A 72,089-nucleotide genomic window follows, 5' to 3' on the forward strand; every position below is an offset into this window, starting at 1 on the left:
TGACCCGACTAATAAAATACTTCGATTAAAATACAATAAATTACGTAATAAAACGCGTAAATTCATAGAAAAATCAAGAAATAATTACTATCATAATCAAATTAATCAAAACTACAACAATAGTCACGCTTTATGGCAAATTTTGAATTCATTAACAGGTCGCTGCAAAAATTCAATAGACAACTGTATCTTAAAAGCATTTCATAAAAATAACATAGACATTAAAACAATTGCTAATAATTTTGCACAAGAATTTTATTATAGTATTAAAAAAATCATTCCTAAATGCAATAAGCGTCTATTATGTGAAAATGATTATTATTATCCACAAAATAAATCAATGCTACTTAAAAAAGCTAACAACAAAAAACTTAATATCAATAAAGCTCCCGGATTCGACAACATTCGATGTATTGACATAAAAAATATATGCACTAAAATCGTAGATATTATAGTTAAATTTATTAATGCATCTATTGTTAATGCTAAATATCCTTTAGAGTTAAAAACTGGAATAATCCGACCTATTCACAAAAAGGGTACGCGAAGTGAGTATGAAAATTATCGCCCGATTACCATTCTTCCGGTATTAGACAAAATCGTGGAAAAATTTATAGCCGAACAAATGCAGAATTTCTATGCCGAAAATAAAATTTTATCTGTCTCTCAATTTGGATTTCAACCGTGTAAGTCAACTTCACAACTTTTGTCAAAATTTACAGATGAAGTAAACTCATGTCTCGATAACAAAAAACATGTACTGCTATTATTTATCGATTATAGTAGGGCATTCGATACACTCAGGCATGACACTCTTATACACAAACTAGATAACTCCGGTATCCGTGGACCTCTTCTGGGATGGTTTAAAGATTATCTTGCTAATAGAAAATTTCGTGTTAAAGTAGGCGATGAAATGAGCAATGAAATGACCATCACCGAGGGTACAGCACAGGGCTCGGTGTTAGGACCTTTATTGTACTTGGCGTATGTAAATGATATGGAACATGTCATCAACCACTGTTCTATCTATCAATATGCTGATGACACCTGTCTAATAGCCTCAGACAAAAATATTAATACTGCAGCTCAACAGTTACAGGAAGATTTTACGCGTATCCTAATGTGGTCGCACGATGCGGGTCTTGTCATAAATGTTAAGAAAACAAAAATAGTACATGTACACTCGAGTCATTTGAAAAACTTTAATAATTTTAAAATCACGGCACACAATCACGTATGTCTTCACAAAGCTACATATTATAACCCGGACTGCTCGTGTGAATGTGTGGACCAAGTGCCTTATTATACTTACTTAGGACTGATTGTTGATAACAGATTTAATTGGAACCATCATATAGACCATCTGTGTGATAAACTTAGGGCCATACTCTCAAAATTATATATCATCAGAAATAAAGTACCATACAAAATTCTTCTCGGTATCTATAGATCATTGGCAGAATCAATAATACAATACGGTATCACAAGTTATGGACGTACATTTAATACTTACATTGATAGAATCATAAATTTACAACTAAGACTAATAAAAAAAATTGTACCTATTAATATTAAAAACAAGTTTAAAGATAAACCTCTCGAACTATTTAGCTATTGTAATGTACTGCCAATAAGACAAATGTTTCAAAAGATTTTTCTCATAGAACAATTTCATAACATAAACTTTCAAAATCCCATTTCGCATCAGTTTGCTACCAGACAAATAACTAATAAAAAATTAATTATTCCTAAAGTACACAATCTTTATGGGAAGCGTACGGCTAATTTCTTATTACCCACTATACTTAATTCTATGCCACAAAAAGTCAAGAAGGATGTTAATATTAAAAACTACAAAATAATATACAAAAGATATTTTCTCGAATTAATTAAAACAATAAAATAAACATAATAAACAACATTGTAATGAACACCCTGTATTTGTATGTCATGAATAGATAAGGAACCGGTTTATGTAGTCACTTCTTTTGTCTTCCTTGCGAATAACAAACGGTGTTTATGCGACTGTGAGCGTTGCTACAAACCTCGTAAGGTTTCGCATCGCAAAATTGTTTTAAATAAATGTGAATTTTTGTTCTCTAATAAATAAAATAAATAAATAAAATTTCGGTAACTCGTAAATTGGCTTGTCGTCGCTACAGTGACATTCGAAAATGAAACAACGATTTACGGAAAAGCACAGATAGAAACGCGTTTAATCGAGATTGGGTATCTAATATTAAGATAATTGGAATACTTAATGAAAATAGGAATTGTAGAGTCAGTAATAATTCAGATTAGTTTATTGATATCATATTAGATACTTACTTAGGTCGAGTGAACGCGTTTTTACAATTCGTTCTATACAAAGTATGTTTTTAACTAAATTTTCGAATTTCATCGTGTATTTTACAATAATTTTGAATGATTTGAATGCGAAATGTACTAATATATGATCAACGTATTGTGATCATCAGTATGCTACAACTATATACCTGGTATATAGGCGGTTATTAAAATTGATTGTATTTAATGTTACTTTTGATACACAATACACACTACTTACTCAGAGGGAAATAAACGCTACCTACTATTTTTATTTGAACATAGGCTAGAATTTACTTTTTCACAAACACGTATATTTTTAAAAGCATAATATTATAGTTTATTAAATACTACATAATATTATATACAGTTTCATGAGCATAAAGGAACAACTCTTTTAGTGTCATTGGTTCAAGTGACGACATGAGACAGTTTGGCATTAATGCCGTATTGCTATTGGTCTATTAATTGAATACTGCACGGAAACAACACACACTATTCCTTATTATTTTTAAATCGTTTTTTTTTCAATAAATCTGCAACAAAAAATCTTTATATTTTTAAAAAAAGGTATTTATCAGTTAACTTGGGATACTAATATATTTCTATGGAAATTAACTATTTTTTGCAATAGATATTAAAAATACAGTTAACACATTAAGTGCATTTAATGATATTATACTCTTTGTTTATATAAATACAGAACGATAATTGAATCATCTAAAAAAAGCCAACAAAAAATGTTAAACTTATATTTTCTTCTTATAATTGGGTAAGTTTTTAAAAAATAACTCGTTTTTAATCTTTTTTCAAAAAAATTATCTAACTACAATAATCAAGACAATAATACTATAGTCTATAATAGTCGCATAAAAAAAAAGTATTTATAACCAGTCTTGACAATTTATGAGCGTTTTAGCCACTGTGCTTTGGTAATTTGCCTTTTTTATGGGAAAAAAATCCGCAATATCGATACTTCTTTGGTCCTGCATTTTCGTAAACATTTTATGGATACTCTGGTACCACATATTTTGAAAAAATTGGGCTATTGTCACGTAGAGTCTCTTCAAAGTGCGTGCCACAAGTCGTATTTGCATCCAAGGCACCTTCAAATCTGTGCTTAATTTTTTCATAAAATCTTTGCGGCTCATTGTATTTTATTTATTTATTTTTTTTATTTTTTATTGTGTGATAGGGAAGCGCTTGACCACGATCTCGCCTAATGGTAAGCTGAGATGTGGCCTATGATGGAGCGCGCTTCCCTAGAAGGAAGCATTAGCATTTATCTACATTATTTTGATATTATATGATATAGAAATTGTTAAAATTCTATATCATGCCGTAAAATATCGCCACTGACCACCTATAACTTTTCCTGTATTAACTGAACATACAGGAATATGGTTTTCGGGCTTCTCTTATCTCTTTATAGTGCTTGTATCCTCAATGTATACCACCATGACATTGTGGCGTTGCCACTTTTATTATCTATATTTTATTATCTGTGGCGTTCCGAAACGGAACGCACTTGATCGAATTTTAAATTGATTCGACGATAGTGAAAATGATTCACTAGGACAATAGTTAATACGCAAAACGCAATACGCAGTTGATACGTATTTAATACCAATACTCAATGATTGTCTCCTGCTAACCTGTACAGACTAGACTCATTGTGGTGACTGGTGAAACATTGTATAGCATTAACAACATAGTACTGTATTATTGAAAGATCGATTAAAGGTTTATTTTACAATCTACGACTTTCATTATACATGGGTAACAAAACCCCATAACATATTCGGTTTTACTCCGGACAACATCTTCAGCCACCCAATCCCTTTGCTTGAAGTCCAAATCCAGCGGAGGACAATAATCGTCATTTACTAAAATTGAAGGTTTTTCGTCCTAGTATTAAAGTTGTCTGGATCCCATTTTATACTCAATCTATAGTATAATACTATAGATATCATGTGAAACGTGACTTGGAAAAAAATCATTCAAATAAATCACAAAATAAAAATTTGAAACAATTTTAAAAGTTACGAAAAGCCCAATTATACGTCAAAATGACGCACAACATCCTCTTTACAACCAAATGGCGGAATTTACATGGATGAGCCAACTATGTACTGCTAGGTCTCGACGGCTAATGAGTTGATTCTGGATTTTGCAGCGATTCGATGGTAAATATAGAAGAGTTCATACGTCAAATTTACGTAGATTGGACTTCTAGGGTTAAATGCATAAATACCTAAATGATGTTTTGTTTTTATTATCTAATAACGATAAAAAAACCCGTTGATTTCATTCGTTTTTCAAGCTACGTGCATAGTTTTTCCACTAAAAAGCCTCAATTGAGTCATAAAGTACACAAATTTCAAGCATAATAAGTCACATCATTTCTATAAAACCAAAACTGGCAATAATATAAGTCGTGTTGTGCGATTATGAACATAGTGCATAAGGGCATAAGTCGTTATATTATATATAAATAGCTAACTTAATTGTCTTACCATTTAACAATACCTCAGTCATGACCCACAGATCCTCGCACTCCGATTCCCAATTTTGAATGCGATACGATGGAGTGTCGCGTGATATTGCAAAAAGTATTGTTATCGAGGGTACTTATAAAATTACTTACGTTTATCGAAACGTTTTTTGCTTAAAACGGTTTCACAATGCATTTTTCTAATTATTATTTTCATTTCAATAATTAGTTACCTAGCCAAATTATTACAAACAATATTTTCACTCCAACTCCAAGGTATCGTATTACGAGTAGGTACGAGTTAATTGTGTCTTTATGAAGTATAGTAATAAAAAAAAAACAAAATAAATCTCGTGTAGAGCCATTTAAATCTCGATAATTATTTCTATTAATATTACCTATAGGTACAAACTTTTAGAACTGTCAATTAATGTCGATTGCGCGGCAAATTTGTATTTTTTTTTCTTTTTGAAAATTTCATCATCTGTTGTTTTACAGTATTTTTTTAATCATAATGATTAAAAGTATTAGAACTTATGAGATTGGTTCAAGTGTACCTTAGTTAACCTTTTGGGCTTGAAAAGTTAAAGTTACTACAATTTCCACTATCTTTAGCGTAAATCTGCGAAAGCGCCAGTAACGACTTTCAATTACGCATTTAGATGTTACTTACAAAATGAAGCAACAGCTGATCCCGACGAGGCAAAAATACCTCAAACTCAAACCTTTATTTATTCAATTAGAACTCTGCAGAAGCACAATTGAACCATCTTAACATAGAATTGCCACCTGTCTCAACTCACACAGTATTAACCCAACCGGACAAGAAGAGACCTTGGTCCTTACTTTTGGGGTCAGAAATAAATTTAAAAGGTCACCCCTTGAATAAGGCAATAAAATATCAAAACAGGTAAACGGTTTTAATTATAATACAGATTTTTAACATCCAACCAAACCGTGCGGTATCTATTAATGTTTAGAGCCAACGCCACCAATCATAATCTAAACATGGCTAGTACTTTCAGTACAATGCATGAATTATTTATTTAAAACTGATAGGTCATAAACTCTGTACTGGAAACAAATATACTGAACTCAAGAGACTAAAATGATAAGGAGCTTATCTGTGTCCCAAAACTGCAATTACTACAGCCAAGTACGTTACTTTTAATCAATTCGGTTTTAAAATATAATTATGATTTACATCAGAACTTATATACCGAAAGCCTCGGGCTGACTTATTTATAATAATTGTGTTTGTGCATAACACTAGGCAGTCAACAGCTATATGAACGTCAGATAGGAAAAGAGCCAAATTTATCCAGTCAGTAACAAAGGATTTTAACTATAGGTACTTTATTCTAATTCAACCAACTACTACTAGCTACTCCGTATGTCTTTTGGGTAGACGGAGGCAAATAGGATTTTTATTCCAACTATATCATTTGATATTTTGAAAATGTACGTTCGTGTACGGTAGGTACATTTTCATACCGTCAGAGTCATTTTGCAGATTATAGTGGTGCAGCACTGAACACTGTCTATTAGGTGGCTGGTGCTGCCGACCGGGCCTTCAGTTCCGCTTTCCAGAATACCTTCACCCTTCTAGGTGCTACTACTACTGAAATAGCGGTACTCTATCGCGTCGTTCAGGTCTCTAACTGACAGGATTTCTCATATTATCGTAACAACCTCGCTCGTTCTAACGAGAACAAATTATCGCCAAGGAATTCTGCTGCAGGATAATGGCAAGAGAGATTATAAGCTTAACTATGCATTATTATGTTCAGGAATATGGTGGATTTTGAATACTATCGTCGTCTGAAAGTATCTCCTTTCGATAAACTTCATTAAGGATGCAGATCTGATCCCATCTTTGTTCCGTAGGAATGCTACGACAGTCTAAACGTTACACTGTACAAAGAAAATTGCCCTAAATATAGTCGGTTGTTCCAACATCCGTAATATGGCTAGCCTGCCTTGCTAGCCCTTGATTGTAACTGCTACCAATGGAGGCATTGCTCTTGTGTTGTCCACAGTTGTGCGAGTGCAAAAATGAAGAACTGAGCTCGTGGGGAGCTATGTCGAATGAATCTGTGTTAAGATTATGACAGTATAGGACAGTTAGCTGTGGATGCGAAGACAGGACATTACTTTATTCATCCGTAAACACGCGAGGCAGCCACGGACAGCGATATAGCAAGAACTAAACTAGCAAAGTTTAGTTCGCTTACCAGACTTTGTCATGTTTTAAATGCAGTATATCCTCTGTATAGCATTGCATTTATGACTATTGATAAACTTAATTCACCCGTAAACACGAGAAGCAGGCACGGATAGCGATATAGCAAGAACTAAACCAGCAAAGTTTAGTTCGCTTACCAGACTTATATTTTAAAAGCCGTATAGTCTGTACATTTCATTTATTGCCCCCCCCCCCCCCTAAAAGCAAAGAAATGAGAAGTCATTTGGCGGAGCTTTCTCGTAAAGGGTAGGGGTTCCAAGTTTAAAGCAGATACGAATCTAACGCATTCTCATTTCAGTCACCTGTCGCACCCACTGCACTCACACCTTACGCTGGCTGCAGCGAGGCTCTCCGCGAAGCCTTCTTACGGAGAAACATCCCATCGGAAGCTGTCGAACTAATGTTGGCATCGCTTTCCAGTAACACTAAGAAGCAATATAACGTAACTTATAAACTATGGTGGCAATTTTGTCTAGATAGAAATATTTATATATTCCATATAAATATATTCCAATTTTGAAAGTACAGTAGCGACAGTTATATCGTTTTTAACAAATGAGTTTAACAAAGGGGCTTCATATGGTACTTTAAACTCGCACAGGTCTGCCTTGTCTTTAATCTTAGGAAATAATATCGGGTCGGATGAATGCATAAAACGACTCCTAAAGGGAGCATTCAAATTGAAACCCAGTAATCCTAAGTACAATAATTATTCTTGGGACCCACAATTAGTTTTGAACCATATCTCAAGCTGGTTTCCTAATATAAACATTAATTTGGAGCAGTTGACTAAAAAAATAGTAATTTTACTTGCGCTGTGTACAGCACAGCGGGTCCAAACTTTATCCCTTATCAATCTTAATAATATTTATTTCTCAGACAGTGGAGCTAAGATTTTCATAACAGACTTGATAAAAACTTCGGCTCCGGGTAGAGATCAACCCCTTCTTATACTTCCATACTTTAAAGAAAATATAAGTATTTGTCCCGCTACTGCACTTTCTGATTATATCAATGTCACAAAACATTTGAGGAATGAGGAGGACAATAGATTAATACTAACTTTTAAAAAACCTAATAAACCCGCCACAACTCAAACAATCAGTCTTTGGATCAAAAACGTGTTATCGGAAAGTGGTGTCAACATTTCAATATTTAGTTCACATAGCACAAGACACGCTTCAACATCTACTGCTTGTGCTAGTGGTGTATGCGTTGATAATATACGTAAAACTGCTGGCTGGACTAAACATTCTGAAACCTTTGCAAGGTTCTATAAACTTAATGTAGTTAATGAAAACGAATTTGCAGAATCAATTTTGCAAGAATAATGTTTGATTATATTTTTGTTAATATACAAAATAAAACTAATAATATCTATATATGTTTTATTCTAAACTTGCACCCAAAATGATTCTTACAAAACTTTTATCTCTTAACATCTACATAGTGAATAATATCTGAAGAATGAAGCGATGAAATATAATATATGATCAAACGAACTTCAGAGTGAAGTTCGATCATTATTATATGAATCGCTTCATTCGAAGATATTAACACCCACCACACCCTAACCCAAAGTTTTGTAAGATTACAGACTCTAAAAATAACGAATATCGTACAAAGCGAGCAAATACTTGTCAGGTCGTAATACCCACAATTAATAAAAAATAAAATCTAAAGGCGTGCGTAGTTGCTAGCATTGAAAAAGGGAACTACATAGTAAATAATATCTTCGAATGAAACGATTCATATAATAATGATCAAACTTCACTCTGAAGTTCGTTTGATCATATATTAGTACATTTCGCATTCAAATCATTCAAAATTATTGTAAAATACACGATGAAATTCGAAAATTTAGTTAAAAACATACTTTGTATAGAACGAATTGTAAAAACGCGTTCACTCGAACTAAGTAAGTATCTAATATGATATCAATAAACTAATCTGAATTATTACTGACTCTACAATTCCTATTTTCATTAAGTATTCCAATTATCTTAATATTAGATACCCAATCTCGATTAAACGCGTTTCTATCTGTGCTTTTCCGTAAATCGTTGTTTCATTTTCGAATGTCACCTTTAAAGTAACAAAACACGGCTGACCTACCGTGTTTCGAACAAAATGCATGAAAACTTTCATTAGTAGATAGTTAAGTCTTGTATTTTAAAAGCATGCAATAATTTGTATTTCATTCAAAAACATAATTCGTTTATCGAAACGTTTTTTGCTTAAAACGGTTTCACAATGCATTTTTCTAATTATTATTTTCATTTCAATAATTAGTTACCTAGCCAAATTATTACAAACAATATTTTCGCTCCAACTCCAAGGTATCGTATTACGAGTAGGTACGAGTTAATTGTGTCTTTATGAAGTATAGTAATAAAAAAAACAAAATAAATCTCGTGTAGAGCCATTTAAATCTCGATAATTATTTCTATTAATATTACCTATAGGTACAAACTTTTAAAACTGTCAATTAATGTCAATTGCGCGGCAAATTTGTATTTTTTTTTCTTTTTGAAAATTTCATCATCTGTTGTTTTACAGTATTTTTCTATGAAAATATGTGCAGTTTACAATAAAAACTACGTATATCGAAACAATACAGCTTTGTCTGAATATTAAAATATTATGTTCTCAGTTCAATTACATTATTACTATTTTCGTACATTTCGATATCAGTTGAAAATATTGTATCATATAAAATTTTTGGTTAATGCAGCTGGTATAACAAGGTAATGCGCTTTCGTGTTTTAACTACATAATTAGTTCAATATTAATTTAGCCGTAAAATACGTTATTTTGTTATTAATTTGAATAATATTATTGTAAGGAATCTAATTCAGTGTTAGATTTTCAAAATTAGATTAAGGATAATTTGTAATAATTGAAATAAATATTTTTGGATGTACATACTGGTATTTTTATTTTATTCCCCTGTGCTCATATTATGTCATGAAACCTTTCAGTAGATACATGGACGAAATCGCAGCCAGCGCCCAGCAGCAATTAGCTATAACATACCTATAGGTATTAGGTAAGGTAATAAATAATAGCTCTATAGTTAATACGCACCTTGATACTTACCGTAGAGTTGTTTGATGTTGAATCCGTAATAAATAAAATTAACACAATACATAATTGAATGTTACTTTTGATACACAATACACACTACTTACTCAGAGGGAAATAAACGCTACCTACTATTTTTATTTGAACATAGGCTAGAATTTACTTTTTCACAAACACGTATATTTTTAAAAGCATAATATTATAGTTTATTAAATACTACATAATATTATATACAGTTTCATGAGCATAAAGGAACAACTCTTTTAGTGTCATTGGTTCAAGTGACGACATGAGACAGTTTGGCATTAATGCCGTGTTGCTATTGGTCTATTAATTGAATACTGCACGGAAACAACACACACTATTCCTTATTATTTTTAAATCGTTTTTTTCAATAAATCTGCAACAACAAATCTTTATATTTTTAAAAAAAGGTATTTATCAGTTAACTTGGGATACTAATATATTTCTATGGAAATTAACTATTTTTTGCAATAGATATTAAAAATACAGTTAACACATTAAGTGCATTTAATGATATTATACTCTTTGTTTATATAAATACAGAACGATAATTGAATCATCTAAAAAAAGCCAACAAAAAATGTTAAACTTATATTTTCTTCTTATAATTGGGTAAGTTTTTAAAAAATAACTCGTTTTTAATCTTTTTTCAAAAAAATTATCTAACTACAATAATCAAGACAATAATACTATAGTCTATAATAGTCGCATAAAAAAAAAGTATTTATAACCAGTCTTGACAATTTATGAGCGTTTTAGCCACTGTGCTTTGGTAATTTGCCTTTTTTATGGGAAAAAAATCCGCAATATCGATACTTCTTTGGTCCTGCATTTTCGTAAACATTTTATGGATACTCTGGTACCACATATTTTGAAAAAATTGGGCTATTGTCACGTAGAGTCTCTTCAAAGTGCGTGCCACAAGTCGTATTTGCATCCAAGGCACCTTCAAATCTGTGCTTAATTTTTTCATAAAATCTTTGCGGCTCATTGTATTTTATTTATTTATTTTTTTTATTTTTTATTGTGTGATAGGGAAGCGCTTGACCACGATCTCGCCTAATGGTAAGCTGAGATGTGGCCTATGATGGAGCGCGCTTCCCTAGAAGGAAGCATTAGCATTTATCTACATTATTTTGATATTATATGATATAGAAATTGTTAAAATTCTATATCATGCCGTAAAATATCGCCACTGACCACCTATAACTTTTCCTGTATTAACTGAACATACAGGAATATGGTTTTCGGGCTTCTCTTATCTCTTTATAGTGCTTGTATCCTCAATGTATACCACCATGACATTGTGGCGTTGCCACTTTTATTATCTATATTTTATTATCTGTGGCGTTCCGAAACGGAACGCACTTGATCGAATTTTAAATTGATTCGACGATAGTGAAAATGATTCACTAGGACAATAGTTAATACGCAAAACGCAATACGCAGTTGATACGTATTTAATACCAATACTCAATGATTGTCTCCTGCTAACCTGTACAGACTAGACTCATTGTGGTGACTGGTGAAACATTGTATAGCATTAACAACATAGTACTGTATTATTGAAAGATCGATTAAAGGTTTATTTTACAATCTACGGCTTTCATTATACATGGGTAACAAAACCCCATAACATATTCGGTTTTACTCCGGACAACATCTTCAGCCACCCAATCCCTTTGCTTGAAGTCCAAATCCAGCGGAGGACAATAATCGTCATTTACTAAAATTGAAGGTTTTTCGTCCTAGTATAAAAGTTGTCTGGATCCCATTTTATACTCAATCTATAGTATAATACTATAGATATCATGTGAAACGTGACTTGGAAAAAAATCATTCAAATAAATCACAAAATAAAAATTTGAAACAATTTTAAAAGTTACGAAAAGCCCAATTATACGTCAAAATGACGCACAACATCCTCTTTACAACCAAATGGCGGAATTTACATGGATGAGCCAACTATGTACTGCTAGGTCTCGACGGCTAATGAGTTGATTCTGGATTTTGCAGCGATTCGATGGTAAATATAGAAGAGTTCATACGTCAAATTTACGTAGATTGGACTTCTAGGGTTAAATGCATAAATACCTAAATGATGTTTTGTTTTTATTATCTAATAACGATAAAAAAACCCGTTGATTTCATTCGTTTTTCAAGCTACGTGCATAGTTTTTCCACTAAAAAGCCTCAATTGAGTCATAAAGTACACAAATTTCAAGCATAATAAGTCACATCATTTCTATAAAACCAAAACTGGCAATAATATAAGTCGTGTTGTGCGATTATGAACATAGTGCATAAGGGCATAAGTCGTTATATAGCTAACTTAATTGTCTTACCATTTAACAATACCTCAGTCATGAACCACAGATCCTCGCACTCCGATTCCCAATTTTGAATGCGATACGATGGAGTGTCGCGTGATATTGCAAAAAGTATTGTTATCGAGGGTACTTATAAAATTACTTAAAATTAATTAAGTTTAGGTAAGTTGATATTCAACTAATAATCCATCGTGCTATTATCTCGAATAGCCTCCTGGATAAGCAGGTAATTATTAAATAATTAAATAAACAATTATATACCAATAAAATAACCATTGTGACCTATTTATTTACAATTATGTATATGTAATGAAGTAACATTTAATAAACTACTTATATGCTTTTAAAATTCCGTAAAATTATCATAATTACATATATAAACTTCGGAGATCATAATTATATCTCTGGACTACTGGGTTTTTCTACTGCATTTAATTCTACTGATTCTTTGTCAATAGTATCAGATTTCGGGGCATCACACCCTCTTCGATCTGCCGATATAATTTCCTTCATTTTTTTCTCTAACTCCTGATAAAACTCTTCTGGGTCATCGTCATCTTTTCTTTTAGGTACCACTTCAATATTTAGCTCTGGTAAAGATTCACTCGAGTCAGTACTGCTGCGTCGCTCTCGCGATTCTGATGAGGGAGATAACCCTGAAAGTAAATGAACAATGATTTAGTTATTATACCTTTTCTTTATTTTTCCGATCGCATTGGAATCACTACATAGTATAAAACAAAGTCGCTTTCTCTGTCCCTATGTCCCTTTGTACGCTTAAATCTTTGAAACTACGCAACGGATTTTGATGCGGTTTTTTTAATAGATAGAGTGATTCAAGAGGAAGGTGTATATGTATAATAATTAAATTAAATAGTGGAGAAGTACTGTTATTTTTGAGGTTTCTAATGTGATGCCGTAAATAATTACATTTTTTCCTCTTACCTACATTGCAAACGCAGGCTAAACCCTACGAGTTTTATCAAAATAATGTACTAAGTATTGAAAAGGTCTACAGAAAAGTCCGTGATGGTATATATTATGTCTATCTCTTATGGATAACCCACAATAACTTTCTTTTGTCATTTACTTTAAAAATTGCGGGACGTAGCGTTTGCGGCGGTACCGGCCGGCCGCCATTGCACCCGTGCGAAGCCGGGGCGGGTAGCTAGTTTATATATAAAGAATAGTTTATGTTCAAACATAAACTACAAGTATCTTTTGCACATGATATCCCTCATAGAAGTGGACTTCATCACAGGGCCGTAGCTAGTCGAATTTGAGGTAGGGCAGCGGTTCATCATCATTATCTCCAGCAAAATTAGCCATAAGAGGTTAAAAAATACTAATAGCAGTACAGGCTTCTATTTTGATAAAATAAATATTGTCTCAACTTACTTGGTTCCTCCTCAAAATATTCTTCATTACTTAAGCGCGACATATTTAATTAATAGAGTTTTGTTTGATTTAACAATTAAATGAGATTATCGTGTTTAAAAAAATACTCTTGAAGAGGGTAGACGTGAATTAAAAGAATTCTAATTACGATGATCTGGGATCAGGAGTTGCCATTTGAAAAAAAAAGAAGAAGAAGAAGAATTACGATGATAGTCATGCCTAAACTGTGAACACGAAATGAAATGAGATAACTAAATAAACATTTAATTAAGTGTACAAATTGTATTTATCCATATAAAAATTCGCCAGTGTGATTCGTTTTTGGTTCAAGCAGTCACAAAATTCATCGATTTACCTATACTTTATATAATTATCTGTGTTCAGAGTATTCGGCCTGATTACCGGCTGTATGCCTATTTACCTAATATGTAGTATAAAAAATTGTCCCTGGAGTAGCATAAATGGCGAAAAATCGCCTACGTTGGCAACACTGATTAAAAACAAAAATTAGCATCAAACTTGTGTTTAGCTATCGGTTTAAATGTGTGGGTTTGGCGACAGTGGTTTTCATATTAATAATTATGACACTATAGCACTTCTATTTGTTTTAATTGCTCCGAGGTTTTTACTGTTCTGTGCCCGAGACCAGTGTTGCCAGCAAGACTAACATAAAATTTGCTAAATGGCTGTTAAAATTTTGCCAAAATTTTGCTAAAGGATTTATAATTAAGCTAAATATTTTGCTAAAAATTTTTAATGTCAAATAAAACGACATTTTACTTAAAATTTTATATATCCAACACATTTATTTACACATAATATGTAAATAATGACATCATAAATAATAACATCTCTTATTCGAGTGTGTTATTATCAAATAAAATATTAATATCTTGGTCTTCATCCGCAGCCGATAATGTTGACGTAGACGTGGAAGCCTCATTGCCAAGACTATATATTTCCTTGGTGCCTATAGAGCGCAGTACATTATCCGGAACTGTGTAAGAGTAGCAGCATTTTCCTGCCCTCTTTAGGTCGAATCTTATGTATAAAATGGCATTTAAAGTTTTTACCGATAAACGGTTGCGAAGCTTAGTTTTGACGACATTCATTTGGCTAAAAACACGTTCTATTTCCGCGTTGGAATGTGGTAGTGATAATAATGATATTGCCAGCTGTGATAAATCTGCAAAAGGGTTATTACCAGCTGCGTCTTTATAATCCATTACTTCATTCCAGAATTCCAAGGTGGAAGTTGTGCATGTCCATGAAATGTCGACTAAATTTACGTATGCAAGGTAGCAAAACTGTAGTTGGTTTCATATGGTTTAACTTTTATTATATTATAATATTTTATATGCTAAAAAATAAGCTATATGCTAGACAACAAATAAAAATGCTAAACAATGTAAAAATATGCTAAATTTAGCATAAATTATGCCAAATTGGCAACACTGCCCGAGACGTTACTCTAGAAATCGAAATCTGACATCAGTAATCGAATGCAGTGAATAAAAATCATCATAATAATAAATGCGTTGTGTTTTTTTATTATACTTGCCCTTTTTTTGCTCCTTAAATTTACGAAAGAAAGTATACTACTTTAAAAGGGATTCGCTTGATGAATTTTAAAATTGACATGTGTATCAAGTTCGAGCGACACATGTTTCTAGTCAGTATCGATTAATTCACTATAATCGATGTTTCACTTTCTAAGCAGGTTACCTCTCTTCGAAGATAAATTTGATAGACGTCAAAATTCAAATCAATGTTGCGTACCTACAAGTTGCGACTTGCGTATTTTGGCTGTTTGGGCGTTTGGCATGGTTTTAACAGTTGACTGTTGAAGATTATGAAAACAAAGAAAATAATAAGGTTGATGGTTCATAATAATTTCATATCGCCGATCTTCTCATTACAGAAAGTGCATATATTGCTATTAATTATGTTCAGTCTTGCAAGGTGTGAAGTGATTTATTGGTTTATTGTGGCCAAATCTTAATCTGTTGATTGTGATGATAAACTCACGACTAGTTACATCCAGCTCATCATACCAAGGTCTTCTCTGTAAATCTTCTTGAATATTTCCATACCATTTTCCTTTAAATTTCTGATCCTACTTCCAGAATTCTAACCACGTACTATTTAACGAGACATTTACATCGGAATACTCTTTACTACTCTTTCAAATAAACTCACCCGCAATTTTTTACTTTTTGTCAAGGTGTACAAGTTTATAATATTATTCTAAAACGTTAGAAGTGAATTGTAAATCCTTTGAAATAAATGTATCTAAATCTAATTTACTTTTTGGTTCTTATTTGATTAACTTTTCATCTGGGATTGTTAATATATTATATAATATAAAAATTTGTGTGATTTATTGGTAGGTATACTATCTGCACACCTTACTCTTTCAAATAAAGAAATAAGTAATTACTTATGTATTCAAATTCACATTGGCGTCCATATATTCTGTGCCTCCAGTGAATAAGGGAATAACTCAAAAACAGCACTTTTCAGGAGAGACAAAAAACTATATATCAATACTAAATCTTTATTAATTCAAAATTTTAAGCTTGTATGTGTAAGATATGATGTTAGACTATATTTTTACATATGAACACATGTTGTAACAACCCCAGAAATATACTTTTTTCGTGTTTTTTTGTAGTTGTGGCCTTATGAACGAGTACTTCATGGAATAACTCAATGTATTCACATAATTTTTTTTTTACTCTTTGCAATATAACGACTTATGCCCTTATGCACTATGTTCATAATCGCACAACACGACTTATATTATTGCCAGTTTTGGTTTTATAGAAATGATGTGACTTATTATGCTTGAAATTTGTGTACTTTATGACTCAATTGAGGCTTTTTAGTGGAAACACTATGCACGTAGCTTGAAAAACGAATGAAATCAACGGGTTTTTTTTATCGTTATTAGATAATAAAAACAAAACATCATTTAGGTATTTATGCATTTAACCCTAGAAGTCCAATCTACGTAAATTTGACGTATGAACTCTTCTATATTTACCATCGAATCGCTGCAAAATCCAGAACCAACTTATTAGCCGTCGAGACCTAGCAGTACATAGTTGGCTCATCCATGTAAATTCCGCCATTTGGTTGTAAAGAGGATGTTGTGCGTCATTTTGACGTATAATTGGGCTTTTCGTAACTTTTAAAATTGTTTCAAATTTTTATTTTGTGATTTATTTGAATGATTTTTTTCCAAGTCACGTTTCACATGATATCTATAGTATTATACTATAGATTGAGTATAAAATGGGATCCAGACAACTTTTATACTAGGACGAAAAACCTTCAATTTTAGTAAATGACGATTATTGTCCTCCGCTGGATTTGGACTTCAAGCAAAGGGATTGGGTGGCTGAAGATGTTGTCCGGAGTAAAACCGAATATGTTATGGGGTTTTGTTACCCATGTATAATGAAAGTCGTAGATTGTAAAATAAACCTTTAATCGATCTTTCAATAATACAGTACTATGTTGTTAATGCTATACAATGTTTCACCAGTCACCACAATGAGTCTAGTCTGTACAGGTTAGCAGCAGACAATCATTGAGTATTGGTATTAAATACGTATCAACTGCGTATTGCGTTTTGCGTATTAACTATTGTCCTAGTGAATCATTTTCACTATCGTCGAATCAATTTAAAATTCGATCAAGTGCGTTCCGTTTCGGAACGCCACAGATAATAAAATATAGATAATAAAAGTGGCAACGCCACAATGTCATGGTGGTATACATTGAGGCCGCGAATGCCATATGTGATTTCACTAAGCCCATCATCACACACGCATTCCACCGAATGCCAACTCTGGCTTTTCACTAAGCCCAACAACACACACGCATTCCTCCGAATGCAAACTCTGGCTTTTCACTAAGCCCCACAACAAACCTCATGTTTGTTCCACACGCATTCCTCCGAATGCCGAGTCCCACGGACTCCCATATTCCAATGGTCTCTCCAAGACCCAACCTCCGCCAGCGTCACCCGCGCACCGCGCATCCACGGTTTACTATAAGCAGCTATCTGTACTCCTAATAGCAGACGCCGGCTTCAACGGACTACGGTAATACCGCGCATCCACGGTTTACTATAAGCAGCCATAACCCCTTATAGCAGACACCGACTTCAACGGACTACGGCTACGAAATGACTACTGGCACACTCTGACCAATCGAACTAAGATTCACCGCTATCACTCAACTCAAATTCAAGTTTCAAACATTAATCAACTTCAAGTGGTACTTGGCCCTCAGGCATCCTCAGTATATTAACAAAGTGAAGTTACCCGAACATTGTATAAACAACATCTGTCTTTTCAAAGTGATTATTGGTGTTTAGTATTTCAATAGCTCAACAGTTAAAAAAAAAGAGAAATCTTATCTGAACTGAATATTACTCATCCAACCGAATATTAAAACTCTAGGTATCTTCTATACAGCCATACTGACAATCATGCGTCCCCGTACGCCATTTCTCACACTACATTACTACGGTAATTCATCTCGGGATACCAAAATAACTACCATCCTGCCTCGGCCCACACTGACCTTACAGGGTAACCATACTGCCGCGGTCCTCCTGACCGGTCAGAACACACATCTACTATCCTGGACCTCATGCCAGATAGAACACCACAATCCTTCGATGAACTACATTACCATCACAATATTATTTCACGCAACACACATTTACTTCACAACGTACGAGACAACACAACTATCAGTATGCTACAACTCTACTCAACTAGAACTCTACTGAACTATACCTCCCAAATCTATCATTGTGCTAGCCTGTGCAGCTTGCTCAAATGTTAACAGCAGTTTTATTTTGTTGTTATGATCATTAACAAACAAATGTGACAACAGCACAAAAATAACATCTTAAAAAGTTTAAAACGAATAATTCGTAACTGAACCGCAGAAAACACTCAAAAAGTGGTGAAAGCTTATTCTCAACTGAATATTTACCAACTTGAATTTAAAGTAATCATGTGATAACATAATATCTGCCTACAAAAAAAAATCGCGAGAAACCCTTCAAAACTTTTTTTTATCGGCAAATTTGCATATGGCTAAATTCCTTAACGTTATGTTTACTTTTGAAAACTCAACTTAAAACAATTAATAAGTGTATACTATAAGCAGCTATAAGCAGCATCTGTGAATCTAATATCGAACGGCAAAAGGGCTGAGCTAAATTTTAGTTTCAACGTAATAAGAATGAACTACTCAACAACTACTGTACAACTACCTAATTGATGTATTCAGTTGATGTCAAACTGCAGCTAGTCACAAAAACTATTATCAAGAAATTACATTAAATGCACACAATGTAAATCGATTAGGTACTATCGAATACTCCACGTTTAGGACTTATTTGAAGCTAAAAACCAAAAAAAATGTGTGCGTGTGCTACGCGTACGTGTACACACGTAAGAAATGAAACTTCTTTTTGACCTTATTTTTTCAAAAAATAATTGATAGGGATAAGAAAAAAAATGTATGCGTGTACTAGAGTACACACGTAAGAAGTGAAACTTCTTTATGACCTTAAAAATGTCACGAGTATGGCGTAACGCAAAAATGTCACGCGTACGGCGTAACGCAAAAATGTCACGCTTACGGCGTAACGCAAAAATGTTACACTAAATTTTTGTCCAACCCCGATAAAGAAGTTTCACTTCAAAAACTTTCAGAAAACCTGGATGGGTTTTTCTTTTCTCTATTCAATTAAACAGACATTATCTGACGACAGTATGTAAACTGTAAAGGCGCTATTAACCTTAAGATTATTTCCAGTTTTTTTTTTTTAAAGTCTTAATATCTTAACATTTAACGTACCCTAACGTTGATGGGATAGTTCTTAATTTTAAAGCAATCTAATGTACTAAAACCAAATGTAGATTCCAAAGATTTATCTTACGCTAGATGTTTATTTGAACACACGCTAATTATCTGTGACATTGTATTATGAACTGCCTAAATAAGGACCCAATAAATTCTCTGTAAAAATTCAAAACTAAATGCCTCGATTTACCTTTTATTCGATAAAACTAAATCTGCAACATTTCATAAAACTTCATATCGTAAAACTGTATACTGTGAATTGTTCACAACTTTATTTTAAGAAATTACCTCAAATATCACCTTAAATAAAACCTACGAAAAGTTTTTTTTTAAACCTCAAATGCACTAGTTAAGGCATTACTTTTCGTTTTTAATCGAATAGCAATAAGGCTGTCTTTGTGTAGCAATTAATTGCTATTTGTCAAGGGTTATAGCCTAAAAAACCAACGCAGGTAGTTTAAGAAATTAATGCGGGTAGTCAAGAAACTAACGCGGGTAGTTAAGAAACTAATTTGAAAGTAATTCGCATACTGTTTTTGTTCTGATACACGGACAAGTGAATGTTTATTGTTTACGTTCGATTGAAGGATCTGGATGCAGTGTACCAATTAATGTGCTTTCTTTGTTAGTGTTAGCTCACAAAATAACAAACATTAAAGCAATTCGTTACTTAATTTATCTTGATGGCAGTGCTTACGCCACAAAGTATTTTTTAAAATTACGTGAATTACCTACTAATGTAAACCCGTCCCTGAATAAGTGAAATAGGTACTGTTAATTTATCACTGCGTAAATAAGTTGAGTTAAATGTAATGCAATAAGATTAAACTATACACTGGTCTTGTAGGTTACAACTTTTAACAAAATCTGTAATCATTACATTCGGTACAGCCTGTAAATTAGCGATGTTTTTGTGCAGCATTTTGCCGAGGCTGTGACCATTTTCCTCAATTAATTTTAAAATAAATTTTGTAACTAATGTTTTTGGCAATAAATTTCTTTTTCTTTCGAATAAGTTGCTTGAAGTTACTACATTTTGAAAACCTACTTTCTTTATCTTACTGTACACTCAAAGTGGAATGTTATCTACTGACCGGTTTTGTATGAGATTGAAGGATAGTTGCACGACACGTCGACACGTCGCTCTGGTTCCGGTGATCTCAGGCTCGACGTGTTGATGGTAGTGATGGTAGCGCGACGCCCGGCGTGGTATTGCGGTGCCTGGCGTGGATGTGCAACACCTGGCGTGGTGTCGCGGAGCCCAGCTTGGTGCCGCGGCGCTCAGTATGGATGCGTAATGCACCACATGGCGCAACGCATGACGCTCGACGCATGATGCTCGACGCTCGACGCATGATGCTCGAAGCCGGATGCTCGACGCGATGGCACGGTGCACGACATGACACGGCGCTGCTCTCGATGATACGATGATGCTCGCTTCCGACTTCTTGCTGTTCCCGTTGAAACTGGATCGAAGTGCCACGTGGTTGCGGCGCTTTGACTTTTAATCAGGTTATCGTATATCGTATCGAGGTTATCGTCACGTGTTTTCTCATTTGCTCGATTTGATCCCAATTCTGATGTCGGAGCAAGATGTAGATTGTGAATCTATTTTCAAGCTGTGGGCGTTGCGTTGGGTAATCGAGCAAAGAAACACCTCAAACTCAATCATTTCTTTATTTACCACCGATTCGGAAAGCAGTATCTACAGAGAAGAACCGGCAAGAAACTCTATAGTTGCTCTTTTTAATCATGTCAGTTTTACAATACAGTCATTTTAATACAATCACTTTAAATACAATCACTTTTAATAACCGTTACGTTACACATTTAAATTAAACACTAGCAAAGAAAAGGTTAACAGTTCCTAGTAGTGGAAGATCCGAACTCTTCGATGTTCGAATGTGAAGTGCCGTCCCGAGGGCGAGCCTTCACGGGCTCGACCCGGTACAAGCATGAAGTAAGCCGCCAACTTCACTGTGCTGCCACCTCCCGGAACTCGTGCTTAGAGTCGTTTTACATCCGCGCTATTGACCGTCTCCGACATTAATAATAATAAATGAACCTGATTCGGATTTTTTTTTTTTTATCAGATTGGTGATGGGCCGTGATTGGTCAAGGACTCCTTCACGCAGCCGAGACGGCAGTCGTGAGGGCAATGAACAGCGAAGCCGGCGTAGTAGAGAGCGCCGCAGTGAAAAGCGCTCAGACCGCCGCAGTCAGCGCCCAAGCCCGAACCGAAGTGCCAGTCACCGGAGCCGCCCTAACACTGAGCACCACCAAAGGAGTCCCGGTGAGCGACGTTCTAGGCGTAGTATTGAACGTCGCAGCCAACGATCAGGTGAACATCGAAGTCGTAGCCGCAGTCAGCTACGAAATCGCCACGATAGCAGAATTATGAATATTGATCGGGACCGTAGAAGTAGGAAACGTAGTAAGGACTGTTCTATTACAAGACCCCAAAAAGGTGATAAAAGCGATGTAACTAGTACTTTAATAGATTCATTTGTTGATGCGATTAAATCGATGAAATCTAGATCTAGTGATAAATTTTCGTCTATTCACAATGTAATACCTGATTTTGATCCAATGGCAAAAGAACAGACTGTTAATGCGTGGTTATCGAAGGTTGAGGAATGTAAATTAATTTACGAATGGTCAGAAAAACAAGTCGTGCACTACGCTCTGCCTAAACTCTCGGGAATAGCTAAAACGTGGTACCAAAGTCTCCCCACTTTGCTGTATTCTTGGGAGGAATGGAAAGTTAAATTAATTGAAACTTTTCCATCTACCCAGAATTATGGTGAATTATTAACTGAAATGTTGAATAAAAAACTACGGTTTAGTGAATCTCCCGAATTATATTATTACACTAAAATTAACTTACTAAACCGTTGCAACATATATGGCAAAAATGCAGTTGATTGTCTAATTTATGGAATTGAAGATAGGGGTATTAGACTAGGAGCTCAAGCGGCACAATTTTCTGAACCTGAACAGTTACTCAAATTTTTTAAAACTGTTAAACCAGGCGTTTCTAGGGATACCGAAAGATCAATTCGAGATAGGGATAAACGGCCGGTACCAAATAATTCAAATAGCGTCTTGAATAAGCCGAATAGATTCGAACCGGGTCGGATAACTTGTTTCAATTGTAACGAAGTAGGTCACCCCAGCTATAAATGCAATAAACCGTTATTAAAATGTAGTCGTTGTAATTTATTAGGTCATTTGTCTAATGCGTGTTCTAAAATGGAACCCGCTCAAAAGCTAGATAAGGAAAAAACCGTGTTGAAAATCTCTAGTCAACAATCGGCGAGTATTTACACTTTTCCTATACGTATTAACGGGGTAAATGTCCAATGTCATTTAGATTTAGGGAGCGAATGTACTCTAATTCGGTTGACGGACGCCCTAAATCTAGGGTTCGATTGGACCACAAATGATTTACCCTTACTAAAAGGCCTAGGCAATATACCGTACCAGCCTATCGGTAAGTCGTTAGTTAATATTGAGGTACAAGGAATTACTGAAAAAGATATAGAAATATTAGTTATTAATGATAACCTCATTAACTATCCAGTGCTTCTAGGGCATTCATTTTCAGAACGGCCGGGTATTAAAATTACTAAAACCGTAGATAAACTGGAGATTTGTAAGACCCAAAACGCTAAAATACACTTGTTATGTAGGGAGCAAACTTATATTAACCCTTTTTTTTTTTTTTTTTTTTTATAGTGGGGAAATCTTCGAAAGATACCCACGGCCCCCGGGGATGGAGCCAAGGGTTATGTCGGATTCTTACCGACTAAAACCCCACTGTGTTCCGTCGAGCCGCGCAGTTAGCCGGGGCCGCGGGTACTCTTAGAAATCGTCCACGACCAAACTTATATTAACCCTGAGGCAATACAAACTGTCGCAGTATTAGCAAAACCTGAACTTTCTTGTACTGTATATGTTAGAGGTGGTATGCGGGGACAAAATGGTTCTGAATTCTATTTGTTTCCGGGAGAATATGAATTAAAAGATGGATTAGGCTGTCTTCTTATCTTAAATCCTAGAACTAAGGGTTTAATTCTAGAACGTGAACAGTTGCTGATACGCAGTATGGTAATGAGTAATGATTGTAAATATGTAAATAACGTTAATTTCACTGACAGGAATGATATATCTGAGCCTGTTATAGGGGATAATCTTAGCGAATTAGAAAAACAAATGGTGAAGGACTTGCTCGCAAGATATAGCAGCTGTTTTTCTTCCTGTCTTAAGGATCTCGGATTTACAACTGTATTAGAAATGGATATACAATTAAAGAATGAAGAACCGGTAGTTTACAGGCCTTATAGACTCTCGTATGCAGAAAGAGAAGATGTCAGGCGCATGGTAGCAGAAATGTTAGATTGTGGTATAGTTAAGGAGTCTTCATCACCTTACGCGAGCCCCATTGTATTGGTAAGAAAGAAAAGTGGTGAGAGGCGAATGTGTGTTGACTACAGAGCCTTAAACAGCAGGACTAAGCGAGACCATTATCCTCTCCCTAGGGTAGAAGACCTTCTTGATCAATTAGCGGGCCATAAGATGTTCATATCGCTGGATTTGGCTTCAGGGTACTATCAGATTCCCATCTCGGAGAAGTCTCAAGAGAAGACCGCGTTTGTTACGCCAGATGGACAATATGAATACACCAGAATGCCATTTGGCTTAGCAAACGCTCCTTCGGTTTTCCAAAGAGCCATGCATAAGATTCTTAATAAAGCACGGTTAAGTTATGTAATTGTGTATATGGATGATGTTTTGATACCCGCGCGTTGCTTTGATGAAGCGCTGCAAAGACTAGAAGAAGTTTTGAACTTATTAAAAGAAGGAGGCTTAACACTGAAAATGCAGAAATGTAAATTTATGTTTGATAAATTAGACTTTTTAGGGTTTGAAATAAGTGGTAATGGTATCCAACCAGGCTCTGCGAAAACTGGAGCAGTCTCAAAATTTCCTACTCCCTTAAATCAGCATGACGTTAGACGATTTTTAGGTCTTGCCAGCTTCTTTAGAAGATTTGTCAAGGATTTTGCTCTGATAGTAAAACCATTGACGGGTCTTCTAAAGAAAAATGCGCCTTGGAAATGGGGGGAAGAAGAAGCAACTGCATTTACAGAGATTAAAAAACGATTGACCAGCAGACCAATTCTCGCACTATACGACAAAAATTTAGAAACTCAGTTACACACGGATGCGTGTAGATTTGGCATCGCGGGTATTCTTCTTCAGAAAGACGAGAAAGGTTTATGGAGAGTTGTAGCATACTACAGTCGTCAAACCACGGTAGAAGAGCAGAAACTTCACTCGTTTGAGTTAGAAACTCTAGCTGTGATAGCGTCATTAAACAAGTTTAGGGTCTACTTGTTAGGCCTACGCTTCAAAATACTAACAGATTGTAATTCATTACGCACCACACTTACAAAACGAGATGTGATCCCGAAAATTGCAAGATGGTGGGTGCAGTTACAAGAATATGACTGTGAAATTGAGTATCGACCAGGAGATAAGATGTCACATGTGGATGCCCTGAGTCGAGCTCCATCAGACTCAAAAGTAGACGATTTGCACGTTATTGATATACTTAGTGTTACTGCTGAAGATTGGATTACTACTGTTCAATCTTCAGATGACGATATAAGGCGTATTAAAGAAATATTAAGTGATCCAGAATCCCCCAACATAAGTACATTTCAAAATTACAAATTAAAAAATGGACGTGTATACAGGATCATAGCTGATGATAATATCAAATGGGTAGTGCCTAGAGGCGCACGCTGGCAAATTGTTAAAGCCAATCACGATGACGTAGGCCATTTTGGGTTAGAAAAGACTTTAGATCGTATTCGGGCATTATATTGGTTTCCTAAAATGAGAACCTTTGTCACCAAATATGTTTCAGCATGTTTAGAATGTGCTCACCATAAGATGCCAGGTGGTGCTCGACAAGGTCACCTACATTCCATAAAAAAAGTAGAAATCCCCTTTCACACGGTCCACGTGGACCATGTTGGGCCTTTCATTAAGAGTAAGAAGGGGAACTCATATATCTTAGTAATCATCGATGCCTTTACTAAATTTGTTTCTTTGGCTGCCGTCAAAAGTACCAAAACGTCGGAAACTATAAAAGTAATTAAAAAAAAATCTTATTGGGTATTTTGGTACTCCAACACGCCTCATTTCTGATAGAGGTAGCTGTTTTACCAGCAGGAGGTTTAGGAAGTTTATACAGGCCTTAGGCATAAAGCATGTTATGAATGCAGTAGCCACGCCGCGAGCAAATGGTCAAGTAGAAAGGTCAAACCGAACTATATTGGCATCATTGGGAACCATGAACCATGGCAAAGATCCTAGAACATGGGATGATAATCTATCGGATATACAGTTAGGCATTAATACGACAATACACGACGTCACAAAAAAAACTCCTAGTGAATTATTATTTGGGCGTAGAGTTACAAATCCTTCGCAAGGTATATTAAGTGAAGTAATTTCGGATGTAGGTCATGGAATAGTAGACGGTAAGATTGACGATATTAGATTAGATGCACGCTGCCTGATGCAACAGCAAGCGAAGGTCAGTGAAGAACGGTATAATAGAAAAAGAAAAGCGGCAAAAGTATATAAAGTAGGTGATCTAGTGCGAATTTTGAGAGCAGTTGCATCTGGCAGCGGGCAGTCTAAAAAGTTGGAACCCAAACTACAGGGACCGTACCGCGTAATTAAAGTTTTACCAAACGACCGTTATGTGGTAGAGGATACCCCTTTATCTCGAAAAGGTAGGCGGTACGAAGCTGTCGTGGCAGCCGACAAAATGCACCCTTGGTTAAATTTTAAATCGATGTCTGATAGCGATAATGACGGTGATGATAGTTGTTCTGATGCCATTGAGAATCAAAATAATTAAATTTTATACATACACATTAGGTAGTTTAAAGTTCTTTATGTATGTTGTAATACACATCCTTCTATAAATGACGAGTCAAGTCTACGTGTTTGGTATGAACGAAGAATGATCGACGTTTATAACAAACACATGGAATTTGAAATAGCTTGCATATTGTGGGCATGCCGGGCACAATATGCCGCCCAACGAGAACCAAAATCTAATACATATTATAAAGGCGAAAGTTTGTAAGGATGTATGGATGTATAGATGTATGGATGTATGGATGTATGGATGTTTGTTACTCTTTCGTGTAAAAACTACTGAACCGATTACAATGAAATTTAGCACACATATAGAGGGTAACTTGGATTAACACATAGGATAGTTTTTATCCCGGAAATCCCACGGGAGCGGGAACTGTGCGGGTTTTCCTTTGCAAACGCGGGCGAAGCCGCGGGCGGAAATCTAGTACTATTATATAGGCGAAAGTTTGTATGGATGTATGGATGTTTGTTACTCTTTCACGTAAAAACTACTGAACCGATTACAATGAAATTTAGCACACATATAGAGGGTAACTTGGATTAACACATAGGATAGGTTTTATCCCGGAAATCCCACGGGAACGGGAACTATGCGGGTTTTCCTTTGAAAACGCAGGCGAAGCCGCGGGCGGAAATCTAGTGCAGTATATGTGTGAACAGTGAGTACCGAGTGATTTTGTATGATTATTATGGGTATGCCGGGCACAATGATGTGCCGCCCAAAACGAATAGCTTACATACTGTGGGCATGCCGGGCATGATGTGCCGCCCAAAGAGTAACAATATGCAGTCTATGTGCAAGCAATGAGTACTGAGTGATTTTTATTACTGTTGAGGGCATGCTGGGTACAATGATGTGCCGCCCAAAGAGTAACAATATGCAGTCTATGTGCAAGCAGTGAGTTCTGAGTGATTTTGATTACTGTTGAGGGCATGCTGGGTACAATGGTGTGCCGCCCATAAGAAAGCAACAATTATTATTGTACATTGTTATTTTTGTGATCTAATTATTGTCAAATTTAAATGTATGAGATAGTATTATGTAATTTAAATATAACATTATGATTGTATTGCAATACCTGCATAAGGTCACTAATATGTAAAAATGTATTGGTGAGCAATAAATTATTTGAATTTGAATTAGTCCTAATCAAACGGATAGAGAAGTGAGTTTTTGTTATACAAATGTTTGTAGCGATTGTCGAAGTAGTTCCAATAGAGATATATATATTTATTTATTTTCTTTTTTTTTTTCGAAATTTGTAAATCTTATTCTAGGCTTGTTTCCTTGTGTAATTTTGATTATTTGTAAAAGCTAATCATACCAATTCAAACTTCGGGAACTAGTTGTAAATACATATTATTATAAGTATTTGTTTCAATTTCATGTAAGTATGGTTGCATTTTGTTTTCCATATTTTATCATTTTATTTTTGTTTAAATTTAATTTAAGCCAACGAAGGCACTCGTTGAAGATCGGATGGCCGAGCTGTTACAAATCTTAAAATCATACATAGTACATTATTTTCCATAGACAAGGTTTTCTGTTATTTATAATCTACCGCCTGACAACTTAACCTCCCCTCCAGTCGGTTAGTTGTCAGTCGATCGCTCACATTTTTTGAAGAAACGATCAGCTAGCAATTGATCCTGAACAGCCGACTAGTGCGGTCAACAAGTCAGTGCCTTAGCCGTGCCTCATGCTTGTTTTAGGGTTATTTAAATCTATTATTTAAGATTGTGAAAGATTGCGAATATTATAGTAAAAAGTGAATGTAACAAGGAGGAATATTAAAATATCAATTGTGAAGAAGGCGTTTCATTCCACAACCCAACAGCTTCAGAAGTGGGATAACGATAACAAGATTGGTGATGGGCCGTGATTGGTCAAGGACTCCTTCACGCAGCCGAGACGGCAGTCGTGAGGGCAATGAACAGCGAAGCCGGCGTAGTAGAGAGCGCCGCAGTGAAAAGCGCTCAGACCGCCGCAGTCAGCGCCCAAGCCCGAACCGAAGTGCCAGTCACCGGAGCCGCCCTAACACTGAGCACCACCAAAGGAGTCCCGGTGAGCGACGTTCTAGGCGTAGTATTGAACGTCGCAGCCAACGATCGGGTGAACATCGAAGTCGTAGCCGCAGTCAGCTACGAAATCGCCACGATAGCAGAATTATGAATATTGATCGGGACCGTAGAAGTAGGAAACGTAGTAAGGACTGTTCTATTACAAGACCCCAAAAAGGTGATAAAAGCGATGTAACTAGTACTTTAATAGATTCATTTGTTGATGCGATTAAATCGATGAAATCTAGTTCTAGTGATAAATTTTCGTCTATTCACAATGTAATACCTGATTTTGATCCAATGGCAAAAGAACAGACTGTTAATGCGTGGTTATCGAAGGTTGAGGAATGTAAATTAATTTACGAATGGTCAGAAAAACAAGTCGTGCACTACGCTCTGCCTAAACTCTCGGGAATAGCTAAAACGTGGTACCAAAGTCTCCCCACTTTGCTGTATTCTTGGGAGGAATGGAAAGTTAAATTAATTGAAACTTTTCCATCTACCCAGAATTATGGTGAATTATTAACTGAAATGTTGAATAAAAAACTACGGTTTAGTGAATCTCCCGAATTATATTATTACACTAAAATTAACTTACTAAACCGTTGCAACATATATGGCAAAAATGCAGTTGATTGTCTAATTTATGGAATTGAAGATAGGGGTATTAGACTAGGAGCTCAAGCGGCACAATTTTCTGAACCTGAACAGTTACTCAAATTTTTTAAAACTGTTAAACCAGGCGTTTCTAGGGATACCGAAAGATCAATTCGAGATAGGGATAAACGGCCGGTACCAAATAATTCAAATAGGGTCTTGAATAAGCCGAATAGATTCGAACCGGGTCGGATAACTTGTTTCAATTGTAACGAAGTAGGTCACCCCAGCTATAAATGCAATAAACCGTTATTAAAGTGTAGTCGTTGTAATTTATTAGGTCATTTGTCTAATGCGTGTTCTAAAATGGAACCCGCTCAAAAGCTAGATAAGGAAAAAACCGTGTTGAAAATCTCTAGTCAACAATCGGCGAGTATTTACACTTTTCCTATACGTATTAACGGGGTAAATGTCCAATGTCATTTAGATTTAGGGAGCGAATGTACTCTAATTCGGTTGACGGACGCCCTAAATCTAGGGTTCGATTGGACCACAAATGATTTACCCTTACTAAAAGGCCTAGGCAATATACCGTACCAGCCTATCGGTAAGTCGTTAGTTAATATTGAGGTACAAGGAATTACTGAAAAAGATATAGAAATATTAGTTATTAATGATAACCTCATTAACTATCCAGTGCTTCTAGGGCATTCATTTTCAGAACGGCCGGGTATTAAAATTACTAAAACCGTAGATAAACTGGAGATTTGTAAGACCCAAAACGCTAAAATACACTTGTTATGTAGGGAGCAAACTTATATTAACCCTGAGGCAATACAAACTGTCGCAGTATTAGCAAAACCTGAACTTTCTTGTACTGTATATGTTAGAGGTGGTATGCGGGGACAAAATGGTTCTGAATTCTATTTGTTTCCGGGAGAATATGAATTAGTGGATACGCGGTGCGCGGGTGACGCTGGCGGAGGTTGGGTCTTGTAGAGACCATTGGAATATGGGAGTCCGTGGGACTCGGCATTCGGAGGAATGCGTGTGGAACAAACATGAGGTTTGTTGTGGGGCTTAGTGAAAAGCCAGAGTTTGCATTCGGAGGAATGCGTGTGTGTTGTTGGGCTTAGTGAAAAGCCAGAGTTTGCATTCGGAGGAATGCGTGTGTGTTGTTGGGCTTAGTGAAAAGCCAGAGTTGGCATTCGGTGGAATGCGTGTGTGATGTTGGGCTTAGTGAAAAGCCAGAGTTGGCATTCGGTGGAATGCGTGCGTGATGATGGGCTTAGTGAAAAGCCACAGGACTCGGATAAGATTCATGCTCTAGTTTTTTTGTGATACTTTAATAATGATCTGCTGATGACAATAGCAGTGAAAGTGGTATTTGGTTGCTTAAGCGTTATTTTCTTTTAGTAGTTAGTAGTTCATAAATTTAATCGAAATGATCAGGATTCAATGTTTCATTACTTTAATCAAAATGGTTAATTTCAAAGGGTTGAAGTTGGAAATTATTTTAAGGTATTCAAATTAAGAAAAAAACCTGTTTTCATATGAACTTAAATTTTGTATTATGAGATTCTTTGCTATAGGACGTTTCTTGTACAAATTTCATGATTCTGTGTTCACAAGAAATATCCTGAAGGTATTGATTCCTCGTGTCCCCTGCGAATGTCGAAAACTACTATCTTTTGATCGACTGTTATAACTTTTCAAAGCTTAACGGGACGATGGTATGCGATATGAATTTCAAAGGTCTTGATAGATAGACTGATAGACGTACGGACAACTAAGTGATCTTAAGGATTTAGTTTTTTTCAGTTTTGTGGTTTAAAAGCCTAAAAATTAAATATCCGAGTTTAATTGTAAAAATTTGTCAGGATTGGCCGAAGAGCATGTACTGTGCGAGATGTTTTCTGTGTTACAGCACCCACAAACACGAGGACGTGTTCAGCGCAGGATGGCCGTGTCGGAGACGGTCAATAGCGCGGATGTAAAACGACTCTAAGCACGAGTTCCGGGAGGTGGCAGCACAGTGAAGTTGGCGGCTTACTTCATGCTTGTACCGGGTCGAGCCCGTGAAGGCTCGCCCTCGGGACGGCACTTCACATTCGAACATCGAAGAGTTCGGATCTTCCACTACTAGGAACTGTTAACCTTTTCTTTGCTAGTGTTTAATTTAAATGTGTAACGTAACGGTTATTAAAAGTGATTGTATTTAAAGTGATTGTATTAAAATGACTGTATTGTAAAACTGACATGATTAAAAAGAGCAACTATAGAGTTTCTTGCCGGTTCTTCTCTGTAGATACTGCTTTCCGAATCGGTGGTAAATAAAGAAATGATTGAGTTTGAGGTGTTTCTTTGCTTGATTACCCAACGCAACGCCCACAGCTTGAAAATAGATTCACAATCTACATCTTGCTCCGACATCAGAATTGGGATCAAATCGAGCAAATGAGAAAACACGTGACGATAACCTCGATACGATATACGATAACCTGATTAAAAGTCAAAGCGCCGCAACCACGTGGCACTTCGATCCAGTTTCAACGGGAACAGCAAGAAGTCGGAAGCGAGCATCATCGTATCATCGAGAGCAGCGCCGTGTCATGTCGTGCACCGTGCCATCGCGTCGAGCATCCGGCTTCGAGCATCATGCGTCGAGCGTCGAGCATCATGCGTCGAGCGTCATGCGTTGCGCCATGTGGTGCATTACGCATCCATACTGAGCGCCGCGGCACCAAGCTGGGCTCCGCGACACCACGCCAGGTGTTGCACATCCACGCCAGGCACCGCAATACCACGCCGGGCGTCGCGCTACCATCACTACCATCAACACGTCGAGCCTGAGATCACCGGAACCAGAGCGACGTGTCGACGTGTCGTGCAACTATCCTTCAATCTCATACAAAACCGGTCAGTAGATAACATTCCACTTTGAGTGTACAGTAAGATAAAGAAAGTAGGTTTTCAAAATGTAGTAACTTCAAGCAACTTATTCGAATGAAAAAGAAATTTATTGCCAAAAACATTAGTTACAAAATTTATTTTAAAATTAATTGAGGAAAATGGTCACAGCCTCGGCAAAATGCTGCACAAAAACAGCGCTAATTTACAGGCTGTACCGAATGTAATGATTACAGATTTTGTTAAAAGTTGTAACCTACAAGACCAGTGTATAGTTTAATCTTATTGCATTACATTTAACTCAACTTATTTACGCAGTGATAAATTAACAGTACCTATTTCACTTATTCAGGGACGGGTTTACATTAGTAGGTAATTCACGTAATTTTAAAAAATACTTTGTGGCGTAAGCACTGCCATCAAGATAAATTAAGTAACGAATTGCTTTAATGTTTGTTATTTTGTGAGCTAACACTAACAAAGAAAGCACATTAATTGGTACACTGCATCCAGATCCTTCAATCGAACGTAAACAATAAACATTCACTTGTCCGTGTATCAGAACAAAAACAGTATGCGAATTACTTTCAAATTAGTTTCTTAACTACCCGCGTTAGTTTCTTGACTACCCGCATTAATTTCTTAAACTACCTGCGTTAGTTTTTTAGGCTATAACCCTTGACAAATAGCAATTAATTGCTACACAAAGACAGCCTTATTGCTATTCGATTAAAAACGAAAAGTAATGCCTTAACTAGTGCATTTGAGGTTTAAAAAAAAACTTTTCGTAGGTTTTATTTAAGGTGATATTTGAGGTAATTTCTTAAAATAAAGTTGTGAACAATTCACAGTATACAGTTTTACGATATGAAGTTTTATGAAATGTTGCAGATTTAGTTTTATCGAATAAAAGGTAAATCGAGGCATTTAGTTTTGAATTTTTACAGAGAATTTATTGGGTCCTTATTTAGGCAGTTCATAATACAATGTCACAGATAATTAGCGTGTGTTCAAATAAACATCTAGCGTAAGATAAATCTTTGGAATCTACATTTGGTTTTAGTACATTAGATTGCTTTAAAATTAAGAACTATCCCATCAACGTTAGGGTACGTTAAATGTTAAGATATTAAGACTTTAAAAAAAAAAACTGGAAATAATCTTAAGGTTAATAGCGCCTTTACAGTTTACATACTGTCGTCAGATAATGTCTGTTTAATTGAATAGAGAAAAGAAAAACCCATCCAGGTTTTCTGAAAGTTTTTGAAGTGAAACTTCTTTATCGGGGTTGGACAAAAATTTAGTGTAACATTTTTGCGTTACGCCGTAAGCGTGACATTTTTGCGTTACGCCGTACGCGTGACATTTTTGCGTTACGCCATACTCGTGACATTTTTAAGGTCATAAAGAAGTTTCACTTCTTACGTGTGTACTCTAGTACACGCATACATTTTTTTTCTTATCCCTATCACGCGTGATTTGATATATTTCTGTAAAGTTGCATATTGTAAATTATTTTTTGAAAAAATAAGGTCAAAAAGAAGTTTCATTTCTTACGTGTGTACACGTACGCGTAGCACACGCACACATTTTTTTTGGTTTTTAGCTTCAAATAAGTCCTAAACGTGGAGTATTCGATAGTACCTAATCGATTTACATTGTGTGCATTTAATGTAATTTCTTGATAATAGTTTTTGTGACTAGCTGCAGTTTGACATCAACTGAATACATCAATTAGGTAGTTGTACAGTAGTTGTTGAGTAGTTCATTCTTATTACGTTGAAACTAAAATTTAGCTCAGCCCTTTTGCCGTTCGATATTAGATTCACAGATGCTGCTTATAGCTGCTTATAGTATACACTTATTAATTGTTTTAAGTTGAGTTTTCAAAAGTAAACATAACGTTAAGGAATTTAGCCATATGCAAATTTGCCGATAAAAAAAAGTTTTGAAGGGTTTCTCGCGATTTTTTTTTGTAGGCAGATATTATGTTATCACATGATTACTTTAAATTCAAGTTGGTAAATATTCAGTTGAGAATAAGCTTTCACCACTTTTTGAGTGTTTTCTGCGGTTCAGTTACGAATTATTCGTTTTAAACTTTTTAAGATGTTATTTTTGTGCTGTTGTCACATTTGTTTGTTAATGATCATAACAACAAAATAAAACTGCTGTTAACATTTGAGCAAGCTGCACAGGCTAGCACAATGATAGATTTGGGAGGTATAGTTCAGTAGAGTTCTAGTTGAGTAGAGTTGTAGCATACTGATAGTTGTGTTGTCTCGTACGTTGTGAAGTAAATGTGTGTTGCGTGAAATAATATTGTGATGGTAATGTAGTTCATCGAAGGATTGTGGTGTTCTATCTGGCATGAGGTCCAGGATAGTAGATGTGTGTTCTGACCGGTCAGGAGGACCGCGGCAGTATGGTAACCCTGTAAGGTCAGTGTGGGCCGAGGCAGGATGGTAGTTATTTTGGTATCCCGAGATGAATTACCGTAGTAATGTAGTGTGAGAAATGGCGTACGGGGACGCATGATTGTCAGTATGGCTGTATAGAAGATACCTAGAGTTTTAATATTCGGTTGGATGAGTAATATTCAGTTCAGATAAGATTTCTCTTTTTTTTTAACTGTTGAGCTATTGAAATACTAAACACCAATAATCACTTTGAAAAGACAGATGTTGTTTATACAATGTTCGGGTAACTTCACTTTGTTAATATACTGAGGATGCCTGTGGGCCAAGTACCACTTGAAGTTGATTAATGTTTGAAACTTGAATTTGAGTTGAGTGATAGCGGTGAATCTTAGTTCGATTGGTCAGAGTGTGCCAGTAGTCATTTCGTAGCCGTAGTCCGTTGAAGTCGGTGTCTGCTATAAGGGGTTATGGCTGCTTATAGTAAACCGTGGATGCGCGGTATTACCGTAGTCCGTTGAAGCCGGCGTCTGCTATTAGGAGTACAGATAGCTGCTTATAGTAAACCGTGGATGCGCGGTGCGCGGGTGACGCTGGCGGAGGTTGGGTCTTGGAGAGACCATTGGAATATGGGAGTCCGTGGGACTCGGCATTCGGAGGAATGCGTGTGGAACAAACATGAGGTTTGTTGTGGGGCTTAGTGAAAAGCCAGAGTTTGCATTCGGAGGAATGCGTGTGTGTTGTTGGGCTTAGTGAAAAGCCAGAGTTGGCATTCGGTGGAATGCGTGTGTGATGATGGGCTTAGTGAAAAGCCACAGGCCTCGGATAAGATTCATGCTCTAGTTTTTTTGTGATACTTTAATAATGATCTTCTGATGACAATAGCAGTGAAAGTGGTGTTTGGTCGCTTATGCGTTACTTTCTTTTAGTAGTAATTTAATTGAAATGATCAGAATTCAATGTTTCATTATTTTAATCAAAATGGTTAATTTCAAAGGGTTGAAGTTGGAAATTATTTTAGGATATTCAAATTAAGAAAAAAAAACCTGTTTTCATATGAACTTAAATTTTGTATTATGAGATTCTTTGCTATAGGACGTTTCTTGTACAAATTTCATGATTCTGTGTTCACAAGAAATATCCTGAAGGTATTGATTCCTCGTGTCCCCTGCGAATGTCGAAAACTGCTATCTTTTGATCGACTGTTATAACTTTTCAAAGCTTAACGGGACGATGGTATGCGATATGAATTTCAAAGGTCTTGATAGATAGACTGATAGACTTACGGACAACTAAGTGATCTTAAGGATTTAGTTTTTTTCAGTTTTGTGGTTTAAAAGCCTAAAAATTAAATATCAGAGTTTAATTGTAAAAATTTATCAGGATTGGCCGAAGAGCATGTACTGTGCGAGATGTTTTCTGTGTTACAGCACCCACAAACACGAGGACGTGTTCAGCGCAGGATGGCCGTGTCGGAGACGGTCAATAGCGCGGATGTAAAACGACTCTAAGCACGAGTTCCGGGAGGTGGCAGCACAGTGAAGTTGGCGGCTTACTTCATGCTTGTACCGGGTCGAGCCCGTGAAGGCTCGCCCTCGGGACGGCACTTCACATTCGAACATCGAAGAGTTCGGATCTTCCACTACTAGGAACTGTTAACCTTTTCTTTGCTAGTGTTTAATTTAAATGTGTAACGTAACGGTTATTAAAAGTGATTGTATTTAAAGTGATTGTATTAAAATGACTGTATTGTAAAACTGACATGATTAAAAAGAGCAACTATAGAGTTTCTTGCCGGTTCTTCTCTGTAGATACTGCTTTCCGAATCGGTGGTAAATAAAGAAATGATTGAGTTTGAGGTGTTTCTTTGCTTGATTACCCAACGCAACGCCCACAGCTTGAAAATAGATTCACAATCTACATCTTGCTCCGACATCAGAATTGGGATCAAATCGAGCAAATGAGAAAACACGTGACGATAACCTCGATACGATATACGATAACCTGATTAAAAGTCAAAGCGCCGCAACCACGTGGCACTTCGATCCAGTTTCAACGGGAACAGCAAGAAGTCGGAAGCGAGCATCATCGTATCATCGAGAGCAGCGCCGTGTCATGTCGTGCACCGTGCCATCGCGTCGAGCATCCGGCTTCGAGCATCATGCGTCGAGCGTCGAGCATCATGCGTCGAGCGTCATGCGTTGCGCCATGTGGTGCATTACGCATCCATACTGAGCGCCGCGGCACCAAGCTGGGCTCCGCGACACCACGCCAGGTGTTGCACATCCACGCCAGGCACCGCAATACCACGCCGGGCGTCGCGCTACCATCACTACCATCAACACGTCGAGCCTGAGATCACCGGAACCAGAGCGACGTGTCGACGTGTCGTGCAACTATCCTTCAATCTCATACAAAACCGGTCAGTAGATAACATTCCACTTTGAGTGTACAGTAAGATAAAGAAAGTAGGTTTTCAAAATGTAGTAACTTCAAGCAACTTATTCGAAAGAAAAAGAAATTTATTGCCAAAAAAATTAGTTACAAAATTTATTTTAAAATTAATTGAGGAAAATGGTCACAGCCTCGGCAAAATGCTGCACAAAAACAGCGCTAATTTACAGGCTGTACCGAATGTAATGATTACAGATTTTGTTAAAAGTTGTAACCTACAAGACCAGTGTATAGTTTAATCTTATTGCATTACATTTAACTCAACTTATTTACGCAGTGATAAATTAACAGTACCTATTTCACTTATTCAGGGACGGGTTTACATTAGTAGGTAATTCACGTAATTTTAAAAAATACTTTGTGGCGTAAGCACTGCCATCAAGATAAATTAAGTAACGAATTGCTTTAATGTTTGTTATTTTGTGAGCTAACACTAACAAAGAAAGCACATTAATTGGTACACTGCATCCAGATCCTTCAATCGAACGTAAACAATAAACATTCACTTGTCCGTGTATCAGAACAAAAACAGTATGCGAATTACTTTCAAATTAGTTTCTTAACTACCCGCGTTAGTTTCTTGACTACCCGCATTAATTTCTTAAACTACCTGCGTTAGTTTTTTAGGCTATAACCCTTGACAAATAGCAATTAATTGCTACACAAAGACAGCCTTATTGCTATTCGATTAAAAACGAAAAGTAATGCCTTAACTAGTGCATTTGAGGTTTAAAGAAAAGCGGTACAGCCTGTAAATTAGCGCTGTTTTTGTGCAGCATTTTGCCGAGGCTGTGACCATTTTCCTCAATTAATTTTAAAATAAATTTTGTAACTAATTTTTTTGGCAATAAATTTCTTTTTCTTTCGAATAAGTTGCTTGAAGTTACTACATTTTGAAAACCTACTTTCTTTATCTTACTGTACACTCAAAGTGGAATGTTATCTACTGACCGGTTTTGTATGAGATTGAAGGATAGTTGCACGACACGTCGACACGTCGCTCTGGTTCCGGTGATCTCAGGCTCGACGTGTTGATGGTAGTGATGGTAGCGCGACGCCCGGCGTGGTATTGCGGTGCCTGGCGTGGATGTGCAACACCTGGCGTGGTGTCGCGGAGCCCAGCTTGGTGCCGCGGCGCTCAGTATGGATGCGTAATGCACCACATGGCGCAACGCATGACGCTCGACGCATGATGCTCGACGCTCGACGCATGATGCTCGAAGCCGGATGCTCGACGCGATGGCACGGTGCACGACATGACACGGCGCTGCTCTCGATGATACGATGATGCTCGCTTCCGACTTCTTGCTGTTCCCGTTGAAACTGGATCGAAGTGCCACGTGGTTGCGGCGCTTTGACTTTTAATCAGGTTATCGTATATCGTATCGAGGTTATCGTCACGTGTTTTCTCATTTGCTCGATTTGATCCCAATTCTGATGTCGGAGCAAGATGTAGATTGTGAATCTATTTTCAAGCTGTGGGCGTTGCGTTGGGTAATCGAGCAAAGAAACACCTCAAACTCAATCATTTCTTTATTTACCACCGATTCGGAAAGCAGTATCTACAGAGAAGAACCGGCAAGAAACTCTATAGTTGCTCTTTTTAATCATGTCAGTTTTACAATACAGTCATTTTAATACAATCACTTTAAATACAATCACTTTTAATAAGCTTCTGCTGTGACAAAATCGACGAACTAACAAGAACTGTTGAAGCCCAAAATAAACAAATAAAAGAGCTAGAGAAAAAATATACTAACCTCAAAAACGAAAAATCACACCTCGATCTAGAAATAAATGCATTAAAACAACACGTGCGCTATATGGAACAGCAGCGTCTGGATACCGTCATAGAAGTTGCCAACATTCCGTCTCGTCCTAATGAAGACCTTAATGACTTATGTAACAAGTTAGCTGATAACCTAAATCTAACCAAAGAAGGAATCTCCAACGTGAAGCGCCTGGAAGGAAGAAACGGACAGGATGGATGTATTTAACTGGAGTTCAAACAGGAGGAATTATGTAATATGTGGGTACGTGCTTCCAGACGCAGAGAGGTACTTGTGGGACAGGTGGTATGTGATGAAGCAGTACCAGCAGCTAAAACCAAAGTGATAGTACGCAAAGCCCTAACTAAAGCGAATAAAACCCTGCTGTGGCAAGCTAAGCAAAAATTAACACCAAATTATAAATATGTGTGGTTCCAGAATGGGAATATATTAATCCGTAAATCAGAGAATAATAAACCTATTGTGATCAGAAGCGAAACAGACATTGAAAATCTCCTCAACCAGGCAGCACCAGCACATCATCGGCGGTAATAGATATAGTATTTTATGTAGGTCACCATAGTTCAGTCGAATATCCCAAGCAATAATTTAGAACTTTTTAATTGTAGTACATATAACTCATTTTGTAAAAATGTTCCATCGTTAGCGAAATCTCAATTTAAGTTAAATTTAGTCCATATAAATGTAAGATCACTAATTAAAAATTTTTGTTATGTTTTAGAATTAATAAACAGTTCATGTTCACCAATAGATATTCTCATATTAACTGAAGTAAACATTAAAGATAATATCGCAAATATGTTCAATGTAAATGGCTATATAATGCACAAAAAGTTACGTAAGAATAAAAAAGGTGGCGGTATTATAATATACATACGGAACGTTCACGTATTTACATTCAAACATCACACTTTAAATCACTGTGAATCAATCATAGGTCATTTAACGACTAATCACAAATACGTTGCAACAATTTGTGCAATATATAGGCCACCCAACGAAAGTAAATACTTGTTCGTAAGGGAGATAAAGGATCTTTTATCTAGTAAACCTTTTAAACACTTAGATATTTTTGTTTTAGGAGACATGAACATAGATATAAAAATAAAGGGTAACATTCAAGATTTTTACATAAATAGCATGGCCGAGTGCGGTCTAACAAGTGTTATAACCGATTATACAAGAATTGAAATAAGAAACCAAATAATAACGCGTAGCGTAATCGATCACATTTTTGTAAGGACGCAATTGTTAGACCTGTACTCGGGCGCGCTCGGCACTGCAATGGCTGATCACCGTATGATCGTATTGTCGTGCATTGGACAATCATTAGCACATGTACAGGGTGACGTTAAAGTCATTCGAAAAATAGATAACAATAAACTTAATAATTTGCTTGATCATGTTAGCTGGGATGATTTTACGAATACAGAGTGTCCATATAAATTATATGATAACTTAAAAAATACCATCCAAAATTGTTATAATCAATCACAATTTGAACAAATAATTTCAACATCAAGTAAAAGAAACAAAGATCCTTGGATTACTAGCACCATAAAAACTATGTGTGAAAAAAAAGATTTATCTTTTATTGACTGGAAAAATGACCCGACTAATAAAATACTTCGATTAAAATACAATAAATTACGTAATAAAACGCGTAAATTCATAGAAAAATCAAGAAATAATTACTATCATAATCAAATTAATCAAAACTACAACAATAGTCACGCTTTATGGCAAATTTTGAATTCATTAACAGGTCGCTGCAAAAATTCAATAGACAACTGTATCTTAAAAGCATTTCATAAAAATAACATAGACATTAAAACAATTGCTAATAATTTTGCACAAGAATTTTATTATAGTATTAAAAAAATCATTCCTAAATGCAATAAGCGTCTATTATGTGAAAATGATAATTATTATCCACAAAATAAATCAATGCTACTTAAAAAAGCTAACAACAAAAAACTTAATATCAATAAAGCTCCCGGATTGGAGGATATTCCTTGAGCTCTATAATGAATGCATTAAGAATAGGGTTTGAAAAACAAAAGTTACCTGTCCTCGGTGTATTAAGAGTAAACCTCTTTGGCTTATTTGGTGTTAACACATTTTGGTCAACACTCTCCGAAACCTGATTTTGTATGACACCATCACCCTCACCACTGCATATAACAATTTCAATGTCATGGTTACTTGATGTAGGCATCAAATCTGCAGCCTTACTTATATCATCAGAAACCCTAGCAAACCCATCACCAATACCGTCACCACTAGCTCCACCATCTCCACTCATGCCACCAATATCAACACCTACTGTTTCCTTATCACCCCCAAATGGCACAGTAAATCCACTGGCAGTACTTCCTAGTAAACCAGAAACTCGGTCCAGTATGTCATCTGGGGGTATATGTATAATCAGCAGGACCACCACCAGTCTAAAAATTCAATGTAGGTAAATAGAATTAATAAGTCATTACATTCTGAAGTCCAATTAAAAACACAACTATGAACGAACACGACTAGCTAACCTTAATTTGGTTCATCCTTATTTTAGTGCTGCGTTTGCGAGAATTCTTTTTTAAATTTTCCCATTTCAAACGCAGCTGCTGAGGTGTCCTGGGACAATTCGTAGCCTGGGCATTGAACCGCTCGGTCAATCTAACCCATTCCTCGTTTTTTAGTTTGTTATTGGTGGCGTTCGTTGTTTTCGTTGTTATGATTTTACTCCCTTCTATTAATTCAAGCAAGAACTTGGATTCCTCTTTTGTAAGAGGCTTGCCTTTTACCTAGAAACAAAAAAATAAGATTTAGGCGCGAAATTGAGCGTAAGTTGGGAGCACAAAAGCGTCACCTTATGAAATAACAAAAAGGTACTTACGATTTCGCAATCCATTATTGATAATGAATAATAGGTAATTAATGACTAACTGTTATAACTTGTTTTACTTATTTATTATTTGTATGTTCGCAATATTTAAACGCATAAACGTTCACAGTTTGATAGCTGTTGTCACTTGCCACAGAACAGACCAATACACATTCCATTTTAGGTAAAGTATTTTTACTTGATATCATATTTTATGTGATAAAATATAATTCCTAGTAAAGTTTTTACACGCTTTCACAAAATTATTTGCTTTTAGTATTTTGGATATTCTTTATAATATTTTAAGACTAGTTTGTTACTATTAAACATTTAGCTAAACGTATTGCATACATCAAACATTGTGCTAGGAACGGAACGGTCAAGAGGGAAAAGATCGCCACTGATCCCGGTATCACAAAAAATTTGGATTGCAGTCATTTGTTATTGGCACGCAGATCGGAGATCAATCGAGCAACACGCATAGGTTATGTGCGATCCATAAGGCTCACGGTGGAACTGTGCTTGACGAAGAAAACCACAAATTTTTATAGACGCATACATAGATATACACTCAATATCTTATCAGAATAAATCGTGTAACTGAATACTTGCTTGCTTACCCTTATCAATTCTCGAACTTTTTAACAATTATCCAATTGAAACGGAAGCTTGTGATAAACATGACGAACATCTTAAATCATCATATTATGTATAACCAATGTATATTTGTATAACCAGTGTAATATGTATGTACATACTCGTCACGATGAGACCGATGTCGAGTCTATTAAATCATTCGTTGCGTATCGTCCTTGCAGACAAATACGGACCATTTTCAGGCTGATCGTGCGGGGTGAGGTAAGTGTTTAATTTTGGCGGGAGGTGGAGAGTGTCCGTTCTGTAGCGTTTAGCTACTATTATGTATTCTGTGACATAATATAGCAGGAAAGCAGTTACCATGTTCTTGTTTGAGGATAGATTTTCTATTTATGAAGGAAATTGCATGTAATGATATGAATAGAAAATATTTAAATTAATATAATATAATGCAGTCTTAATTACCAGGAACAGATCTTTGTTACTGCAATGTGAGATAAACAATGTTATATTTAAATAATCTATACTAATATTATAAAACTGAAGAGTTTGTTTGAACGCGCTAATCTCGGAAACTACTGGTCCGATTTGAAAAATTATTTCGGTGTTAGATAGCTCATTTATCGAGGAAGGCTATAGGTTATATATCATCACTCTACGACCAACAGGAGTGGAGTCACGGCCACGGGGCTGAAACCGCGTGGAGCAGCTAGTACTGAAATAATTAATATTTTTTATTGTCGAAGTTATCGCTCGCAACAATGAGCGCTAGGCTTGTGCCTAATGAAGTCCTGGCATTCCTGCAGTATCAGCTGGATGTCATGGATGAAGTTAGCATAGAGCAAATTTGCTGTAGCTGTTTTGGGTTTGATGGGTTACATGTTGTTAATATTATAGGGAAATTTCACGAAAAAAACCCACAAATAACTTATTTCTATTTCGTTTCAAAATCGAGAGTTAATTAAACACACTATTAAAAATACTCACACGTGATACTTCTAAATAAAGGCTCACAGATAACTTCTCTTATTTTCGTTTTGAAATCGCTCGTTTCGCTGTTCAAATTAAACTAACTCTGGTGAGCGACACCGGGCTCTTATATATTCAGAGAGCTAGGCTCTAGAATATTCGAGAAAATTTGAAAATATTTTCTCTCTCACACCTTCTAGAGTATTCTGGTCACTATCGTCCGCCATAATAAAAGGTTCTATAGCGGTAGCATTTGTACTAAAAGCGCGAAATTTTAAAACCTAAATTTTTTAAGGTTTTGAGAACTAATTTGGATAACTAAAATTATGTCGCTTTAACTCCAAAATATAAGTTAGCTAATGACGTACAAATACACAAAATTTAATAACTTTATTATAGCAACAAATTAAATTTAAGACTTTATTGAAATTTGCTCGCAACGCTTTTGGAAATGCAACCCAAACAATCGTTGTCCTGAATGAAGTTCAAATATTCGATAACAGATGGCGCCACTATGTAGGGTTGGAAAGTTCCTTATATCTTTAGAAACACGCCCTTAGATTAAAACGGGAACTTTCTAGCGTAGCGTATGTAGTAAAGGCGCGAAATTTAAAAACCTAAATTTTTTAATATTTTGAGAATTAATTTGGATAACTAAAATTATGTCGCTTTAACTCCAAAATATACGTTAAATAATGACGTATAAATACACAAAATTTAAATTTAAGATTTTATTGAAATTGGAATTTTAAATTTCGCGCCACTACTACACATGCTACAATGGCTCACAACTATGGAGACTACACACTATGTCTATTGGAGTGTAATATAGTCTCCGAAGTTCAAATATTCGATAACAGATGGCGCCACTGCACTTAATTTCCAAGTTGAAGGGTCGGAAAGTCCCTTATATCTTTAAAAACATGCCCTTTAGATTAAAACGGGAACTTTCTTGTTCGAGGGGGGATAAAGGGCTATCACACCACATAAGTCCCTTTATCGTGTCGGGACTCCTTTTTAAGTTTTATCGGCACGCACATTTTATCGACTTAGTTTTATTATATACTAGCGACCCGCCCCGGCTTCGCACGGGTGCAATGCTGATACTAAATACACTACAGAAAAACTGTGAACGTTGTATATAAAAACATAGCGGCCGGCCGGCCGGTACCGCCGCAAACGCTACGTCCCGCAATTTTTAAATCTGTAATATCTTCGAAAATATTCACTTAAATCATACGGTGTAATGTGCCATATAGATCTATATTAAATGAACAATGTATTCAAGGTATTTAATTGGTTAAGGATTAATGCTGTATTGGTGAAAATCGCTTCGAAAATTAGCTATTATTTGTCGTAAAAAGTAAATGACAAAAAAATGTTATTGTGGGTTATCCATAAGAGATAGACATATACCATCGCGGACTTTTCTGTAGACCTTTTCAATGTGTATAATACTTAGTACATTATTTTGATAAAACTCGTAGGGTTCAGCCTGCGTTTGCAATATAAGCGGAAACAATGTAATTTTTTACGACATCACATTAGAAACCTCAAAAATAACAGTACTTCTCCACTATTTAATAGATGTTATTATACATATAAACCTTCCTCTTGAATCACTCTATCTATTAAAAAAAACCGCATCAAAATCCGTTGCGTAGTTTCAAAGATTTAAGCGTACAAAGGGACATAGGGACATAGGGACACGGAAAGCGACTTTGTTTTATACTATGTAGTGATATAGATGTGTAACGTATAGTATGCTAACGTCGTGCCTATGCTATACAATTGTCTTGGACTCATGATAAGCTAACGTCGTGCCTATGTCATGTGGTTGTTTTATTTTCTATGTGTAACGTATAGTATGCTAACGTCGTGCCTATGCTATACAATTGCCTTGGACTCATGATAAGCTAACGTCGTGCCTATGTCATGTGGTTGTTTTATTTTCTATGTGTAACGTATAGTATGCTAACGTCGTGCCTATGCTATACAATTGTCTTGGACTCATGATAAGCTAACGTCGTGCCTATGTCATGTGGTCGTTTTATTTTATATGCGTAATGTATAATATGCTAACGTCGTGCCTATGTTATACATTTGTCTTGGACTCATGATATGCTAACGTCGTGCCTATGTCATGTGGTCGTTTTATTTTATATGCGTAACGTATAATATGCTAACGTCGTGCCTATGTTATACGTCATTTGTTTTGGACTCATGATATGCTAACGTCGTGCCTATGTCATATGGTCGTTTTATTTTATATGCGTAAAGTATAATACGCGAACGTTGTGCCCATGTTATACTGTCATTGGTGTCAGAGATAGCGAACGTAGTGCTTCCTCTCTGTGTATTGCGCTTACCTGTTATAAGGGGAGTGTAATGTTTATTAGTTGCTAATACCTTATCATTAATCCTTCCCAGATGCTGCCAGTATTGAAGATGAGGAGTCCACAAATGACCCAGTCGTTGTTGTTGAACCTGCATCAGGCACTTCGAGAGGAGCCTGTACTTCTCCGCATAAAACAAAGGAGAACGAGGACGTCCTCCAGTCAGGAGAGGCCGTGTTAGACAAAAACTAAAACAGCGCCAATAGAGGGGATGACAAGTGGTGGCGGATTGCAGATAAAAGCGCTAGGCGTAGTTTTATTTTGTATATTAACAAAAATATAATCAAACATTATTCTTGCAAAATTGATTCTGCAAATTCGTTTTCATTAACTACATTAAGTTTATAAAACCTTGCAAAGGTTTCGGAATGTTTAGTCCAGCCAGCAGTTTTACGTATATTATCAACGCATACACCACTAGCACAAGCAGTAGATGTTGAAGCGTGTCTTGTGCTATGTGAACTAAATATTGAAATGTTGACACCACTTTCCGATAACACGTTTTTGATCCAACGACTGATTGTGTGAGTTGTGGCGGGTTTATTAGGTTTTTTAAAAGTTAGTATTAATCTATTGTCCTCCTCATTCCTCAAATGTTTTGTGACATTGATATAATCAGAAAGTGCAGTAGCGGGACAAATACTTATATTTTCTTTAAAGTATGGAAGTATAAGAAGGGGTTGATCTCTACCCGGAGCCGAAGTTTTTATCAAGTCTGTTATGAAAATCTTAGCTCCACTGTCTGAGAAATAAATATTATTAAGATTGATAAGGGATAAAGTTTGGACCCGCTGTGCTGTACACAGCGCAAGTAAAATTACTATTTTTTTAGTCAACTGCTCCAAATTAATGTTTATATTAGGAAACCAGCTTGAGATATGGTTCAAAACTAATTGTGGGTCCCAAGAATAATTATTGTATTTAGGATTACTGGGTTTCAATTTGAATGCTCCCTTTAGGAGTCGTTTTATGCATTCATCCGACCCGATATTATTTCCTAAGATTAAAGACAAGGCAGACCTGTGCGAGTTTAAAGTACCATATGAAGCCCCTTTGTTAAACTCATTTGTTAAAAACGATATAACTGTCGCTACTGTACTTTCAAAATTGGAAATATTTCTATCTAGACAAAATTGCCACCATAGTTTATAAGTTACGTTATATTGCTTCTTAGTGTTACTGGAAAGCGATGCCAACATTAGTTCGACAGCTTCCGATGGGATGTTTCTCCGTAAGAAGGCTTCGCGGAGAGCCTCGCTGCAGCCAGCGTAAGGTGTGAGTGCAGTGGGTGCGACAGGTGACTGAAATGAGAATGCGTTAGATTCGTATCTGCTTTAAACTTGGAACCCCTACCCTTTACGAGAAAGCTCCGCCAAATGACTTCTCATTTCTTTGCTTTTAGGGGGGGGGGGGGGCAATAAATGAAATGTACAGACTATACGGCTTTTAAAATATAAGTCTGGTAAGCGAACTAAACTTTGCTGGTTTAGTTCTTGCTATATCGCTATCCGTGCCTGCTTCTCGTGTTTACGGGTGAATTAAGTTTATCAATAGTCATAAATGCAATGCTATACAGAGGATATACTGCATTTAAAACATGACAAAGTCTGGTAAGCGAACTAAACTTTGCTAGTTTAGTTCTTGCTATATCGCTGTCCGTGGCTGCCTCGCGTGTTTACGGATGAATAAAGTAATGTCCTGTCTTCGCATCCACAGCTAACTGTCCTATACTGCCATAATCTTAACACAGATTCATTCGACATAGCTCCCCACGAGCTCAGTTCTTCATTTTTGCACTCGCACAACTGTGGACAACACAAGAGCAATGCCTCCATTGGTAGCAGTTACAATCAAGGGCTAGCAAGGCAGGCTAGCCATATTACGGATGTTGGAACAACCGACTATATTTAGGGCAATTTTCTTTGTACAGTGTAACGTTTAGACTGTCGTAGCATTCCTACGGAACAAAGATGGGATCAGATCTGCATCCTTAATGAAGTTTATCGAAAGGAGATACTTTCAGACGACGATAGTATTCAAAATCCACCATATTCCTGAACATAATAATGCATAGTTAAGCTTATAATCTCTCTTGCCATTATCCTGCAGCAGAATTCCTTGGCGATAATTTGTTCTCGTTAGAACGAGCGAGGTTGTTACGATAATATGAGAAATCCTGTCAGTTAGAGACCTGAACGACGCGATAGAGTACCGCTATTTCAGTAGTAGTAGCACCTAGAAGGGTGAAGGTATTCTGGAAAGCGGAACTGAAGGCCCGGTCAGCAGCACCAGCCACCTAATAGACAGTGTTCAGTGCTGCACCACTATAATCTGCAAAATGACTCTGACGGTATGAAAATGTACCGTACACGAACGTACATTTTCAAAATATCAAATGATAAAGTTGGAATAAAAATCCTATTTGCCTCCGTCTACCCAAAAGACATACGGAGTAGCTAGTAGTAGTTGGTTGAATTAGAATCCCTTATTCACTGGAGGCACAGAATATATGGACGCCAATGTGAATTTGAATACATAAGTAATTACTTATTTCTTTATTTGAAAGAGTAAGGTGTGCAGATAGTATACCTACCAATAAATCACACAAATTTTTATATTATATAATATATTAACAATCCCAGATGAAAAGTTAATCAAATAAGAACCAAAAAGTAAATTAGATTTAGATACATTTATTTCAAAGGATTTACAATTCACTTCTAACGTTTTAGAATAATATTATAAACTTGTACACCTTGACAAAAAGTAAAAAATTGCGGGTGAGTTTATTTGAAAGAGTAGTAGTAGTAGTAAGAGTAGTAGTAGTAGAGTAGAGTATTCCGATGTAAATGTCTCGTTAAATAGTACGTGGTTAGAATTCTGGAAGTAGGATCAGAAATTTAAAGGAAAATGGTATGGAAATATTCAAGAAGATTTACAGAGAAGACCTTGGTATGATGAGCTGGATGTAACTAGTCGTGAGTTTATCATCACAATCAACAGATTAAGATTTGGCCACAATAAACCAATAAATCACTTCACACCTTGCAAGACTGAACATAATTAATAGCAATATATGCACTTTCTGTAATGAGAAGATCGGCGATATGAAATTATTATGAACCATCAACCTTATTATTTTCTTTGTTTTCATAATCTTCAACAGTCAACTGTTAAAACCATGCCAAACGCCCAAACAGCCAAAATACGCAAGTCGCAACTTGTAGGTACGCAACATTGATTTGAATTTTGACGTCTATCAAATTTATCTTCGAAGAGAGGTAACCTGCTTAGAAAGTGAAACATCGATTATAGTGAATTAATCGATACTGACTAGAAACATGTGTCGCTCGAACTTGATACACATGTCAATTTTAAAATTCATCAAGCGAATCCCTTTTAAAGTAGTATACTTTCTTTCGTAAATTTAAGGAGCAAAAAAAGGGCAAGTATAATAAAAAAACACAACGCATTTATTATTATGATGATTTTTATTCACTGCATTCGATTACTGATGTCAGATTTCGATTTCTAGAGTAACGTCTCGGGCAGTGTTGCCAATTTGGCATAATTTATGCTAAATTTAGCATATTTTTACATTGTTTAGCATTTTTATTTGTTGTCTAGCATATAGCTTATTTTTTAGCATATAAAATATTATAATTGTGAAGCAATGGAGAAAATAAAATTGCAGCGTAACGACACACTTATTTATTTTGAAAGTTTTAACAAGAATAATCCACGTTTAACAATGGCCAGCTAATATATAGGCTTATCCCCTCCGCGTGGCTGGCTGGTAGGCATGGCGGTGGCATGGCGGCTGGCAGGAGGGGATGTCAACATGGCGGCTTGGCTTGACGGAGGTGACAGGCGACGTCACGTCCGTTACCACAGAACACATATTACTGTCCGTTACACTCGGCCATCCTGAAACAGTTGTTCCCACAGGAACAACAAAAATAATTAGCTCTCTAATAAATCAATAAGATCTTCGGTTTCCATTTGCTCATCCGAACTGCTAGCACTATCAGAAACTGTAACAATACTTTTATAGGGCCTCAACGAATCTGCAGCTACTAACCCACTAAAACTCTTATACCCACGTAAACCCTATATACTTCTAATTTGGTACCTATCATTGCCCAATACTTTCGTTACGACATAAGGACCGGAATGCAAGTCGTCAAGTTTAGTGTTAACTTTGGATGCTGAACAAGTAGGTGCTTGACGCGTTAGCAATAAATCACCCTTCTTATATATGTGAGCGGATTTTCGTTTCCTATCGAAGTTACGTTTCATTCTAGCGCTCGCTTTTAGTATCCTGACATTGCACCATATAAAACCAATCCGCTACTTCGAGACGATTCACGTTCATAGTGTCTACTGGATGTCTACTTAATGCATCTACATGTTTCATTCGTTCCCCCGGCCTATACTCTACGCTTATATCGTTATCTTGTATAGAAAGCCACCACCTTGCGATACGTGGTATAATGTCACGTTTTGTAAGCGTAGCGCGGACTGCTGTACAATCAGTAACAATCTTAACCTTTTTTTCTACTACACATATACGCGAAAACGACGCAAGGATTCTACAACGGCAAGAGTTTCAAGTTCATAACTATGATACATGCTTTCCTCTTTACTTGTCACCCTACTAAAATATAAAACGGGTCGCAACGTACCATCAATCTGCTATTCCTAATTTACACACAAAGCACAGGATCGTACAAAGCTAACACAGGCTCGGAACACAAACACTTTTTTAATTGTTCGAAACTATTGTTTTGATCACTACTCCATATCCACGAAGCTTTCTTTTTAGTTAAATCGGTTAAAGGGCGGGCAATGATAGCAAAATTGTAAATAAACTTACGAAAATAACTACACAACCCGATAATTATTGACGCACACTATGAACATTGGTCGGTGTTGGAAAACGAGACAACTTTGAATCGCCCGGTTGAATACCCTTAGCCGATATTTTATGACCTGAATACGTTATTTCATTTTGCAAGAACGAAAACTTACTCAATACTCATGTTTAATTTTAAATTTTCTACTACAAGTTTGACAAGTACCGCTTGCAAAATGTCTAAGCCTGACATAACGTCATTCGAGGGTAAGAGTAAATCGTCCAGAAATGCCAAAATTTCACGTTTACCATGTTTGTTTTTATAGTAGAGCCATTTTACTGATAAACCATTCTAAACATAATAAACAATTTCTGAATTGAAGAACTGACGTCGCTATAATTTTGTGTCAATAAACCTTCTTTCTTTTTAAATACCAGAGACGTTACTCTAAAAATCGAAATCTGACATCTAGAATCGAATGCATTGATTACTTGTGAATAAAAATCATCATAAATTAATAAATTCGATTGACAAATGTTTCAAATCCGTATCAATTAATTCACTTTAATCGATGTTTTAAAGCAGGTTACCTCTCTTTGAAGATAAAATTGATAGACGTCAAATGTTGCCTATTAAATTGGCTCGACTATAACATTATTATTTTCAGTTCTACCTACAGATTCAACTATTTTATTTATCAACCGCATAAAAACGGATGGCGCGTTTCGCTAAACCGAATGGAATACGAGTGTACTCGAAATGACCCTGAGGTGTTATGAATGCAGTTGTGTGTATCTTCATTACTAACACGTAATTATTGATGATGGCCTTGAACCATATCTAAACTCGTAAAATATTTGTGGCCCGCTAATTTCGAAACCTGATCGTCTATGTTTGGCAATGGAAATCTATCTTTTACGGTAATAGCATTTAAGGCACGGTTATCAACACACATCCTGCTGTCACCGTTTTTCTTTTTGACTAAAATGACCGGAGATGCATAACTAGATTCAGACTCTTTGATAATCTCGGCATCTAATAAATCACTTTAGACTGAACTACTGCTTGTTCGCTATGCGATAATCGATAAGGCTGGCGGTAAATAGGCTGATCACTAGTAAGCTTTATTATTAGCATTATAATTGGCAAATCTATGGCAAGCAAGGGTAAGTACCTGGCTATTTGGCTGTAGTGGAGACTCCTGGCAGCTTTCAGCCCTGGTTAGGACCTCTCCCGGCGGCCACACGATAACCTCGCAGCCCATGTTGATGACTTTGATGTACCCGTCTTCACCAGTGAGCAGGGTGGATGGAAGAGAGTAGGCCACTCCCTGCAGCTCATGATGCCGAGGCGGTGTAACCGCATCGTTGCCGACCTTATTTCCGAGAACCCGCACTTGAATGATGGAAGAGCCAGGTGGAAGTCTCTCTTCGTTGACTGTGACGACTTTAAAGCGATCATGGTCTTCGATAGCCTCAATATCGCAAATGGGATTGGGATCTTGAGTACGATTAAATTCGACAAGGCCTTTGTTAACTGTCAATGTCATACCTTCGCTGTTGATGACAGGCTGGCCGATTATAAGATTAACATCGGCCATTTTGATGCTAGACAAGTAGGCGTGGCATTTCATGGTTATACCGTCAATTTCTAATTGAAATTCGACTTCTCCACGACTCGTTGAGAGTCCACCGGAGAATCCTTTTAAAATGACACTCGTCGGTTTGACATCCAATGACAATGCGTTCGATACTTGATCGTTTAAAACGTTAACTTGACTGCCGGTATCAATGTATGCTTTCACGTGGATGCCATCGACTTTAACGACCTTTTTGTATATTTCATTATAAGGGCGTAGTACATTTACTTCTTTTATGTTGTCGGTTGAGATAGATCTTCTATTTTCCGTGGCAATTGTAGAACAACGTGAAGCAATGTGTCCCTTATTTCCACATTTATAACATGTACGTGTGTCAGGTAGGCAGCAATCACGCAGTAAATGACCAGTTTTATTGCATCTCGGACACGGGTCTGTTTCGACATTGGGTGGCATTGACTTTTTATCCAGGTGAGATGGCCTACTCACCAAATTTTTATGAAACCTTGTGTCGATAGGTAAAGTACGGTAGTCGTCAAGTGCACATAAAAATCCTTCGTAAAGCTCTCCTGGCGTGTGGCATTGGAAGGCTCGAGCGTTAGGTTGTAGCGATAGTGGCAGACCACGAATGATACAGGAAACGCTGGCGCTATCGGATAACTTGCACCGGAAGCACATGGCGATTTTATCTTGATAGTATTTTGTCATCGTCTCTGTAGGTTGCTTTTTCCTTTGTAGTAATTCTTCAAGCATGTTTCCATAATCGCGATATCGAGGAAATGCTCGCAATAGCATATCCTTCCATTGTTCCCACGTGTAATCGTAGTTCTCTAGACGATTATACCACTTCTTTGCTTGACCTCGCAGCTTATCTTGTAGGTAAAATGATTTAGTTGTATCGTCCCATCCATTTATTTCCCCAATTTGGTCAATTTTACGAATCCATGCTTGTACCGTGCATTCCTCACTATCAGGGTCAAATTCGGGGATTAAAGATGCAGCACGATGGACTTTTGACTTATTTGGAGCTTGGGGGTCATCTTCCAGGTTGCGTAAAGCCTTAACTACTTCTTTTTTCAGCAGATTCTTGAGCAGCTTCCGTGCAGGCGGTGAAGAAGTACCCTCATCTTCCTCCGACATTGATTCGTCAGGAAGTCGATAAACTTGTGGCCGATGTCGTTTCATCCCGCTTCTGATTTGTGAAGCAATGGAGAAAATAAAATTGCAGCGTAACGACACACTTATTTATTTTGAAAGTTTTAACAAGAATAATCCACGTTTAACAATGGCCAGCTAATATATAGGCTTATCCCCTCCGCGTGGCTGGCTGGTAGGCATGGCGGTGGCATGGCGGCTGGCAGGAGGGGATGTCAACATGGCGGCTTGGCTTGACGGAGGTGACAGGCGACGTCACGTCCGTTACCACAGAACACATATTACTGTCCGTTACATAATATAATAAAAGTTAAACCATATGAAACCAACTACAGTTTTGCTACCTTGCATACGTAAATTTAGTCGACATTTCATGGACATGCACAACTTCCACCTTGGAATTCTGGAATGAAGTAATGGATTATAAAGACGCAGCTGGTAATAACCCTTTTGCAGATTTATCACAGCTGGCAATATCATTATTATCACTACCACATTCCAACGCGGAAATAGAACGTGTTTTTAGCCAAATGAATGTCGTCAAAACTAAGCTTCGCAACCGTTTGTCGGTAAAAACTTTAAATGCCATTTTATACATAAGATTCGACCTAAAGAGGGCAGGAAAATGCTGCTACTCTTACACAGTTCCGGATAATGTACTGCGCTCTATAGGCACCAAGGAAATATATAGTCTTGGCAATGAGGCTTCCACGTCTACGTCAACATTATCGGCTGCGGATGAAGACCAAGATATTAATATTTTATTTGATAATAACACACTCGAATAAGAGATGTTATTATTTATGATGTCATTATTTACATATTATGTGTAAATAAATGTGTTGGATATATAAAATTTTAAGTAAAATGTCGTTTTATTTGACATTAAAAATTTTTAGCAAAATATTTAGCTTAATTATAAATCCTTTAGCAAAATTTTGGCAAAATTTTAACAGCCATTTAGCAAATTTTATGTTAGTCTTGCTGGCAACACTGGTCTCGGGCACAGAACAGTAAAAACCTCGGAGCAATTAAAACAAATAGAAGTGCTATAGTGTCATAATTATTAATATGAAAACCACTGTCGCCAAACCCACACATTTAAACCGATAGCTAAACACAAGTTTGATGCTAATTTTTGTTTTTAATCAGTGTTGCCAACGTAGGCGATTTTTCGCCATTTATGCTACTCCAGGGACAATTTTTTATACTACATATTAGGTAAATAGGCATACAGCCGGTAATCAGGCCGAATACTCTGAACACAGATAATTATATAAAGTATAGGTAAATCGATGAATTTTGTGACTGCTTGAACCAAAAACGAATCACACTGGCGAATTTTTATATGGATAAATACAATTTGTACACTTAATTAAATGTTTATTTAGTTATCTCATTTCATTTCGTGTTCACAGTTTAGGCATGACTATCATCGTAATTCTTCTTCTTCTTCTTTTTTTTTCAAATGGCAACTCCTGATCCCAGATCATCGTAATTAGAATTCTTTTAATTCACGTCTACCCTCTTCAAGAGTATTTTTTTAAACACGATAATCTCATTTAATTGTTAAATCAAACAAAACTCTATTAATTAAATATGTCGCGCTTAAGTAATGAAGAATATTTTGAGGAGGAACCAAGTAAGTTGAGACAATATTTATTTTATCAAAATAGAAGCCTGTACTGCTATTAGTATTTTTTAACCTCTTATGGCTAATTTTGCTGGAGATAATGATGATGAACCGCTGCCCTACCTCAAATTCGACTAGCTACGGCCCTGTGATGAAGTCCACTTCTATGAGGGATATCATGTGCAAAAGATACTTGTAGTTTATGTTTGCTCATAAACTATTCTTTATATATAAACTAGCTACCCGCCCCGGCTTCGCACGGGTGCAATGGCGGCCGGCCGGTACCGCCGCAAACGCTACGTCCCGCAATTTTTAAAGTAAATGACAAAAGAAAGTTATTGTGGGTTATCCATAAGAGATAGACATAATATATACCATCACGGACTTTTCTGTAGACCTTTTCAATACTTAGTACATTATTTTGATAAAACTCGTAGGGTTTAGCCTGCGTTTGCAATGTAGGTAAGAGGAAAAAATGTAATTATTTACGGCATCACATTAGAAACCTCAAAAATAACAGTACTTCTCCACTATTTAATTTAATTATTATACATATACACCTTCCTCTTGAATCACTCTATCTATTAAAAAAACCGCATCAAAATCCGTTGCGTAGTTTCAAAGATTTAAGCGTACAAAGGGACATAGGGACAGAGAAAGCGACTTTGTTTTATACTATGTAGTGATTCCAATGCGATCGGAAAAATAAAGAAAAGGTATAATAACTAAATCATTGTTCATTTACTTTCAGGGTTATCTCCCTCATCAGAAACGCGAGAGCGACGCAGCAGTACTGACTCGAGTGAATCTTTACCAGAGCTAAATATTGAAGTGGTACCTAAAAGAAAAGATGACGATGACCCAGAAGAGTTTTATCAGGAGTTAGAGAAAAAAATGAAGGAAATTATATCGGCAGATCGAAGAGGGTGTGATGCCCCGAAATCTGATACTATTGACAAAGAATCAGTAGAATTAAATGTGTTTTGTCACATCGTAGCGTACACTGCGTAGTTTCAAAGATTTAAGCGTACAAAGGGACATAGGGACAGAGAAAGCGACTTTGTTTTATACTATGTAGTGATTCCAATGCGATCGGAAAAATAAAGAAAAGGTATAATAACTAAATCATTGTTCATTTACTTTCAGGGTTATCTCCCTCATCAGAATCGCGAGAGCGACGCAGCAGTACTGACTCGAGTGAATCTTTACCAGAGCTAAATATTGAAGTGGTACCTAAAAGAAAAGATGACGATGACCCAGAAGAGTTTTATCAGGAGTTAGAGAAAAAAATGAAGGAAATTATATCGGCAGATCGAAGAGGGTGTGATGCCCCGAAATCTGATACTATTGACAAAGAATCAGTAGAATTAAATGCAGTAGAAAAACCCAGTAGTCCAGAGATATAATTATGATCTCCGAAGTTTATATAATTATGATAATTTTACGGAATTTTAAAAGCATATAAGTAGTTTACTAAATGTTACTTCATTACATATACATAATTGTAAATAAATAGGTCACAATGGTTATTTTATTGGTATACTAGATTTCCGCCCGCGGCTTCGCCTGCGTTTTCAAAGGAAAACCCGCATAGTTCCCGTTCCCGTGGGATTTCCGGGATAAAACCTATCCTATGTGTTAATCCAAGTTACCCTCTATATGTGTGCTAAATTTCATTGTAATCGGTTCAGTAGTTTTTACGTGAAAGAGTAACAAACATCCATACATCCATACAAACTTTCGCCTATATAATAGTACTAGATTTCCGCCCGCGGCTTCGCCCGCGTTTGCAAAGGAAAACCCGCACAGTTCCCGCTCCCGTGGGATTTCCGGGATAAAAACTATCCTATGTGTTAATCCAAGTTACCCTCTATATGTGTGCTAAATTTCATTGTAATCGGTTCAGTAGTTTTTACACGAAAGAGTAACAAACATCCATACATCCATACATCCATACATCTATACATCCATACATCCTTACAAACTTTCGCCTTTATAATATGTATTAGATTAAGATAATTGTTTATTTAATTATTTTATAATTACCTGCTTATCCAGGAGGCTATTCGAGATAATAGCACGATGGATTATTAGTTGAATATCAACTTACCTAAACTTAATTAATTTTAAGTAATTTTATAAGTACCCTCGATAACAATACTGTTTGCAATATCACGCGACACTCCATCGTATCGCATTCAAAATTGGGAATCGGAGTGCGAGGATCTGTGGTTCATGACTGAGGTATTGTTAAATGGTAAGACAATTAAGTTAGCTATTTATATATAATATAACGACTTATGCCCTTATGCACTATGTTCATAATCGCACAACACGACTTATATTATTGCCAGTTTTGGTTTTATAGAAATGATGTGACTTATTATGCTTGAAATTTGTGTACTTTATGACTCAATTGAGGCTTTTTAGTGGAAAAACTATGCACGTAGCTTGAAAAACGAATGAAATCAACGGGTTTTTTTTATCGTTATTAGATAATAAAAACAAAACATCATTTAGGTATTCATGCATTTAACCCTAGAAGTCCAATCTACGTAAATTTGACGTATGAACTCTTCTATATTTACCATCGAATCGCTGCAAAATCCAGAACCAACTCATTAGCCGTCGAGACCTAGCAGTACATAGTTGGCTCATCCATGTTAATTCCGCCATTTGGTTGTAAAGAGGATGTTGTGCGTCATTTTGACGTATAATTGGGCTTTTCGTAACTTTTAAAATTGTTTCAAATTTTTATTTTGTGATTTATTTGAATGATTTTTTTCCAAGTCACGTTTCACATGATATCTATAGTATTATACTATAGATTGAGTATAAAATGGGATCCAGACAACTTTTATACTAGGACGAAAAACCTTCAATTTTAGTAAATGACGATTATTGTCCTCCGCTGGATTTGGACTTCAAGCAAAGGGATTGGGTGGCTGAAGATGTTGTCCGGAGTAAAACCGAATATGTTATGGGGTTTTGTTACCCATGTATAATGAAAGTCGTAGATTGTAAAATAAACCTTTAATCGATCTTTCAATAATACAGTACTATGTTGTTAATGCTATACAATGTTTCACCAGTCACCACAATGAGTCTAGTCTGTACAGGTTAGCAGGAGACAATCATTGAGTATTGGTATTAAATACGTATCAACTGCGTATTGCGTTTTGCGTATTAACTATTCTGCCGTCCTTTAACTAGAAAGCCGTTAAGCCCACGAAGTGAGTTTCGAGTAAATGGCAAAAAACACGGAAATCGTTATTTCTTAAAAATTATGACACTTAGAATAATTATTGTGAGATACATCGATCGAAATTTAATTATATTATACTAGATTTCCGCCCGCGGCTTCGCCTGCGTTTTCAAAGGAAAACCCGCATAGTTCCCGTTCCCGTGGGATTTCCGGGATAAAACCTATCCTATGTGTTAATCCAAGTTACCCTCTATATGTGTGCTAAATTTCATTGTAATCGGTTCAGTAGTTTTTACGTGAAAGAGTAACAAACATCCATACATCCATACAAACTTTCGCCTATATAATAGTACTAGATTTCCGCCCGCGGCTTCGCCCGCGTTTGCAAAGGAAAACCCGCACAGTTCCCGCTCCCGTGGGATTTCCGGGATAAAAACTATCCTATGTGTTAATCCAAGTTACCCTCTATATGTGTGCTAAATTTCATTGTAATCGGTTCAGTAGTTTTTACGTGAAAGAGTAACAAACATCCATACATCCATACATCCATACATCTATACATCCATACATCCTTACAAACTTTCGCCTTTATAATATGTATTATGTGTTAATCCAAGTTACCCTCTATATGTGTGCTAAATTTCATTGTAATCGGTTCAGTAGTTTTTACGTGAAAGAGTAACAAACATCCATACATCCATACATCCATACATCTATACATCCATACATCCTTACAAACTTTCGCCTTTATAATATGTATTAGATATAAATAATAGAATGCATAGAACGTGCATAGAATAAAATAGTAAGTAGCGTTTATTTCCCTCTGAGTAAGTAGTGTGTATTGTGTATCAAAAGTAACATTCAATTATGTATTGTGTTAATTTTATTTATTACGGATTCAACATCAAACAACTCTACGGTAAGTATCAAGGTGCGTATTAACTATAGAGCTATTATTTATTACCTTACCTAATACCTATAGGTATGTTATAGCTAATTGCTGCTGGGCGCTGGCTGCGATTTCGTCCATGTATCTACTGAAAGGTTTCATGACATAATATGAGCACAGGGGAATAAAATAAAAATACCAGTATGTACATCCAAAAATATTTATTTCAATTATTACAAATTATCCTTAATCTAATTTTGAAAATCTAACACTGAATTAGATTCCTTACAATAATATTATTCAAATTAATAACAAAATAACGTATTTTACGGCTAAATTAATATTGAACTAATTATGTAGTTAAAACACGAAAGCGCATTACCTTGTTATACCAAAAATTTTATATGATACAATATTTTCAACTGATATCGAAATGTACGAAAATAGTAATAATGTAATTGAACTGAGAACATAATATTTTAATATTCAGACAAAGCTGTATTGTTTCGATATACGTAGTTTTTATTGTAAACTGCACATAATATTTTCATAGAAAAATACTGTAAAACAACAGATGATGAAATTTTCAAATAATTTGGAAAATCCAAAAGTGCACGCCTCATAATTTTTTTTTAATAAATATTTATTAATTATTATTTTTGTTTATTTAATAACAATTAAACCACATCGAATCAGACCCTGAAAAATGAAAGGGTTCTATTCCTGAGCATACTCAAGCGTAAGAGAAAAAAAAAGACTCGATTAGTAAAGTATTTCGGTCGCTATCGTGTTAACAAGAAAAAGGATCCGCACATACAGACACACGGACGTCCAAGACAGAACTTTTTTAAACTGTTTTTTAACTAGTTTAAATAACAAAAATGACATCGAAAATATCATGAACGTTAAAAATAGTGTTTTTTCTTAATATGTGTGTGTATGTATTATCTTACAAGTGCAATGTATGATACATAAAGACATTTTAAGTTTGAAAAATCAGATGTTTTTCGCGAAGTGACAGTAGTACCCACCTCAACGCTTCGCTTATGAGGCGTGCAAAAGAAAAAAAAATACAAATTTGCCGCGCAATTGACATTCATTGACAGTTCTAAAAGTTTGTACCTATAGGTAATATTAATAGAAATAATTATCGAGATTTAAATGGCTCTACACGAGATTTATTTTGTTTTTTTTATTACTATACTTCATAAAGACACAATTAACTCGTACCTACTCGTAATACGATACCTTGGAGTTGGAGCGAAAATATTGTTTGTAATAATTTGGCTAGGTAACTAATTATTGAAATGAAAATAATAATTAGAAAAATGCATTGTGAAACCGTTTTAAGCAAAAAACGTTTCGATAAACGAATTATGTTTTTGAATGAAATACAAATTATTGCATGCTTTTAAAATACAAGACTTAACTATCTACTAATGAAAGTTTTCATGCATTTTGTTCGAAACACGGTAGGTCAGCCGTGTTTTGTTACTTTAAAAGTGACATTCGAAAATGAAACAACGATTTACGGAAAAGCACAAATAGAAACGCGTTTAATCGAGATTGGGTATCTAATATTAAGATAATTGGAATACTTAATGAAAATAGGAATTGTAGGGTCAGTAATAATTCAGATTAGTTTATTGATATCATATTAGATACTATACGCTATACTTGCGTTCAGTCTTAGATAGATTCTTAGAAAAATAACCTACATGAGTATCCGATGCGTCCGTCATAAGTGCGAGCGATGCATCGGCCTTAGGGTGCTAAAAAAATCTGCACTTTATAAACAAAAATATAAGTTGAGTTACCTTGGCGATAATAAATAACCATTTATACGGTCGCCGTAAACTAAGATCTAAAGTCATTAACTTAGTACCAAATGTCTTAATTACACTAAACTACACTTTATAATCACTACACAGTACACTCACTCGCGGATTGGTTATTTTTCGACACTGGTAAAATTATTAAAAGTCGGCTCTCCTGCTGCTTCTGCCACGCACAAGGTTGACGATAGTACAATCTGGCGATATGCTTAAAGCAGTAATGAAAAAACATAGCCAATTGGGATTTTTCTGTTTTGATATCCCTGCACGATCGCGACTTCGGGATGCGGAGCGATGCGCGCGATTCCCATACCTTCGACCACTAAACGATCTGCCTCTCGAGCCTGCACATTCCAGCTGGTTTACCCGCTGCTTTAATTGTGCTAACTGCTCGAGAAGGTTTAACTGTACCGACGAAACTGCTCTAACTGGAACTGCCGGATTCATTTTGAATTAAATTTTTATTTAATCAATAAATTAAATAATCACACAAACGAAATCTATGCAATTCACTATAATAATGTTTACTAAAGTATGAGTGACGCAGTAAAACATGATTTTGGCTCAAACAATTTCCACATCAATCGATTAAAAAATATTTCTTTCTTCCAAAAAACTCAAATGTGCAACTTGTGACCGGTACTGATAGATTGCTCTTAATTAGGTCTATAATTGGTAAAATAAACACATTCCTCCATGGAAGCCTTTAGGAGGAATCGATTGTCAAAATATTATATTATGGTAGTTTGAGTTACTGAACTTGATCTTTTTATTTTTTTCTTCCAAAAAACTCAAAAGTGCAACTTGTGACCGGTACAGATAGATTGCTCATAATTAGGTCTATCATTGATAAAAATACCAGATTCCACCACGGAGGCGTTTACGGGGAATTGAATTTTATTAGGGTAGTTACGATACTTGAACTTTTTATTTTTTTTCTCCAAAAAAACTCAAAAGTGCAACTTGTGACCGATACTGATAGATTCCTCTTAATTAGGTCTATAATTGGTAAAATAAACACATTCCTCCATGGAAGCCTTTAGGAGGAATCGATTGTCAAAATACTATATTAGGGTTGTTTGAGTTACTGAACTTGATCTTTTTATTTTTTTCTTCCAAAAAACTCAAAAGTGCAACTTGTGACCGATACTGTTAGATTGCTCTTAATTAGGTCTATAATTGGTAAAATAAACACATTCCTCCATGGAAGCCTTTAGGAGGAATCGATTGTCAAAATACTTTATTAGGGTAGTTTGAGTTACTCAACTTGATCTTTTTATTTTTTTCTTCCAAAAAACTCATAAGTGCAACTTGTGACCGGTACAGATAAATTGCTCATAATAACTTCTATCATTGATAAAAATACTAGATTCCACCACGGAGGCGTTACGGGGAATTGAATTTTATTAGGGTAGATACGATACTTGAACTTTTTATTTTTTTTCTTATAAAAAAACTCAAAAGTGCAACTTGTGACCGGTATCGATAGATTGCTCATAATTAGGTCTATCATTGATAAAAAAACCAGATTCCACCATGGAGGAGTTTAGGAGGTATTGAATTTTATTAGGGTAGTTACGATACATGAACTTTTTAACTAACTACCCTAATAAAATTTAATTCCCCGTAAACGCCTCCATGGAGGAATGTGTTTATTTTACCAATTATAGACCTAATTATGAGCAATCTATCTGTACCAGTCACAAGTTGCACTTTTGAGCTTTTTGGAAGAAAAAAAATAAAAAGTTCATGTATCGTAACTACCCTGATAAAATTCAATTCCCCGTAAACGCCTCCGTGGTGGAATCTGGTATTTTTAGCAATGATAGACCTAATTATGAGCAATCTATCTGTACCGGTCACAAGTTGCACTTTTGAGTTTTTTGGAAGAAAAAAATAAAATATCAAGTTCAGTAACTCAAACTGCCCTATTATAATATTTTGACAATCGATTCCTCCTAAAGGCTTCCATGGAGGAATGTGTTCATTTTACCAATTATAGACCTAATTAAGAGCAATCTATCAGTACTGGTCACAAGTTGCACATTTGAGTTTTTTGGAAGAAAGAAATATTTTTTGATCGATTGATGTGGAAATTGTTTGAGCCAAAATCATGTTTTACTGCGTATAACTCAGAAACGGTAGGATATAGGAAAAAATGATTGAGGTACAACTTGTAGATAATTTTATGGCCTTTCAACTTTTCCTTGAAAGTTTTTCTCTAACATGTACCGTTTTTGAGATTTAAGCGAAAAATGAAAAAATGGACCCATTTCCCCTCTCCCCCCACTCCGGGGCTCCTCCTAGTGGCCCGGGGTTTTAGTATGTTTATTACCTAGGGACTCTTGACATGTTTCCGAAGAAACATCTTACGTTACTAACTCACGCACTCTAAACCCCCCTTGGAGGGACTCATTCAATGGACTATTAATGTAATTTCTTGATAATAGTTTTTGTGACTAGCTGCAGTTTGACATCAACTGAATACATCAATTAGGTAGTTGTACAGTAGTTGTTGAGCAGTTCATTCTTATTACGTTGAAACTAAAATTTAGCTCAGCCCTATTGCCGTTCGATATTAGATTCACAGATGAGTTTAAGCCTACACTTAATAATTGTTTTAAGTTGAGTTTTCAAATTTGCCGATAAAAAAAAAATTTGAAGGGTTTCTCGCGATTTTTTTGTAGGCAGATATGTTATCACATGATTACTTTAAATTCAAGTTGGTAAATATTCAGTTGAGAATAAGCTTTCACCACTTTGAGTGTTTTCTGCGGTTCAGTTACGAATTATTCGTTTTAAACTTTTTAAGATGTTATTTTTGTGCTGTTGTCACATTTGTTTGTCAATGATCATAACAACAAAATAAAACTGCTGTTAAAATTTGAGCAAGCTGCACAGGCTATCACTATGATAGACTTGGGAGGTATAATTCAGTAGAGTTGTAGTGGAGTATAGTTGTAGCATACTGATGGTTGTGTTGTCTCGTACGTTGTGAAGTAAATGTGTGTTGCGTGAAATAATATTGTGATGGTAATGTAGTTCGTCGAAGGATTGTGGTGTTCAATCTGGCATGAAGTCCAGGATAGTAGATGTGTTCTGACCGGTCAGGAGGACTGGGGCAGTATGGTAACCCTGTAAGGTCAGTGTGGGCCGAGGCAGGATAGTAGCTATTTTGGTATCCCGAGATGAATTACCGTAGTAATGTAGTGTGAGAAATGGCGTACGAGGACGCATGATTGTCGGTATGGCTGTATAGGAGATAACTTGAGTTTATTAAAATGAAAAACGATTAAGAATATTGATTCTGTTGGATGAGTAATAGTTCAGTTCAGGTTTCACTTTTTTTTACTGTTGAGCTATTGAATCCTGTAAACACCAATAATCACTTTGAAAAGACAGATTTTGTTTATACTATGTTCGGGTAACTTCACCTTGTTAATATATTGAGGATGCCTGAGGGCCAAGTACCACTTGAAGTTGGTTAGTGTTTGAAATTTGAGTTTGAGTTGAGTGGTAGCGATGAATCTTAGTTCGTTTGGTCAGAGAGTGCCAGTAGTCATTTCGTAGCCGTAGTCCGTTGAAATCGGTGTCTGCTATTAGGAGCTATGGCTGCTTATAGTGAACCGTGGATACGCGGTATTACCGTAGTCCGTTTGAAACCGGCGTCTGCTATTAGGAGTACAGATAGCTGCTTATAGTAAACCGTGGATACGCGGTGCGCGGGTGACGCTGGCGGAGGTTGGGTCTTGTAGAGACCATTGGAATATGGGAGTCCGTGGGACTCGGCATTCGGAGGAATGCGTGTGGAACAAACATGAGGTTTGTTGTGGGGCTTAGTGAAAAGCCAGAGTTTGCATTCGGAGGAATGCGTGTGTGTTGTTGGGCTTATTTTTTACTTTTTGTCAAGGTGTACAAGTTTATAATATTATTCTAAAACGTTAGAAGTGAATTGTAAATCCTTTGAAATAAATGTATCTAAATCTAATTTACTTTTTGGTTCTTATTTGATTAACTTTTCATCTGGGATTGTTAATATATTATATAATATAAAAATTTGTGTGATTTATTGGTAGGTATACTATCTGCACACCTTACTCTTTCAAATAAAGAAATAAGTAATTACTTATGTATTCAAATTCACATTGGCGTCCATATATTCTGTGCCTCCAGTGAATAAGGGATTCTAATTCAACCAACTACTACTAGCTACTCCGTATGTCTTTTGGGTAGACGGAGGCAAATAGGATTTTTATTCCAACTTTATCATTTGATATTTTGAAAATGTACGTTCGTGTACGGTACATTTTCATACCGTCAGAGTCATTTTGCAGATTATAGTGGTGCAGCACTGAACACTGTCTATTAGGTGGCTGGTGCTGCTGACCGGGCCTTCAGTTCCGCTTTCCAGAATACCTTCACCCTTCTAGGTGCTACTACTACTGAAATAGCGGTACTCTATCGCGTCGTTCAGGTCTCTAACTGACAGGATTTCTCATATTATCGTAACAACCTCGCTCGTTCTAACGAGAACAAATTATCGCCAAGGAATTCTGCTGCAGGATAATGGCAAGAGAGATTTTAAGCTTAACTATGCATTATTATGTTCAGGAATATGGTGGATTTTGAATACTATCGTCGTCTGAAAGTATCTCCTTTCGATTAACTTCATTAAGGATGCAGATCTGATCCCATCTTTGTTCCGTAGGAATGCTACGACAGTCTAAACGTTACACTGTACAAAGAAAATTGCCCTAAATATAGTCGGTTGTTCCAACATCCGTAATATGGCTAGCCTGCCTTGCTAGCCCTTGATTGTAACTGCTACCAATGGAGGCATTGCTCTTGTGTTGTCCACAGTTGTGCGAGTGCAAAAATGAAGAACTGAGCTCGTGGGGAGCTATGTCGAATGAATCTGTGTTAAGATTATGACAGTATAGGACAGTTAGCTGTGGATGCGAAGACAGGACATTACTTTATTCATCCGTAAACACGCGAGGCAGCCACGGACAGCGATATAGCAAGAACTAAACTAGCAAAGTTTAGTTCGCTTACCAGATTTTGTCATGTTTTAAATGCAGTATATCCTCTGTATAGCATTGCATTTATGACTATTGATAAACTTAATTCACCCGTAAACACGAGAAGCAGGCACGGATAGCGATATAGCAAGAACTAAACCAGCAAAGTTTAGTTCGCTTACCAGACTTATATTTTAAAAGCCGTATAGTCTGTACATTTCATTTATTGCCCCCCCCCCCCCCCCTAAAAGCAAAGAAATGAGAAGTCATTTGGCAGAGCTTTCTCGTAAAGGGTAGGGGTTCCAAGTTTAAAGCAGATACGAATCTAACGCATTCTCATTTCAGTCACCTGTCGCGCCCACTGCACTCACACCTTACGCTGGCTGCAGCGAGGCTCTCCGCGAAGCCTTCTTACGGAGAAACATCCCATCGGAAGCTGTCGAACTAATGTTGGCATCGCTTTCCAGTAACACTAAGAATCAATATAACGTAACTTATAAACTATGGTGGCAATTTTGTCTAGATAGAAATATTTCCAATTTTGAAAGTACAGTAGCGACAGTTATATCGTTTTTAACAAATGAGTTTAACAAAGGGGCTTCATATGGTACTTTAAACTCGCACAGGTCTGCCTTGTCTTTAATCTTAGGAAATAATATCGGGTCGGATGAATGCATAAAACGACTCCTAAAGGGAGCATTCAAATTGAAACCCAGTAATCCTAAATACAATTATTCTTGGGACCCACAATTAGTTTTGAACCATATCTCAAGCTGGTTTCCTAATATAAACATTAATTTGGAGCAGTTGACTAAAAAATTAGTAATTTTACTTGCGCTGTGTACAGCACAGCGGTTCCAAACTTTATCCCTTATCAATCTTAATAATATTTATTTCTCAGACAGTGGAGCTAAGATTTTCATAACAGACTTGATAAAAACTTCGGCTCCGGGTAGAGATCAACCCCTTCTTATACTTCCATACTTTAAAGAAAATATAAGTATTTGTCCCGCTACTGCACTTTCTGATTATATCAATGTCACAAAACATTTGAGGAATGAGGAGGACAATAGATTAATACTAACTTTTAAAAAACCTAATAAACCCGCCACAACTCAAACAATCAGTCGTTGGATCAAAAACGTTTTATCGGAAAGTGGTGTCAACATTTCAATATTTAGTTCACATAGCACAAGACACGCTTCAACATCTACTGCTTGTGCTAGTGGTGTATGCGTTGATAATATACGTAAAACTGCTGGCTGGACTAAACATTCCGAAACCTTTGCAAGGTTCTATAAACTTAATGTAGTTAATGAAAACGAATTTGCAGAATCAATTAGTTATATATTTTTATTCAATTTTTTGCGTTACGCCGCGCGCGTTACATTTTTTGCGTTACGCCGCGCGCGTTACATTTTTTGCGTTACGCCGCGCACGTTACATTTTTGCGTTACGCCGTACTTGTGACATTTTTTTTCTTATCCCTACCACGCGTGATTCGACGTATACTTTTTATAATATGTATAGATATACACTAACACGTGGGTGGAATTATGTATAAATTTTTTCTAATACTTGAATGTTATTGTGGTACATATTTATTTTTCTAATTCTAAAATTTTTACAGTTATTCTCAGTTTTTGATTGAATGTTTTAATACACCAACACGTGGGCGTGATCATGTTATTTATTTTTCATCTCTGTCTTAATATGTATATATTATGTACTATGTGCGTCATTAATTTCTGACTGTTTCGAGATTTGGTGCAAAATAAAACAGTGTGTAAATAAAATTAAACAATTGAGTAAAAGTATAATTTCATAGATAACACGTTGAGAAGTTCCCTGTATAAATATATATACATATCTTGTATAAATATATACATACATAATATTATGCCTATAGATCTTTACTCAATTGTTTTATTTTATTGATTTTTTACAAATTTTATTTACACACTATTTTATTTTGCACCAAATTTCGAAACAGTAAGAAATTAATGACGCACATATTATATTATATACGTTTTAATATAGAATATTTTTTATTTTACAACCTTTACAACTTGATCATTAGGAATTTATTACCTCTATTGTTCGAACAAAAATAAGTTACCGACTTTAAGAACGTGCCGACAATGTAAGTACACAATTGTTTCTTAGAAAACATTTTAGGAGTATACGATAATAAATCTATGACTCACGTAAACACGTGTTTGCTTGATTGGTGTCAGGTGTTCAATTATAATTTTATGAATTCAAAATTTATAAGAATAAACCTCAAACTCTCTGTCCAATCAAAATCCGCCTAAGTCGAAATCCTTTATAAGCTGAAAACGGCAGTGGCCGGCGTAAATATTCAAATAGGTAGCGAGGAGCGAAGCGACGAGCATCTTAGGTTAACTTTTGAACTACCGCACGAGCCGAGCGAGCGAAGCGAGCGAGTTGCAGCAGCGGCCGGTGTAAATATTTAAATAGGTAGCGAGGAGCGAAGCGACGAGCATCTTAGGTTAACTTTTGAACTACCGCACGCGCCAAGCGAGCGAAGCGAGCGAGTCGCGGCAGTGGCCGGCGTAAATATTCAAATAGGTAGCGAGGAGCGAAGCGACGAGCATCTTAGGTTAACTTTTGAACTACCGCACGAGCCGAGCGAGCGAAGCGAGCGAGTTGCAGCAGCAGCCGGTGTAAATATGTAAATAGGTAGCGAGGAGTGAAGCGACGAGCATCTTAGGTTAACTTTTGAACTACCGCACGAGCCGAGCGAGCGAAGCGAGCGAGTTGCAGCAGCGGCCGGTGTAAATATTTAAGTAGGTAGCGACGATCGTGTGACTAACGTATTTCTTTAATATTGTATATAGTAAATTATTTTTTGAAAAATAAGGACATAAAGAAGTTTCACTTCTTACGTGTGTACTCTAGTACACGCACACATTTTTTTTATTTTTTATTGTGTGATAGGGAAGCGCTTGACCACGATCTCGCCTAATGGTAAGCTGAGATGTGGCCTATGATGGAGCGCGCTTCCCTAGAAGGAAGCATTAGCATTTATCTACATTATTTTGATATTATATGATATAGAAATTGTTAAAATTCTATATCATGCCGTAAAATATCGCCACTGACCACCTATAACTTTTCCTGTATTAACTGAACATACAGGAATATGGTTTTCGGGCTTCTCTTATCTCTTTATAGTGCTTGTATCCTCAATGTATACCACCATGACATTGTGGCGTTGCCACTTTTATTATCTATATTTTAATATCTGTGGCGTTCCGAAACGGAACGCACTTGATCGAATTTTAAATTGATTCGACGATAGTGAAAATGATTCACTAGGACAATAGTTAATACGCAAAACGCAATACGCAGTTGATACGTATTTAATACCAATACTCAATGATTGTCTCCTGCTAACCTGTACAGACTAGACTCATTGTGGTGACTGGTGAAACATTGTATAGCATTAACAACATAGTACTGTATTATTGAAAGATCGATTAAAGGTTTATTTTACAATCTACGACTTTCATTATACATGGGTAACAAAACCCCATAACATATTCGGTTTTACTCCGGACAACATCTTCAGCCACCCAATCCCTTTGCTTGAAGTCCAAATCCAGCGGAGGACAATAATCGTCATTTACTAAAATTGAAGGTTTTTCGTCCTAGTATAAAAGTTGTCTGGATCCCATTTTATACTCAATCTATAGTATAATACTATAGATATCATGTGAAACGTGACTTGGAAAAAAATCATTCAAATAAATCACAAAATAAAAATTTGAAACAATTTTAAAAGTTACGAAAAGCCCAATTATACGTCAAAATGACGCACAACATCCTCTTTACAACCAAATGGCGGAATTTACATGGATGAGCCAACTATGTACTGCTAGGTCTCGACGGCTAATGAGTTGGTTCTGGATTTTGCAGCGATTCGATGGTAAATATAGAAGAGTTCATACGTCAAATTTACGTAGATTGGACTTCTAGGGTTAAATGCATAAATACCTAAATGATGTTTTGTTTTTATTATCTAATAACGATAAAAAAACCCGTTGATTTCATTCGTTTTTCACTGTGCTAATACTAATTTTTTCCCTTTTTGCTCAGTTTGAGGTTGGAAATGTATTTTTTGCTTAATCGATTCAAATCCCGTACGTATTATAATATCCATATTTTTCACGAGGAAGAAAATCGCTAGGTATAATATACACACTCACTTTTTACACTATTTTTTTCAATTTCGTTGAAAAACTAGTCGAAAATCTATATCACAAAAATATCTTATCATATAATTGACATGATTTGACAGATGACAAGTCCTGAATAGTTGCGGCCACTAGGGGCGCTGTCATCGCGCACACAACGAATATAAATACAAAGGATAATTGTGAAGCAGACCAATTATCGCGGAAGAAATTTCACGATACAGAATGGGAACTAAACCAAAATGCATACGATGAGATAATTATTAATTTTGGTGTCCCTGAAATAGATTTGTTTGCAAGTAGATGTAATGCAAAGTGTCATACATATGTAACTTGGAAAAACGATCCTGATGCATGGGCGGTAGATGCATTTACGGTTTCATGGAAAAATAAGTTCTTTTACGCATTTCCCCCGTTTTGTTTAATAACAAAGGTAATGCAAAAGATTATAAAAGAAAAGGCAGAGGGTATAGTTGTGGTACCGTATTGGCCTACGCGACCCTGGTTCCCAATTTTTCAGAAATTAATGACAACCAAGCCCATATATTTTGCACCTGATATTAATTTATTAACTTCTCCCTTCAGGATCAACCACAACCTACACAGAACTCTGAAGTTGGTTGCCGCGAAGCTTTCAGGCAAGCTTTACTAAGGAAAGGCTTGTCACCAAGTACGGTACAGATATAAATGTTATCATCGTTATCTGATTCTACCTACAAACAATACGATGGCTGCATAAAGACATGGCTAAACTACTGCAGTACCCACAACTATAGCTACATCTCTGCATCTGTCCCTGTAGTTTTACATTTTCTTACTGATTTATTTAATAAAGGTGCTAAATACGGTACCATTAACTCCTATAAGTCTGCCTTATCATTAATTTTATCTAATTTAGAAGATGATAGGGTAAAACGCTTTATGAAAGGAGTTTTCAAATCGAGGCCAACAAATCCTAAATATCATATAACCTGGGATCCGAGCATAGTTCTCGAATATTTAGCCCAACAGTGGCCAAATAATGAACTCAGTTTGGAAACTCTTTCCAAAAAGACTGCAACTTTATTGGCTTTGGTAACAGCGCATCGAGTACAAACACTTGCTCTTATTAAATTAAAGGACCTTGATATAAGAGGCACAAGTGAAATAATAATAATGATTTCAGATTTAATTAAAACTTCTAAGCCGTACTCGTTACAGCCTCTTTTAAGAATTCCTTACTTCAATAGTCGCTCGGAAATCTGTCCAGCCAAATGTCTAGAATCGTACGTAAATAAAACATCAACACTTCGACATAATGATCATTTATTTATTAGTTTTAAAAAACCATACTCAAAAGTTACCTCCCAGACGCTCAGATGGATAAAGGACACGCTTCATAACAGCGGAGTAGATACTTCTATATTTAGTGCTCATAGTACTCGCCATGCATCCACTTCCACTGCCAATAGACTTGGGGTCAACATTGATGTTATACGCAAAACTGCGGGATGGTCTGATTCTTCTGCAGTATTTGCTAAGTTTTACAATAGACATGTAATTACTGATCCTACCAGCTTTGCTAAAACATTGTTATCTAATAATGATTGTAACCTGCAAGAAAAATAATTAATGGTTAAATTATGAAAATAATGAGTGATTAATAATATTTATAGTTAATTGATTATTGCAAATAAAAATAATTTGGAAAATCCAAAAGTGCACGCCTCATAATTTTTTTTAATAAATATTTATTAATTATTATTTTTGTTTATTTAATAACAATTAAACCACATCGAATCAGACCCTGAAAAATGAAAGGGTTCTATTCCTGAGCATACTTAAATTAATAAGACCATGCCG

General features: G+C 36.1%; 2 protein-coding genes across 2 annotated transcripts; one reads left to right on the plus strand and one right to left on the minus strand.

The window, feature by feature from the left end:
- Positions 1-26,162: 26,162 nt before the first annotated feature.
- LOC149895162 (uncharacterized) lies at positions 26,163-26,738 on the plus strand. The gene has a single exon (XM_090119168.1). It carries the CDS (start codon positions 26,163-26,165, stop codon positions 26,736-26,738), a length of 576 nt encoding a protein of 191 aa, XP_089975294.1.
- A 22,791-nt stretch (positions 26,739-49,529) lies between these two features.
- Positions 49,530-53,426, minus strand: LOC149895163 (uncharacterized). The gene is made up of 2 exons (XM_090119169.1): positions 51,864-53,426; positions 49,530-49,760 (listed from the first exon to the last, which is right to left on the minus strand). Exons 1-2 carry the CDS (start codon positions 53,424-53,426, stop codon positions 49,746-49,748), a joined length of 1,578 nt encoding a protein of 525 aa, XP_089975295.1. The 3' UTR covers positions 49,530-49,745.
- Positions 53,427-72,089: the final 18,663 nt, after the last annotated feature.

This window comes from Colias eurytheme, chromosome 32 (genome assembly GCF_061535395.1).
Source record: "Colias eurytheme isolate Ceu_HAF_F1 chromosome 32, ilColEury1 Martin Lab GWU primary, whole genome shotgun sequence".
Classification (NCBI taxonomy): Eukaryota; Metazoa; Arthropoda; class Insecta; order Lepidoptera; family Pieridae; genus Colias; species Colias eurytheme.

Excerpts from the sequence above, each read along its gene's own strand:
- LOC149895162 (XM_090119168.1), top strand. The coding sequence starts at position 26,163 with ATGAACCATGGCAAAGATCCTAGAACATGGGATGATAATCTATCGGAT.
- LOC149895163 (XM_090119169.1), bottom strand. The coding sequence starts at position 53,426 with ATGTCGGAGGAAGATGAGGGTACTTCTTCACCGCCTGCACGGAAGCTG.